The sequence below is a fragment of the Salmo salar genome, chromosome 09, assembly GCF_965601325.2.
Source record: "Salmo salar chromosome 09, fSalSal1, whole genome shotgun sequence".
Taxonomy (NCBI): domain Eukaryota; kingdom Metazoa; phylum Chordata; class Actinopteri; order Salmoniformes; family Salmonidae; genus Salmo; species Salmo salar.
In genome coordinates this window covers 22,780,454-22,839,405 of record NC_138299.1, presented here as the reverse complement: position 1 = coordinate 22,839,405, position 58,952 = coordinate 22,780,454, and the positions used below count along the sequence as shown (strand labels likewise).

The following is a 58,952-nucleotide window of genomic DNA, read 5'->3' as shown; positions in this document are numbered from 1 at the left end:
ATCCTCGTTGCCTCTGATTGGAGATCATATTTAAGTAGGGGTTTTTCTTCCTGGGTTTTTGTGGGTAGTTGTTTTCTGTTTTGTCAAGTGTACCTGACGGAACTGTTGGCTGTTGTTTTGTTTAAGTGTCTTCATTAAAGTTAAGAAATGAGCACTCTACCCGCTGCGCCTTGGTCCCCTTCATACGACCCTCATGACACAGCCATGACGTCTCTGACGAACCAGACTGGCGACAGCTCTTGCCCCATCTGGCTGCGCCAGTTTTGTACTCAAAACAACAAGCATAATAAAAGCCTGAACAGAGAGGGTTATGGCCACTGAATGTTGGTGTCCCTCCCTGTCCATCCTCCCTAACAGGAGCTACAGGATGCAGAGTTCATCCCAATGCCAGAGGATTCCAGAGGCTGCATACCTGGCCCACTGGCTCCTTTCTCAGAGAGCGTCACACTGCTCTATGATGAGCTGCAGGAGGTGAAGGCTGCAACCGCTGCTGCCGCCACTGAGAAAGGCCTCTCGGTTATGACAAACGCACCTGACTTCATCCCCATGCTAATGTCTCAACCTAACCAAGTGTTGTTTCTTTAGACCGCTCGGATGGGCTGTGATGGGGTCAACGGGTTGGAGGAGGCAGGAGCCTGTAAAAGGGGAGGCACCAACTTGCTACAGAGCAAGCAATGAGGTAGCAGAGGTATGTGCAAGATAACCCCTTACACACATTGTTACAGCACAAGGCTAGTTGAGACAGTATTCTGGTGCAGTTGCTTGTGTTTGCTCTGTGTTTCTCTGTAGTTGTTGCCATTTTATTTTACAGTTGCGAGAGACCAAGAGGCAGCGATCCAGTTGTTACAGAAGCAGGTAAGCATCACTCACTATAGACTAGTGGTACCCGGGTCAGCTGTTTGTTCACCTGCCCCTGCTCACAATTGCAAATAATTTTTTAGATATGATTAAGTGAAAATCTGAGGCCCCACACTTGACCCTAACCCACAAATATAGAAAATGCGCTGTAGGCTACAGTCAAAGGTAGGTTTTTTGACAGGGGGTGGAGGATTGTTTTTTGCATAATTTGTTTCTTATAATTTCCGACATCTTAGTAGGCTATTTGTTAGTGAACTTGTTTATAATTAGATGCATGCAGCTTCTCTTCTGTTATTATGTTGCCCTAGAAGACTAAATAAACACTTGCTCACTAGAATAATGTCATAAATGATAGAAGGAATGCTTCAATTTAGTTGACATCGGTAAAGTTTTCTGTCATCTCTGCTTCTTTTGCAGAGCAAACCAAACATGTTTCTGATAAGATTTCAGTTTGGCTTGGATGCGTATTTTTAATCAGGTATCTAACTGCACATTCACATTTCTTCAAGATGATGAAATAAATGAATCGTATTTCTTCACTCCTGTTGTCGAGTCAAAATGTACATTCGTGTCAATTTGCTGCAAGAAATTTAACCCATCTGAACAGTAGGCTACAGTTCCCTTGATGTGCCATAGGCCTATTTGAAGTCCCGTCTTGTGACTGTTAAAAATGTGTGTAGCGCCTCACAATCACATAACATAGGCACTGCTATCATTGTCTTTAAAAACAAAAAATGTATTTAACCAGGTAGGCTAGTTGACAACAAGTTCTAATTTCCAACTGCGGCATGGCCAAGATAAAGCAAAGCAGTGCGACACAAACAACACAGTTACACATGGAATAAACAAGCGTACAGTCAACAACACAATTGAAGAAAAAAAAGTATTTTACCACTTCACCAAATCTTTCTCAAACATAACTTTTCTGGCCCCTCCCTTCTATTTATTTTCAACACTCCATTTCACAGCTTATCTCTTATTGAATTCAACTCTGACATTGGCCTTTTTCTCTCAGTGGATAGACATTAACTTTTTCTGCCCATTCCCAAAAGCTTTTGGCGATCGGTGTGCAGGCTATTTGGCGCACGTCAAGTTCGACCCTAAAGTTTAGGTTTACGCACTAATGCCAGATAGAATGAAAGAACCTCCATGTAGCCAATAGGCCTAGGTCACAGGAGGTTGGTGGCACCTTAATTGGGGAGAACGGGCTCTTGGTAATGGCTGGAGCGGAATAGGGAGAACGGGCTCTTGGTAATGGCTGGAGCGGAATTGGGAGAACGGGCTCTTGGTAATGGCTGGAGCGGAATAGGTAGAACGGGCTCTTGGTAATGGCTGGAGCGGAATAGGTAGAACGGGCTCTTGGTAATGGCTGGAGCGGAATAGGGAGAACAGGCTCTTGGTAATGGCTGGAGCGGAATAGGTAGAACGGGCTCTTGGTAATGGCTGGAGCGGAACAGGGAGAACGGGCTCTTGGTAATGGCTGGAGCGGAATAGGGAGAACGGGCTCTTGGTAATGGCTGGAGCAGAATTGCTGGAATGGTATCAAACACGTGGTTTACATGTGTTTGATGCCAATGGTATTGTATGCCATTCCATTGACTCCATTCCAGCCATTATTATGAGCCGTCCTCCCCTCAGCAGCCTCCACTGGCTTAGATATAAATGTAACATTCATTGATTTTGTTTCTGTATTTTCTCTTTATTCAACCCAGCACCTGTAGTGATCCCTGTAGGCAAAGTTGTGTAGTAACACTGAGTTGAGACCCTATTCTAGACCGATCAACTCCATTGCTATGCAGACAAGTGTTATCAAGAGTTGTTCTCTTTCATAACAGTTCAGTGACCAGCTCAAAGAGAACGAGACTCTGGACAGCAATCGACCATCTGACCCTGCGTGAAGCAGGAACTGAAAAGAACAGCAACCACCAATCCGATCACAGGCCTGTGGAAAGACAGGGAGGAGCCTCCAACCATGATCGGGAGAGATCTGCTAGGACAAATCCGTGAGGAAAAACTGTCCTATCCTATATGCAATGAGTGGCGGTGACCCTGTGAAAAAATAGTATTATATTTGAGATTCTCCAAAGTAGCCACCCTTTGCCTTAATGACAGCTGTGCACACTTTATACACCTGTCAGCACTGGGTGTAGCTGAAATAGCCAAAGCCACTAATTTGAAGGGGTGTACACATACACTATATATACACAAAAGTATGTTCCAATGTGAATTTCAAGTACTTATTTTTTGCTAACTTCATTTCAAAAGCCCTGAGCCCTGTTCTTCATATGTGATGCTGTTAAAAAAAAGCCTAAATACTATTTCAAATAGCCAAAGGTATACCAAATATTGTCTCTCTTACATCTAATTTACCAAAGAAGTATTTAGTGTTAACATGTAAGTATTTACAATCTTGTGTATTTCATATGATGATCAGCTTGCTGTTCTGTATCTGAAAAAAATGGTGTATAAGGTTCACTTTTACAGAACTCAAACTACTGATTTCAATATAGACAATCACTTATTTTTATTGCCTTAAGATGATAACCTTGAATTTGTTTTAACTAGTATTTAAGTAGAGGAAATTGTCATTTTATGGTTAATCTTCCTTCTGTAAAATGTAATGTCATGAGTACAGTTCTCTTCCTAGAATATAGAGAAGTGTAATATTCACATTGTGTATTTGTTTACTCTGGGTGGTGTACAGTATGTGTTTTAAGTGTCCTTTACCAACGGCTTATAAGCTTGCAACTCTTGGTTGGTGTGCAGTTAATTGATACAGTACACAACACTGGAATTTCCTTTATCAGTGCAAGAGAAACGTCCTTAGTGCTTTTGCATACTCTTAAACCAAAAATTGTGTTGTGATGACTTGTGCACAAATAAAAAGAATAGGCTATGCTTTTTATACAGTTTGTTTAATGTTGAAATATTACACCTATACTGTTCATTTTTGCAATCAATTTTTTTTCCAGTGGCTTACCTTATGCAACATAACATGTAGTGGGTGTACTGTTAGTGGTCTTACGTTCCACTATTCATAGAGGCACCTTTGTTTTATGCTTAAGATGAATTCTGAAATGAACCGAACACTATAGACAAAGCAAAATATGTTTGTTTTTTTTGTGCTTCAAAATCCACCAATTGTTATCGTTGGTTTTCATTTTCTTTTAACACTTTTGCAGACTGTCAAATCTTGTTTGGCAGTATCTGATACTGTATTTCTACAGTATTTACAATTTAGGCATGACATCTAAATAGTTTAGTTCCCCCCCCCCACTTCAAAGGCAGTGTGAAAAATGTGTAAAAACTATACTCAAACATGTTATTTTATACTAAATACTCATATTAAACCACAACACCATACCTGTACATTTTGCTCTATAAAAATGTAAGTTAATGCAGAGGCTTTAAGGTAACAAATTCCATATAAATTGCATCAGGGCTTAAGTTTTAACATCTGAAACCCTACCTCTTCAAAAAAGTTTATTAAATAATCCCACAGCACCCCCCCCCCCCCCCACCCACACACACACACACACATATTTTATACAAAATAATTGCCTTTTGTGAATTAACATTTGCTCTTGACTTTTTCCCCCCTACTAGCACTGACTTTGCTGATAGCTACTTTATTGAGGAAAAATGTACTTATTATAACTGAGATATGTGGTTGTCTCACCTAGCTGATGAATGCACTAATTGTAGGTCGCTCTGGATAAGAGCTTCTGCTAAATGACTCAAATGTAAAATGTAGTTTTGAATGCTTTTTATAAACATCATTGCAAATTAGTTGGTTTTGTCAGTGGCGTTGGCGGGGAGGTGGAGGGCGACTCTTGATGTTCTGGCACTTGGGGATATGTCGCTCTGCTGGCCCAGGGGCAAATCGGCGGGCACAGTGAGGGCAGGTCACATAATCATCATTGTCTTGGATAGGTGGTTGGGGCTGCAAAGCACCTGTTGCTGGAACATGGGCTTGGCGCAGATTACGAATGAATGCCTCGTGTTTCTGCCTCCAGTTGCTCTTCTTTAGCTGTAAATCAACAAAATCATATTAACCAGGGTTGAGAAATGGCATGAGAAACGAGAAAAATACCATTATTTCCTCAAGTTAAAGAAATTGGGGAAAACTCTTACCTCAGGAGACTTGCTTCTTGAGTTGGTTTTCATGAACTCTTCCAGGTCAGTTCCCTTGGCCCTGTACTTGGAGGAGTCAAAGACTTTGCGGCTGGAGCGCTGCATCCTCTCACAGACCTGAAGGTGCTTCTCTAGTCTCTCTGCAGCAAATTTTCTGTGGCAAATCGTGCAAGGGATGAGCTGGAGGCTAGCATTGTCAGCACTCTCCGCTGGGCTGAGTTCCACTTGCAGTAGCCGACTTGACTGGCGGTGAACTGAGGGTGATGTGTGGGAAGCTTCTCGAGATATTTGTCTACAATTGATGCTACTGCGGCTCCCTGGCACTGATCTATGTGCAGTTTTAAGCTGTCCCTCCTGATCCAGCCCTCTACGAAATATGTCACGCTCCTTCCTCTTATCATCAGCTGAAACATACCTCTCTCTAGAAGACCTTTCCCACTTATACTCCCTCTCCCAGTCTCTCTTCTTCTCAACCTTCTCCCCATTTCGTTCTCTCTCTTTCACTTTCTCCCTCTCCCACCTATTCCTCTCAAATCTTTTCTCCCTCTCCCAATTTGTATCCTTTTCATTCTCCCTTTCTCTAGCCCTTCTGCTCCACTCTCCATTTTTCTCCCTCTGTTGCTCTAGGTCCTTCTCAGCCCTCCTGTCTCTACTCCACTCTGGCTTGATCACAATTTCCCTTTCCATTCTTTCCAACCTCTCCCACTCTTCTGCAAGTGCCCTCTTCTTCTCTCTTCTCTCCCTACTTAACTCTTCTTTTTTCTCTCTCTGCCACTCAATATCCTCCCGGCCTTTATCCCTCATCATCAACCTCTCCCTCCTTTCCATCTCGTGAACTCTCTCCTTTTCCCTTCTCTGCTCAGCTGAGGACACCTTGCTCTCGATCCACTCCTTTTCTCTTTCCACTGGTCTCCTAATATGCCTCTCTGCCCTCTTAGTGTTATCACCTGAGACAGTTCTCTCCCTCTTCTGCATTTCTCTCACTTTTTCCTGAGTTTTCAACAGCTTCTCCTGGAGTATTAGTTTATCCATTTCAATTTTCCTTGCCATCCTCCGCTCATAATCCAGCCTCTGCTGCTCTCCCTTTGATCGTTTGTACCCAGCAACCCTTCTGCAGTTTGTGTTCTCTTCCAATGATGGTGAAGGATCCTCAGCAGGTCTTCTGTGGCTTATTATGCCACTTCTTCTATCATACTCTGAATGATCATGTGGTGGTGAGGGAAAATACGGAGGGAGTCTTTGAAACTCATTAGGTTTACAAGCTACCTCGTCATTACTCAACCTATCTATGATTAAAGTTCTTTTATGGTAGACAGGCTTCAGTGAAAATGCCTTGTCCACTCCATCTGCTTTCCTCCCAGACACAATATCACCTGGTTCTTCAGGGTAAACATACTTTGTCCTTGCTGAGTTATGTGTTCTGCTTTGGGAGGAATATTTGGATTGATGAAATGTCTCTTGGGAATACTGTTGCTGCCATTCATTCATGACAGTCCTTTCCCTTGGTCTATGGTCCTCAAATGGTTGCTCTCGAAGGCTGGTCTGATGTTTCAAAGGGTGATGCAAAGCTCTTGAGCGGTCCTTCACAGGTGGGAGTTTTTCCAATATCACTTCTTTATCCAATAAAAGAAAAGGGTCAGGGTGAGGATGCGGAGCCATTTGCAACCTATGCATAATTATACCCCCAAAGAAATTGTTGATTAGGGGTTGATTTTACTTGTTGAGAAGATAAGGCCTAGCTAGCTAACTATATGACTTAGCTAGCTAAACGTTACAAGAATTGACTCACCAGCTGCTCTCCCTCTTGAATTGCCAGATTTCTCTTTGTGATTCTCTTTCAGCATTTCACTACTGCTTAGCAATGGCTAACGTTACTCCAAGACATGACTAATTATCTTCTTTAAAATTAGGTTGTGAATATCTCAAATGTTGACAGCAGTAGCAACATGCACACACTTAGCACCTGTTTTGTTGGTATCAGTTGCCTAGAAACAAGGTATTTTGTTAACGTTTTCTGATTGGTGCAGTACTGTCATCCGGAAGCAATGACCGGATGTTACGAAAAATAGCTGTCTGAATGAAAATCTCCAAACTGCCAAATCATTTTGGAGAAAGCTGAGCGAAGGTATGATTTAGTAAACTAGCTATATAAACAATGACAATATTATGCGCTTGTTCTAATTGCACCGATAAGGGGCAAATGAAGATCACAGGTTAGCAAGCTAGTTAGTTAGCTAGCTACAGTAATGAAAGTGGAGGCTAAACTAGCTTTGGGACACTACATACGGAGTCTGTACACAGACAGTGTGTCCCAAAGCTATGGCTAAGCATGCTGTTTGAGTCAGTCTCTTGTTTTGGTGAAGCTGTAAGTAACCTAGTTACATCTGCAACTAGCTAACTACAATAAATAGGTAGTCTCTAGGCAGACCGGCAATGTTCCCTAGGTCTGGGATGTCTGAGACTAATAAATAGGTATAACATCGTTTGGCCTATCTAGGTAGCTACTCGCAGTTGTGTTGAATTGAACCCTTCAGAAATATTGATATATTTTTTTCGCTTTTCATTAAGACAGCTGGGATGTCTACTGAAGAGATGATTTCAGTAGATTATGAAATATTTGGGAGAGTTCAAGGTGTATTTTTTCGAAAATACACTCAGGTAAGAATGCAATACAACAGTAGGACATAAACCATTAAGCCATTATGATGATTATTTGTCATTTGAAAGTCATGTTTCATACCTATGCTTAGTAACACATGGTTAATTAGCAGGCTGACTGTCCGTCAGTAGATTGGACATAAGCATACTTTCATACTACTCATTTATGTTTTCAGCTGTATGGTGTGATTCATTTAATTTCTTTGTCACTCAGTCATGCTAGCAGGAGTAAGCAGCCCTGGCCTGGAGGTCCTGGCTGAGACACATCAGGGGTTGTAGTGCTGAGCTGGAATAAAAATGTGTATACCTTGTGGCTATTCAAGGAAACACTCCTGAGTAATGATAACCTCTCCTTCTGCCATATTTGGTGTTTTTCAGGCAGAGGGGAAAAAGCTAGGTTTGGTCGGCTGGGTGCAGAACACAGAGGCAGGAACTGTGCAGGGGCAGTTTCAAGGTCCAAGCAACAAGGTGAGACAGATGCAGGATTGGCTGAAGTCCACTGGGAGCCCCAAGTCACAAATCATCAAAGCAGAGTTCAAGAATGAGAAGAACGTTAAGAGTTTGGATCACTCAACGTTCAAAATAGTTCGCCCTTGAATTTATTTTATAGAGTATTACATTCCAAACTAATGTGTGAGATATTCTTGTTATTAAAAATGAGGATTGTTTTGTTAGAGTTCCTGAAATGGAAAGCTTTAGAAATGTACTGTAAATCATTTAAACTTATTTCAATGTACGTTAGGCCTTTACTCTGAATTGTGTGTTAATGTGTAATATTTAAAATACAACTAAAATAAAATATTTAACACAATTTAATTGTATATTTCTTGCTTGATGATTTAAGGTGTTTGATCTTGCTTCACACACTAAAATATTCAGTCCTCTAGGAACATGGTCTTTCATGCCTTAAGGGGGCAGTGTTTTCTCCTTAAACAAGGTAAGAAACCGGTGTGGAGAAAGCTACCATAGACTTCACAATGTATAAACAGTCGCTGCTGGAATTAACGTGTTTAGTGAAAGTCGAGGACTTCGAGGCTTCCAAACTACTTAAAATCCAGACGGAGACTGCACACGTTGGTCGTATGTATCAATTTAAAACACCCGCACCGGTAACGTTAGCTAAATTGTCGGTTGGAAAGCACTGGTTTGAATCTTGGCTAGCTAACGTTAACAGGATAGCTAGCTAATGTTACACATCAGTGGCTCCTTGTTGCCCTTAGAAATTAACCACGGTCTAACGTTAGAAATATGATTAAGTGTTTGTCAAAAGAAGTTCAAGGTAAGCTTCGGTCTGGAATCGCAATATTTTCATTACAGCAGTGTCTTGAAGAAATGATTCTGAACAGTATTGATGCTAGTGCAACATGCGTGGGTGTGAGGGTGGACATCGAAGCCTTCAAAGTGCAGGTTATAGACAATGGCTCAGGGATGGACATAGAGGATATGAAGTCTGTAGGAAACAGATACTTCACAAGCAAATGCAGTTCTTTAGAGGACCTAGATCATCTCAAATACTATGGATTCAGAGGAGAAGCTATTGCCAGTATTGCTAATCTCGCTATGCTGGTGGAGATATCATCCAGGACCAAAATGTCTGTGAAGACTCATGTAAAAGTCTTCAAGGATGGTAAAGGCTTGGATGTGTTTGAGGCTGAGACTACCCGCCCATCTGCAGGGACGACTGTTGTTATTTGTAACTTCTTCCACAACATGCCAGTGAGGAGAAACAGGATGGATAGCGTGCTGGAGTTTGAACGGATCAGGCAAAGAGTGGAGGCCATTTCACTCATTCACCCCTCTGTCTCTTTCACGCTGAAGAATGACTGCACAGGGACCATGGTGGTACAGCTCTCCAAAGCCCGAAACACTTACTACAGGTTTGTTCAGATCCATGGTTTAGGTAGGGCCCAAAAGCTTGGGGAAATCAGCCACTCCCATGCACAGTTTGAAGTAAGTGGTTATGTAGGACGAGAAGGCCACTACAACAACACCTTACAGTTCCTCTATGTGAATGACAGGCTCCTTCTCAAAACCCGCATCCACAAGCTGCTGAACCTTCTCCTGCGCAAAGTAGGCAGTTCAAGTCGGCAGAATGACATCCCCGGTACACCTCCTGCCATTAGGAGCCCAAAGCAGAGAAGAGGAGCCGAGCTACATGCAATGTATGTCATCAATATCATGTGCCACTACTCTGAGTATGACATATGCCTTGAGCCTGCCAAGACACTGATTGAATTCAAAGACTGGGAAAGTATTCTGTTCTGCATAGAAGAGGCGGTGAAAGCATTCCTGACAAGAGAGAACTTGGTGAGTGAAATCTCCCCAGAGGATATCCAGGACTACATTTGTAAGAATGTGTTTAGTGGCCAAACAGCTAGCACAGACGGAGTTAAGGACTCCATTGGCAAAGGTGTCCAAACACACATGGAGGGTGTTACCCTGGAATGTAATGTTGGAAGGACCCTTGCATCAGAACCTGTTCATCGACGGCACACAGAAGACGCTGACAAGATGAAAAGTGTTTGTCAGACATGTGATGGAGTTGAATCAGAGCAGGGTGACAGAGTAGGAAAACTAAGGGACAAGGAGGTCCTTAAGGGTTTTGAACAAGAGCATAATACCACTAATCCACAATGTCGACCAAGCTCAGTAGATACAGACCAAGGTCTACAGTATGATTCAATTACAGATTCATCAGTTATGGATTCAGAGTCTTACAAGGAAGTTACGAAAGAGAATGAAAGCAATGCACATCTGAAATCTGCTCTTTCTTGTCCTGAGTCATCTCCGCAAAGTCTTATCTTTAAGACAAAGGGAGAAAATCTGAAAATGAGTATAGAAGAAGGAACAGAGATGAAGGATAATGCAAGAGAGCATGTATCCCTCTCAAGATGCACTGTGAGAGCACCATGTTCTCTCACTCAGGGAATCCAGTCAGAGATGGGCTCTATCAAACAGACACTACCTCAACCACAGGACACAGAACTGAATCCAGGTGGACACAGAAAGATCTTTCTATCACATCCATACATTCATAGCAGTTTACCCTCTCAGAAATGTCTCTCCCACCAGAGTAGACAAGAGCTAGCGTTAGAATCTAGAGAGAAACTTGCAACAAAACGAAAATGGTCTATGGCGGAGGGCCCAGGTCATCTTCACGTGTACCACAGAGAAAGTAAGGACCTTCCCACTGGCATCCCTTCAAAGATTTCTACGTTCATGTCATGTCAAAAGCTGGCTTTATATAAAGAGGCTGGATCTCTGGACAGGTTCAGAAGAATATACGGGAAGCTTACCGAATCCAATCCAGTTCCTGTCGACGTTAATAGCAATTATTTAGCAATTGATGCCACAGCTTCCCAGACCGAACACTTGGTTATGAATGCCAAGGCTGTTTTGCCCTATCTTGAAGCGGATCAAGAAAGGGATGTCACAGAGTCACGCCTGGATCTGATGAAAGACCACAAAAGCCCATTAACACTCTCCATGTTCACCAAACACAAATCTCTCTCCGCTCGGAGCAGTGGAATATCTTTGGCTGCCAAACTCTCTCATTTAAAACACCAAAGGACAGAGGTTGCAACCAGGGAATTTGTACATCCTCCAGAGACTACTTCAAATGCGGATATATGTCCCCAGGACACTGTAGAAAACAATGCTATTCTAGACATCAATAATGAAGAACACCACAATAACACTGGCCGGAATCGTGACTTCATCCCGGGCTGCAGTACAAATCCTCTGCCAGATGAAAAGGAAGCGAATAATGTCACAGCATCATGTGATTGGCTGCATCACTATGACGACGCTGTGGGGAAGCTGGTCTACATCAACAAAGTGACAGGACTCAGTAAATATGAAGCACCCTCTGCTGAAGAGACACAAGTGTCTTGCACGTCAGATGTCACCAACATGGCAATCAGTGTCATCTCCAAAAAAGGTAAGAACTTTTATCATGTATTCATCATATCTGTCTAACGCCTACTTTTAAAGTTTAGACCATTATATTGTTTGGATCAAGTTTGACAGTAGTAAGCGATGTATGAAAAGTATATTTAAGGATGTATGTTTGATTATGAGTGTTAGTGTTTACTACCTGGCTTTCCTTCCTTCCCCTGCAGGGATTGAGTACAGGTGTTACCCATTTCAAATGGATCTAGTCTTGCCCTTCCTTCCCAAATCCAAAGCAGGGAGAGTTCTTAGTTCAGGGCCTGACAATAGAGGTACAATGGAGGTTTCTGGCAAAAATGTAGATCAGAATGCTGCAGTAGACTAAGTGTGTGTATTATTAACCTATTTTTTTATATTCTTGTGTAATCTTATTTTTTTCTTTTTATAGGAGATGACATTCAGGACTCTAATTCACTGTCCTCCCTGTACTCTGAGTGGACTAACCCTGTGTTTGCACGACCTCCTATGGTAAGCCAAATTCTCTCGTTTCACTCCAGAATGTACAAATAGACTACCTGCCTCAGTCCAGAAATGAAATACAATTACTTTATTTTCACATGTAGAAATTGTGTGTTGTCTTGACTTCCCTTTAAAGCACATTATTGCTTATTTCAACAACCCATGACTTGCCAGGTTGGTGTGGACATATCAAGTGTGCAAGCTGAAGGACTGGCTGTGAAGATCCATAACATCCTTTTTCCATACCGCTTCTCCAAGGACATGATTCACTCAATGAAGGAAAATATCTCATTACCCTTTGATTCATATGATAGTGTGTTGATACAGTGGGTTTATATCCCACCATGAAGTGATTTCTAACACTAGCTAAATATTTCTCTTACCTTGTAGGTTATTCATCAAGTGGATAAGAAGTTTCTTGCATGTCTTATCAACACACAAGACCAAGATCCTGCGGCATGCAGTGAAACTGATGGTACAGAGAGAGATTTTAAGGTTAAACAGTTTTCCAGTTTTAAGTCATCCATTTTTCTTTCTAAGTGATCACACCTTTTGAATTTCAGGGAACCTTTTAGTGTTAGTGGATCAACACGCTGCGCATGAGAGAGTTCGTCTTGAGAATCTAGTTGCAGGTAAGACCACCCCACCCTGAAGTGGATGCTATGCAGTTACAAAGACAATGCTGAAATACTCTGTAACAACATGTTAATACAGTGTTGTTACTGTAGTAATTACAGCATTACCAAGTAGGAATACAAGCAATTGGTGTAAAGTGTAACCGCCCATTCTGCTATGTAATGATGCAGATTCGTACGAGGATGACCCAGGGGCACCGGGGGAGAGACGGCTATGCTCATCCACTGTAGCCCCACCACTGGAGGTCAGCGTGACAGAGGAGGAGCTGAGGCTGCTCAGGTCAGCGCTTAGCTGCCTCTAAGACAAGCGGTCAGAGGAACTCTGTTGACCATCCAAACGAGATGTAGTGAATGTGCGGTTGGTTTTCCCAGCTGTCTCAACCGCTTAATTAGCAGTAAGGGTCTATAGTGGTGGTGGCACAGCTTCTGCTCTGATGATATGGATTAGGGGGTGTTCCTTTTCACAGGTCCTGCCGGCCATCCTTGAGGGGCCTGGGTCTGGAGTTGCAGTTCTCGCAGATAGGAGATCCCCAGGTCCTGGTGGGGAAGGTGCCAATGTGTTTCACAGAGAAGGAGAGCAATGAACTCCGCCGGGGGAGGCGTTCTATCATCAAGCCCATAGTGGAGGTGAGAATTATACCACCTCTCTTCAGCAAAATGATTGTACCCTGTAATATTTCCTTATTGATTCAATTATCACCTCATTCCTATTCATTTCCACCTCATGCAACTGTCCTCCAGGAGTACCTGCAAGAGCAGATTGAGGTGAGCACTGTGTGTACTCTTCCAAAATCTTTAAAAGGAGAATAGTTTTCCATGCTGTCTTGTTTGAAAGATCAATCAATAGGATGAATATCGACAAATAATTTGTATGGATATGAGTTCATTCCTATTGGTCTGTGTTTTTCATCTCAGTTACTGCGTTCAACTGGCAGAGTGCGAGGGACATTGCCTCTTACGGTACTTAAAGTCCTCGCTTCCCTTGCATGTCATGGTGAGTGTTATTTTTAATTCAGTGGTCATACTGTACTTTGTATACGTTGCTCATTAGTGTCATGGTGAAGTATTATTGGTGTTATGGCCCAAACAGGTGCAATCAAATTCAATGACCCCCTCAGTAAGGAGGAGTGTTGCAGCCTGGTAGGCGCTCTATCTTCATGCCAGCTGCCCTTCCAGTGTGCCCATGGCCGCCCATCCATCGCCCCGCTGGTAGACGTCCTTCACTTGAATGACCAAGAGGTACCACTATAGACATGTACTGATTAAGGATCAGTTTAAAAGGAAAGCTCCACCCCCAAAAATGTGGGTATTTGTTATATTCCCAAAATGTTTTACATGTCAGCAATCAAGTTTAAGACACAACTTTTAAAATAGATGGTATGCCATATTTTGAAAGTTAATCTTCAACTTGGTTGCTAACATTTCAGGACTATAATCAAATGAAACATACCAAAATAGTTTAGGTGGAATTTTACTTTCACAAATTAAACAGTTATTGTAAGGCTAGCTAATCTTCCTGGGGTCCAACACATTACAAATCAAGACTTCAAACATGTGACTACAGATATTAACAAAATACAAATGAGTCTTGCTCCACAATCAGAATTTGCTCCATGCCTAGCTTAATTTTACTTGCTAAACAATATTTTCTTGTTTTTCACAGGAACCACCTAGACCAAACCTCAGAAAACTGAGAAGAATGTACAAAGCCTGGGAACTTTATGGAAATGATTAAGTGTGCCAACATTGTCAAATGATACAAGATTCATTTAAAAACAGGATTTCCCTCATTAAATGAGACAATTATTGTAATTGTTGGTCTTTCAATGCCGTATAGTCTTTATAGCTATATGAAAGACACCCAGAGTGAAAGCCTTCTTAATCAAAAACACAACCATGTACCTGACATACTGGGGACACTTTATTTTTGCATAACAATAGCTGAATGTGTGATGGGAGGCTTTGTGCACTCATTAAAAATTGTGTTTATTTTCATGCAATATTGCATGAGTAAATCTCAAACCAATGTATTTCTAATCAAAACATAGTGCCTGAGATGAGGCTAGTAAAAAACTGAAGTTGACTGAAATAAATTAAAATTGTATAGGGGGGCTACTACCCAACTTATTTTCTCTCACAAATTGCACACCATTTCACCAAACGTCCTCAACATGGTCCCCGCTTCGTAGATGGCTTTACTCAATCAGTTTCTTCGCCTTGAAGAAACGCCGTAGGTAGAAGACCTGCCACGTTGCCAGCCCAATTAGACAGCACATGGAGAAGATACTGAAGTACAAGACACGCATGTTGGTGGATTCTGCAAGGTGAGGGAAAATCTATTTAACCGAGTAACGTGTCAGATTAAATAAACTAAGGTTTTACTCTTTTCACAAGACCAGGCAAAAAAGATTGAAAAACATATAAAAGACAATGAACATTTTCTGGTTGAGTGAAAACATGGACCGCAAATATGTTGCTTTGCACCTTAGTTTTTTCCCCCATAGCACTTACCATTTGTGTCCCTCATTTCCTCTTCACGCTTCTTCATGTAGGCAAAGTCATTCACAATGGACTCCGACAAGTCTTCGAGACGTCTTAGTTCAACTTCTAGGGGCTTCAGCTTCTCAACTTTTGCAATCTGAAAAGATCATAAGAATTAAAGTTGAGCGTACTGTGTCACAAATGGACATGAGTATTCTCTCTTCCACCGAAACATTGCACCATACAGAATAAAGCCCCGATTGACCACTGGTTGTCCTTAGTCACATTTAATGGTGTGAAAATGTTAGTGTATGACACTTGTATTGTGGAGTGGATAAAGATCTGTGTGAGAATGCGTTGAGAGAAAGTTAGTCTTAAGGTGTCTTCACACTTGGTCCCCTTTTGTGCAGTGTGAACACTCCAAATGAACTCAGAACCCTTAAGAGCCCCCGAACTGAACTGAGACCATCTCAGAGGTGGTCTGGTTTGGTTCGCTTTAAGGCAATGTGAACAGGTTCGCTTGTCATTATTCCCGGACCTCACACTAGCCTACTGCCATAACCCCTCACACTAGCCTACTGCCATAACCCCTCACACTAGCCTACTGCCATAACCCCTCACACTAGACTACTGCCATAACCCCTCACACTAGACTACTGCCATAACCCCTCACACTAGACTACTGCCATAACCCCTCACACTAGACTACTGCCATAACCCCTCACACTAGACTACTGTCATAACCCCTCACACTAGACTACTGCCATAACCCCTCACACTAGACTACTGAAACACTGTTTCCCCTCACACTAGACTACTGTCATAACCCCTCACACTAGACTACTGAAACACTGTTTCCCCTCACACTAGACTGTCATAACCCCTCACACTAGCCTACTGTCATAACCCCTCACACTAGACTACTGAAACACTGTTTCCCCTCACACTAGACTACTGCCATAACCCCTCACACTAGACTACTGAAACACTGTTTCCCCTCACACTAGACTACTGTCATAACCCCTCACACTAGACTACTGAAACACTGTTTCCCCTCACACTAGACTACTGTCATAACCCCTCACACTAGACTACTGAAACACTGTTTCCCCTCACACTAGACTACTGAAACACTGTTTCCCCTCACACTAGACTACTGCCATAACCCCTCACACTAGCCTACTGCCATAACCCCTCACACTAGCCTACTGCCATAACCCCTCACACTAGACTACTGCCATAACCCCTCACACTAGACTACTGTCATAACCCCTCACACTAGACTACTGTCATAACCCCTCACACTAGACTACTGAAACACTGTTTCCCCTCACACTAGCCTACTGCCATAACCCCACACTAGCCTACTGCCATAACCCCTCACACTAGCCTACTGCCATAACCCCTCACACTAGACTACTGAAACACTGTTTCCCCTCACACTAGCCTACTGCCATAACCCCTCACACTAGCCTACTGCCATAACCCCTCACACTAGCCTACTGCCATAACCCCTCACACTAGACTACTGAAACACTGTTTCCCCTCACACTAGACTACTGAAACACTGTTTCCCCTCACACTAGACTACTGAAACACTGTTTCCCCTCACACTAGACTACTGAAACACTGTTTCCCCTCACATTGGTGCCACAAAAGAGATGTTCAGATTCGTGGAGGAAAAAACATGCTGTTTTTGATTAGCAATTGTCAAGGACGCACAGACATTACAAAACATGTGGAGTTTTGTACTGACACGATGTTCAGATTATTTGTTTGCAATACATGATCTATAGGCTAAGAGATTCATAAATTGTTTATTTGAAAGTGGGCCTTGAATAATGTAAGACAACATTCAGCGAATCAATGCTAGCTCTTAAGTGGCATTGATGTACAATTTGCAGTTCTATTTATTCTGTTACCAATAATACATGTTAATATTATCTTCCGATTTATAATTTAACTAAATACAATCTATTAGCGTCAAATGTGAGTAGGTACAGTACCAGTCAGTTTGGACACCTACTCATTCCAGGGTTATTTATTTATTTTTACTATTTTCTACATTCTAGAATAGTGAAACCATCAAATAACATATGGAATTGTGTAGTAATCAAAATATATACTGCTCAAAAAAATAAAGGGAACACTAAAATAACACATCCTAGATCTGAATGAATGAAATAATCTTATTAAATACTTTTTTCTTTACATAGTTGAATGTGCTGACAACAAAATCACACAAAAATAATCAATGGAAATCCAATTTATCAACCCATGGAGATCTGGATTTGGAGTCACACTCAAAATCAAAGTGGAAAACCACACTACAGGCTGATCCAACTTTGATGTAATGTCCTTAAAACAAGTCAAAATGAGGCTCAGTAGTGTGTGTGGCCTCCGCGTGCCTGTATGACCTCCCTACAACGCCTGGGCATGCTCCTGATGAGGTGGCGGATGGGCTCCTGAGGGATCTCCTCCCAGACCGGGACTAAAGCATCCGCCAACTCCTGGACAGTCTGTGGTGCAACGTGGCGTTGGTGGGTGGAGCGAGACATGATGTCCCAGATGTGCTCAATTGGATTCACAACCCCCACCTGTGGACGTCGGGCCCTCATACCACCCACATGGAGTCTGTTTCTGACCGTTTGAGCAGACACATTTGTGGCCTGCTGGAGGTCATTTTGCAGGGCTCTGGCAGTGCTCCTCCTTGCACAAAGGCGGAGGTAGCGGTCCTGCTGCTGGGTTGTTGCCCTCCTACGGCCTCCTCCACGTCTCCTGATGTACTGGCCTGTCTCCTGGTAGCGCCTCCATGCTCTGGACACTATGCTGACAGACACAGCAAACCTTCTTGCCACAGCTCACATTGATGTGCCATCCTGGATGAGCTGCACTACCTGAGCCACTTGTGTGGGTTGTAGACTCCGTCTCATGCTACCACTAGAGTGAAGGCACCGCCAGCATTCAAAAGTGATCAGCCAGGAAGCATAGGAACTGAGAAGTGGTCTGTGGTCCCCACCTGCAGAACCACTCCTTTATTGGGGGTGTCTTGCTAATTACCTATAATTTCCACCTGTTGTCTATTCCATTTGCACAACAGCATGTGAAATGTATTGTCAATCAGTGTTGCTTCCTAAGCTGACAGTTTGATTTCACAGAAGTGTGATTGACTTGGAGTTACATTGTGTTGTTTAAGTGTTACCTTAATTTTTTTGAGCAGTGTATTTTGAGATTCTTCAAAGTAGTCACCTTTTGCCTTGATAGCTTTGCACACTCTTGGCATTCTCAACCAGCTTCACCTGGAATGCTTTTCCAACAGTCTTGAAGGAGTTCCCATATATGCTGAGCACTTGTTGGCTGCTTTTTCTTCACTCTGTGGTCCAACTCATCCCAAACCATCTCAATTGGGTTGGCGTCAGGTGATCCAGCACTCTCCTTCTTGGTCAAATAGCCCTTACACAGCCTGGATGTGTGTTGGGTCATTGTCCTGTTGAAAAACAAATGATAGTCCCACAAAGCGCAAACCAGAGGAGATGGCGTATCGCTGCAGAATGCTGTGCTGTGGTAGCCATGCTGGTTAAGTGTGCCTTGAATTATAAATAAATCACTGACAGTGTCACCAGCAAAGCCCCATCACCGCTATGCTTTACGTTGGGAACCACACATGCGGAGATCATCTGTTCACTTACTCTGCGTCTCACAAAGACACATTAGACAGATTTCCACCGGTCTAATGTCCATTGCTCATGTTTCTTGGCCCAAGCAAATCTCTTCTTACTGGTGTCCTTTAGTAGGGATTTCTTTGCAGCAATTTGACCATGAAGGCCTAATTCACGCAGTCTCCTCTGAACAGTTGATGTTGTGTCTGTTACATGAACTCTGAAGTTTTTATTTGGGCTGCAATTTCTGAGGCTGGTAACTCTACTGAACTTATCCTCTGCAGCAGAGGTATCTCTGGGTCTTCCTTTCCTGTGGCGGTCCTCATGATACAGTTTCATCATAGCACTTGATGGTTTTGCAACTGCACTTTTTCAGAATTGACTGACCTTCATGTCTTAAAGTAATGGACTGTCGTTTCTCTTTGCTTGTTTGAGCTGCTCTTGCCATAATATGGACTTGGTATTTTACCAAATAGGGCCATCTTCTGTATAATACCCAACTCTTGTCACAACACAACTGATTGGCTCAAATGCATTAAGGTAAGAAATTCCACAATTCACTTATAAAAAAGCACAGCTGTTATTGCATTCCAGGTGACTACCTCATGAAGCTGGTTAAGAGTGTGCAAAGCTGTCAAGGCAAAGGGTAGCTACTTTGTAGACTCAATACATTTTGATTTGTTTAACACTTTTTTGGCTACTGTACGATTCCTTTTGTTATTTCATAGTTTTGATGGCTTCACTATTATTCTAGAATGTAGAAAATAGTAAAAATAAATAATCCTGGAATGAGTAGGTGTGTCCAAACTTGAGACTGGTACTGTATATCTAGCTGTCCAATAACACGTTCTGATGGAATGGCTTATACTGCAGTTTGGATTTTTACAAAGTGCATTTGAGTAAATGTTCAAAGGTCTTGGTTCCTTAACATAGCAATGTGAATGCAAAGAGAACTCGGACCACAAAATAGAATAGGTGAAGTAAACTGGCAAAAGAGTTGAGTCCTCATTCAAAGGCAAGGGCAGTGTGAATACAAAGAACAGTTCTTTGGCTTTTTTTTTACTGCAGTGTTCATTTTAGAGGACTGAGATTTTAAAGAGGACTGTGAAAGGAACCTTAACCATCATTGACATTATACATATTTTTTTCATGTTGACTCATGGCCACACCAAATCTGATCCAGATGCACTTGGAGAAAGGCTGATGGGCAGTTGGTACTTACCTCTTCGTAATTCTTTGCCTCCACACCATGCCTCATGTCTAAATTGACCAGCTGGTCTGTGACCCCCCCAGTACCTAGACCCCAGAATGAAAAGACTTATTGTACAGAGGCCAAACATTCCAGGAAATGACTATTCCCTGCTTCCAAATCCTGCCCAGTCTGCTTTGGCTTAATCATATATACTCTCAACCCTTGAAGCAAGACGTGACATTAAAATAAGACTACTACACATTTGGCTCGCATGCTACGGGATGGATGAGAGGAATCATGACATTTACAAAAGATTCTTAGAATATTCAAATATATTTGTCTCCACTATTTCGCGCTGTGGCACGAAAGATGTGTAGTGGCCTAGGCCTATCTGTGTGTGCAGATGGAGCGAGTGACAGTCAATGAGCCTAGCTGGCTGTGCGTCTTGTGACTGGTTGTAAATCATCATGAGCTGCAGAGCAACTCTGCTGTCCTCAGCAGGGGCGTAGGCCTGGGTGGGCGCAATCAGATTGAGCACTTGTTCCAAACTGGACATTGTCTTTTTACCTTAGCACAGTAGCCTACTTGCAAGAGCGCACTGGAATTGAGTACCATCATCACCTTAAATGGTCTACTGCTGGAGTTGCTGCACCTCCTATACAATATTAGCGACAAAAGAAATATAGGAGTTCTTGCAGCCAAATATAAAATGATACCGGGACCCAAAATGAGTACCAGCACCCATTTCAGTCAAGCACTGGCCTGAACACGCATACACAATCAGATGGAATTCATAGCAAGCAGTAGGGAGGGGTTGGGAAAACTAAAGGGATATATTGATATAATACATTATTTGGCAGATGCCTTTCAGGACACTCAAGGACGTTATACATAAAATCGAGTGCTGTACATAAAATCAATTGTATTTAGGCCTATGTAATGAATTATGCTTGATTATTTACTGGGGGAAGAAAAAAAAAATGAATTGTTAATTATATTCAATTCAGTTCATCAATTTCTAAACAATGGGCAGGTTCTGGCACATCACTTAGCACTGATACCGTGTGTAGGCTACCCACGGTTAGCTAGCTTAGACAAGTAAAATGGCCAAATTAAGCTCACAGTAAAAAAATGATTGAAGAGACCATGTATAGAAGGGGATATTGGAGCATTTGCCAAGTTATTTGATATCAGTGATTTCCCCATGAAGGGCCTCCAGTCCCCCTACTGATTGCATTGATCTAAATCGAGGGACTTACTTTCAGTAGTCGGAGACAATGATCAGCACTACAAAGCTGTTATTCAACACTCCGACTCGCACTCTACCTCCCTCCGCTGACACATCACCATCAGTCCAGTGAAATAAACGTGTTATTTAAATTTCTGCTCTGATGTGCCTCGCAAGTAATAGGCTACAACAACTGACCTCTGACCAGACTCGCTTGAGACTGTAGTTTTTAAATATAAGGGACCCCCGCAGTTTGGGAACCTAGACTATTGATAATTTAATTGATCACACAATACATTGTATGTGCACTTGATCTCCCGCGCCCAGCAGATAATTGCATTTCGACTCAAGCGATCGACAAAGAAAAGATTGGTGACCACTATTCTAGGCCATCGATGCCTATTGTGATTATTACTGTTATAACATGGCATTTTGTTCTAGTCTCTTAATTATAAGCCTACAGTTTGTAGGTCTGTGAGTCACATGTTAATTGAATTTACATAGGCCTACAAGATTAGTGCAGTCATGTTAATAAGGTATCTTATATTCAATAAATTTGTAAAAAATGTCAACCTGTTTTCACGTTGTCATTATGGTGTATTGTGTGTAGATTGAGGGAAAAATAAATGTAATCCATTTTAAAATAAGGCTAACATGAGATGGTTTGTTGTGTGCGATCAATTACAGAAAGGTATTAAGATAAGCTTTTATGATGAGTGCCCAAATTGTGTACCAGAATTTTTTGGGCAGGCCCTGCCATCAACAGATTTCTGCCTACGCCACTGGTCCTCAGAACTGGATAATTATAAACTGATTAAAATGTTTTGCCTCATCCTTCTCTCTCAGGCTACTACAGCTGAAGTCGGAAGTTTACATAAACCAGTTCATGACTCCAACCTAAGTGTTTCAACCACTCCACAAATTTCTTGTTAACAAACTATAGTTTTGGCAAGTCAGTTGACATCTACTTTGTGCATGACAAGTAATTTTTCCAACAATTGTTTACAGACAGATTATTTCACTTATAATTCACTGTATCACAATTCCAGTGGATCAGAAGTTTACATACACTAAGTTGACTGTGCCTTTAAACAGCTAGGAAAATTCCAGAAAATTATGTAATAGCTTTAGAAGCTTCTGATAAGCTAATTGACATCATTTGAGTCAATTGGAGGTGTACCTGTGGATGTATTTCAAGGCCTACCTTCAAACTCAGTGCCTCTTTGCTTGACATTATGGGAAAATCAAAAGAAATCAGCCAAGAACCCCAAAAACAATTGTAGACCTCCACAAGTCTGGTTCATGGGAGCAATTTCCAAATGCCTTTAGGTACCACGTTCATCTGTACAAACAATAGTACGCAAGTATAAACACCATGGGACCACGCAGCCGTCATACCGCTCAGGAAGGAGATGCGTTCTGTCTCCTAGAGATGAACGTACTTGGTGCGAAAAGTGCAAATCAATCCCAGAACAGCAAAGGACCTTGTGAAGTTGCTGGAGAAAACAGGTACAAAAGTATCTATATCCACAGTAAAACGAGTCCTATATCGACATAACCAGAAAGGCCGCTCAGCAAGGAAGAAGCCACTGCTCCAAAACCACCATGAAAAAGCCAGATTACGGTTTGCAACTGCACATGGGGACAAAGATCGTACTTTTTGGAGAAATGTCCTCTGGTCTGATGAAACAAAAATATAACTGTTTGTCCATAATGACCATCGTTATGTTGAGGAAAAAGGGGGACGCTTGCAAGCCGAAGAACACCATCCCAACCGTGAAGCATGGCGGTGGCAACATCATGTGTGGGGGTGCTTTGCTGCAGGAGGGACTTGTGTACTTCACAAAATAGATGGCATCATGAGGCAGGAATATTATGTGGATATATTGAAGCAACATCTCAAGACATCAGTCAGGAAGTTAAAGCTTGGTCGCAAATAGGTCTTCCAAATGGACAATGACCCCAAGTATACTTCCAAAGTTGTGGCAAAATGGCTTAAGGACAACAAAGTCAGGGTATTGGAGTGGCCATCACAAAGCCCTGACCTCAAACCTATAGACAATTTGTGGGCAGAACTGAAAAAACGTGTGCGAGCAAGGAGGCCTACAAACCCGACTCAGTTACACCTGCTCTGTCAGGAGGAATGGGACAAAATTCACCCAACTTATTGTGGGAAGCTTGTGGAAGGCTACCTGAAACGTTTGACCCAAGTTACAGTTTAAAGGCAATGCTACCAAATACTAATTGAGTGTATGTAAACTTCTGACCCACTAGGAATGTGATGAAAGAAATAAAAGCTGAAATAAATTACTGATATTATTCTGACATTTCACATTAAAATAAAGTGGTGATCCTAACTGACCTAAGACAGGGAATTTTTACTTGGATTAAATGTCAGGAATTGTGAAAAACTGAGTTTAAATGTATTTGGCTAAGGTGTATGTATACTTCCGACTTCAACTGTATATGCATTGTAGGTAGGTTGCACAATGCTAGAATAATATGGAAATAGGTCAAGGCCAACTACACAATTTCTTTCATAAGCTTTCCTCAGCTCAATCTATTTTTCCATCTTTGTATTGATTGCTCAATTTCACTTCTTGTGGCCTAAAATATTTCTCATTAACAATACATCTGAATGAGAATAGCATAGATTCCGACTTTCATAATTATTCCAATTTAAAAAACAATTTATTGGAGTAGTTTGAAAAATACACTTCATAACTTTAATTTGTCTTAATACTTATGATATTTCAGTTAGTAGGATTAATGTTTGGTTCGCAACGTCAAGAAGGGATTTTTTTCCCCCCGGTCTCGCATGCATCATTCCTGTCTTGCAATGCTTTGCTCAACTAAGGTTTGTTGAAATTTCTCATTAGATCTTGCTATTGTTTTGCAAAGAAAAAGCCATATTTCAGACTCTTTTTTGGCCAGTCTGAGATATTTGGCCAGCATCCCGGAGTAGCCTCTTCACTGTTGACGTTGAGACTGGTGTTTGCGGGTATTATTTAATGAAGTTGCCAGTTGAGGACTTGTGATGAATCAGTTTCTCAAACTACACACTAATGAACTTGTCCTCTTGCTCAGTTGTGCACCGGGGCCTCCCACTCTTTCTATTCTGGTTAGAGCCAGTTTGTGCTGTTCTGTGAAGGGAGTAGGTCACTGCATTGTACGAGATCTTAAGTTTCTTGGCAATTTCTCACATGGAATAGCCTTAATTTCTCATAACAGGAATAGACTGACGAGTTTCCATTTTGAGCCTGTAATCGAACCCACAAATGCTGACGCTCCAGATACTCAACTCGTCTAAAGAAAGCCAGTTTTATTGCTTCTTTAAAATCAGAACAACAGTTTTCAGCTGTGCTAACAATTGCAAAAGGGTTTTATAATGATCAATTACCCTTTGAAATTATAAACTTGGATTAGCTAACACAATGTGCCATTGGAATACAGGAGTGATGGTTGCTGATAATGGGCCTCTGTACGCCCATGTAGATATTCCATTCAAAATCAGCCGTTTACAGCTACAATAGTCATGAACAACAACGTCTAGGCTGTATTTCTGATCAATTTGATATTTTAAATGGACAGAAAATTAGCTTTTCTTTCAAAAACAAGGACATTTCTAAGTGACCCCAAACTTTTGAACAGTAGTGTGTGTGTGTGTGTATATATATATATATATATATATATATATATATATATATATATATATATATATATATATATATATATATATATATATATATATATATATATATATATATATATATATATACACATACGTACATATGTATGTATGTATATATATATATACATACATACATACAGTGGGGCAAAAAAGTATTTAGTCAGCCACCAATTGTGCAAGTTCTCCCACTTAAAAAGATGAGAGAGGCCTGTAATTTTCATCATAGGTACACGTCAACTATGACAGACAAAATGAGAAAAGAAAATCCAGAAAATCACATTGTAGGATTTTTAATGAATTTATTTTCAAATTATGGTGGAAAATAAGTATTTGGTCAATAACAAAAGTTTCTCAATACTTTGTTATATACCCTTTGTTGGCAATGACACAGGTCAAACGTTTTCTGTAAGTCTTCACAAGGTTTTCACACACTGTTGCTGGTATTTTGGCCCATTCCTCCATGCAGATCTCCTCTAGAGCAGTGATGTTTTGGGGCTGTCGCTGGGCAACACGGACATTCAACTCCCTGCAAAGATTTTCTATGCGGTTGAGATCTGGAGACTGGCTAGGCCACTCCAGGACCTTGAAATGCTTCTTACGAAGCCACTCCTTCGTTGCCCGGGCCGTGTGTTTGGGATCATTGTCATGCTGAAAGACCCAGCCACGTTTCATCTTCAATGCCCTTGTTGATGGAAGGAGGTTTTCACTCAAAATCTCACGATACATGGCCCCATTCATTCTTTCCTTTACACGGATCAGTCGTCCTGGTCCCTTTGCAGAAAAACAGCCCCAAAGCATGATGTTTCCACCCCCATTCTTCACAGTAGGTATGGTGTTCTTTGGATGCAACTCAGCATTCTTTGTCCTCCAAACACGACGAGTTGAGTTTTTACCAAAAAGTTATATTTTTGTTTAATCTGACCATATGACATTCTCCCAATCCTCTTCTGGATCATCCAAATGCTCTCTAGCAAACTTCAGACGGACCTAGACATGTACTGGCTTAAGCAGGGGGACACGTCTGGCACTGCAGGATTTGAGTCCCTGGCGGCGTAGTGTGTTACTGATGGTAGGCTTTGTTACTTTGGTCCCAGCTCTCTGCAGGTCATTCACTAGGTCCCCCCGTGTGGTTCTGGGATTTTTGCTCACCGTTCTTGTGATCATTTTGACCCCACGGGGTGAGATCTTACGTGGAGCCTCAGATCGAGGGAGATTATCAGTGGTCTTGTATGTCTTCCATTTCCTAATAATTGCTCCCACAGTTGATTTCTTCAAACCAAGCTGCTTACCTATTGCAGATTCAGTCTTCCCAGCCCGGTGCAGGTCTACAATTTTGTTTCTGGTGTCCTTTGACAGCTCTTTGGTCTTGGCCATAGTGGAGTTTGGAGGGTGGCTGTTTGAGGTTGTGGACAGGTGTCTTTTATACTGATAACAAGTTCAAACAGGTGCCATTAATACAGGTAACGAGTGGAGGACAGAGGAGCCTCTTAAAAAATAAGTTACAGGTCTGTGAGAGCCAGAAATCTTGCTTGTTTGTAGGTGACTAAATACTTATTTTCCACCATAATTTGCAAATAAATTAATTAAAAATCCTACAATGTGATTTTCTGGATTTTCTTTTCTCATTTTGTCTGTCATAGTTGACGTGTACCTATGATGAAAATTACAGGCCTCTCTCATATTTTTAAGTGGGAGAACTTGCACAATTGGTGGCTGACTAAATACTTTTTTGCCCCACTGTACATATACACACACACACACACACACACACACACACACACACACACACACACACACACACATACATATATATATAAAAATGACTGGATATTTTGCGCTGCTTTGGTCAGACTCTTAGCTCTGTTCTCTTTGTGTAAATAACATTTATTGAAATAGGCAATTTACTCAATGTCAACAACGTACTGCTGTGCGCTGCCTGATCCAATTCTGATCTGAGTAATTGTTTGATAGTGATTTTTTTACTTGTCAAGTCAGACAACTGAAATCTACAATGAAAAAAATATATAAAACAACATGTAAAGTGAAAGTCCCATGTTTCATGACCTGAAATAAAAGATTGCAGAAATGTTCCATACGCAAAACGCTTTTCTCTCAAATTACGCACACATTTGTTTACATCCCTGTTAGTGAGCACTTCTCATTTGCCAACTTAATCCATCCACCTGACAGGTGTGGCATATCAAGAATCTGATTAAACAGCACAACCATTACACAGGGGCACCTTGTGCTAGTGACAATAAAAGGCCACTCTAAAATGTGCAGTTTCGTCACACAACGCCACAGATGTCTCAAGTTTAGGGAGTATGCAATTGGCATGCTGACTGCAGGAATGACCACAAGAGCTGTTGCCAGAGAATTTCATGTTAATTTCTCTGCCATAAACTGCCTCCAACGTCGTTTTAGAGAATTTGGAAGTAAGTTGAACTGGCCTCACAAACGCAGACCATGTGTATAGCGTTGTGTGGGCGAGCAGTTCACTGATGTCAATGTTGTGAACAGAGTTCCCCATGGTGGGGTTATTGTATAGGCAGGCATAAGCTATGGATAACGAACACACTTGCATTTTATAAATGGCAATTTGAATGCACAGAGATACCGTGACAAAATCCTGAGGCCGATTGTCATGCCATTCATCCGCCGCCATCACCTCATGTTTCAGCATGATAATGCACAGCCCCATGTCACAAGGATCTGTACACAATTCATGGAAGCTGAATGTCCCAGTTCTTCCATGGCCTGCATACTCAGACATATGTCACCCATTGACCATGTTTGGGATGCCCTGGATCGGCAGCGTGTTCCAGTTCCCACTAATATCCAGCAACTTCGCACAGCCATTGAAGACGGGTAGGACAACATGCCACAGGCCACAATCAACAGCCTGATCAACGCTATGCGAAGGAAATGTGTTGCGCTGCAGGAGGCAAATGGTGGTAACACCAGATACTGACTGGTTTTCTGATCCACGCCCCTACTTTAAAAAAAAAAGTTATCTGTATTCCCAGTCGTGAAATCCATAGATTAGGGCCTAATGAATTTATTTCAATTGACTGACTTCCTTATGAACTGTAACTCAGTAAAATCTTTGAAATTGTTGCATGTTGCGCTCATGTTTTTATTCAGTATATATTCTGGGTTGTCTGCCTTTTTTATTTTTTTTTACTTGCCCCGTACAAAGCGGAAAAGCCTTAAGGTCGAACCCTGCTGGCTTTACACTTAAACGATCCACGCCCATTGCTATGTTAGAATATATCTGTGACATGGTTAAACACTCACCTAGGGGGGATTTGCTTTCGAAGCAAACCTCAAACATATCATAATCCTCTGTTGTAAAGGCAAACTTCCCCTTTGAAGCATCCTCCTTGGAGTACAAGATGTGACCTGATGAATCTGTAATCTGAAATGGAAAATAATTAAAACACACTGTTGGTACTTTTTTGACCCAGATACACTAGACATGCATGAATCAAAATAAACTAGCTAGCTACTTGTTAATTTTTATACCATACACTACATGACCAAAAGTATGTGGACACCTGCTCGTCGAACATCTCATTCCAAAATCACGGGCATTAATGCTGCTATAATAGCCTCCCCTCTTCTGGGAAGGCTTTCCACTTGATGTTGGAACATTTCTGCGGGGACTTGCGTCCATTCAGCCACAAGAGCATTACTGAGGTCGGGCACAGATGTTGGACGATTAGGCCTGGCTCGCAGTCGGCGTTCCAATTCATCCCAAAAGTGTTTGATGGGGTTGAGGTCAGGACTCTGTGCAGGCCTGTCAGTTCTTCCACACTGATCTCGAACCAAACCATTTCTGTATGGACCTTGCTTTGTACACGGGGGCATTGTCATGCCGCAACAGGAAAGGGGCATTCCCCAAACTGTTGCCACAAAGTTGGAAGCACAGAATCATCTAGAATGTCATTGTATGCTGTAGCGTTAATAATTTCCCTTCACTGGAACTAAGGGGCCTAGCACGAACCATGAAAAACAGCCCCAGACCATTATTCCTCCTCCTCCACTAAACTTTACAGTTGGCACGATGCAGTCGTTCTCCTGGCATCCGCCGAACCCAGATTTGTCCGTCGGACTGCCAGATGGTGAAGTGTGATTCATCACTCCAGAGAACACGTTTCCACTGCTCCAGAGTCCAATGGTGGCGAGCTTTACACCACTCCAGGTAGCCTAGTGGTTAGAGCGTAGGGCTAGTAACCGAAAGGTTGCTGGATCGAATCCCCGAGCTGACAAGGTCAAATCTGCCATTCTGCCCCTGAACAAGGCAGTTGGCCTACTGGGGAACAGTGGGTTGTCATTGTAATTAAGAATTTGTTCTTAACTGACTTGCCTAGTTAAATAAAGATTAAATAAAAACTAGGCAAGTCAGTTAAGAACAAATTCTTATTTTTACCTTGTCAGCTCTGGGATTCGATCTTGCAACCTTTCGGGATAATAGTCCAACGCTCTAACCACTAGGTTACCTGCCGTTAAATAAAGAGTAACAACAAGTCTTGTGTGCAGCTGCTCAACCGACAGCTCTTGTTCTGTTTGAGAGTTTGGAACTCAGTAGTGAGTGTTGCAACCGAGGACAGATTTTTACACACTTCAGCACTTGGTGGTCCTGTGAGCCCTACCACTTCGTGGCTGAGCCATTGTTGCTTCTAGGCATTTCCACTTCACAATAACAGCACTTAGTTGATCGGGGCAGCTCTACTGACTTGTTGGAACGGCGACATCCTATGATGGTGCCACGTTGAAAGTCACTGAGCTCTTCAGTAAGGCCATTATACTGCCAATGTTTGTCTATGGAGATTGCATGGCTATGTGCTCGATGTTATACACCTGTCCGCTCGTAGCTACATGATTATTACTATACTTTCATTGATATTGATGGCTATTCAAATCTTTTGCCGTACTCTGTTTTACCAAAATGACCGCATTTTATTTAGCTAGCTACATTAGCCAGCTGTACTGTACATGTTCGATAGTCCATACATCTTATAGGTTAGCTAGATGACTTTAGCTATCGGTCAGGTGGCCAGCTAATGCAAACAAACCTGCAGAGACCATTTTTTATATTGGCATTGATTGTATTGATAGTAACTAAGTGATGCACATATTCGAGGCTTCCATGTCAAATAGTAACGCTAACACCAACTTGATTCCAAGGATTTGATACAGTCTAGCTCACTAGTTCAGACCTAGCTAGCTATGTTACCTTGAGATTGGTTTTCGCATTTGGTTGTTCGCTAACTTCGTATTCGCCTGTGACCAGCACGTCTTTGTGGATCTCTTCCCGCAAACATTTTCTAAGATTTACCGGTAGATAGAACGTAATAGAAAAGGTAAAATCAAAAAGAACAGGAAAAGTAAGTAATAGAAAAAATCTAGACATACTGTTGCTGGCTGTGCGCTACAGTCAGTCGCCACCAAGCTATCTCGATGATAAAAATATAGACGCTGCTCAGTTCCGGGTTAAGTCACGTGATCGCTTCGCTTCGCTTCGCTTCGCTTCGCAGTACTTTTTTGCAAGTGCAACGCGCGCGGGGTCTTAATGATAAAAAAAAAAGATCACCATACAGTTTGTACTTTGTATCCGTTTTATTTTCAGCGACATGTATTGCATCGTTTTCTTTTCGTAATAATAAATACTAAATACGTAAATGCAAATACAAATAATGTTCGTCAATGGTTACTGGTAGATCGAGCCGTAGGGTTTTTGTTTAAAAAAATAATTTGAAGAAAAAATGTGATTTCCTGGACATCAGTGTCCTTATATAGAATGCATCCTTTGCGAGATTGGCGTATAATAACTGTCGTTATATTAATGGCGTAGGCTAATATTATACTGTCATTCTATTATGTAATTAAAATAATTTAAAAAATGCTTTATAACTAACACAACCAGATGTATCAGTTCTGGTGTGTAGATAACTTAAGTTGTAGTGGCCTATAATTATCCTACTGCCTGATAAAACGTATATAACATTTACAATAATTCTAAGCAGTAAGCATTGTGTATATTTCCAATGTCATATAGTGCGCTGTAAACCAATTCATTCAGATAGAGACAACTGCATTATATGGCCATTAAAATGTGCTGTTATTTTCACAAAAATCAATAGAGTCCGTGTGCCTGAATTTATGAATGGGCATGCTACACGCTGCACACTTCTCTCTGGTATTTGTTGTATAAATGCATTTGGAAAAATTACATTATATTTAACTGGGGGGAAATTACAAATTTTAGCAACTCAGTCATATGACATTGAGCATTTGGCAGATGTTAAAAAATATGCTAAATGTGTGTTTCTTTGTCCTGTGGCTCCCCTCCATAGAGATGGTATAGCCTCCGTTCATTCATAAAAGTCTGGCAGACTATAAAAGGAGGGGCTTGCACACGAGTCTATCAGTTACCAGGTATAAACCTGGAATAGAAGCAACTGAAGAAAAACAAAACAATATTTGACGAGCAGGCTAATGATTCTATTCGCTGATGATATTTTAAGACATGTTTCTTAACTCTGACTTCGATTCAATGTCTCGCTGCAGCACAGAATCTCCTGTCGGGGACACCCTGACGTACTATCAGAAGACGCAAGATGACTCTTTCTCCAGATCCTCAGCTTCGCCGTCAGAGAGCAGTGCACAGGTATGAAGGAATCAAGTGGTGATGTCTGTGATGCAATGATAATAATATTCACACGCAACGATGTCAACGACTATTAATTAAAATGTGGTTGACTTTCATCATTTATCATCGTTAATCAATACTCTATTAACATAAATGGGTGTGAAATCAATAATCGGAAATCATTGATTTATTTATCGAGATTGTCAGCATATGGGTGGGTAAGTGGGGTACATGATTTTACCATATTATTCATATTTATGTTATGAATACCTATTTCCTATTCCAAAATCCAAGACTGAAATATTGAAAATGCAATAACACGCCTGTGGATGAAAATTGTGTGTATTATCATTGTCAAGTCCTCAGACCAAATATGTAGCGTGTCCATGCAGCGGTTCATTGAGAAAATAAATCCATTCCGGAGACTTCACAGCATCTCTGCGTCAGTGTTGACGTCAGTAGCAATGATAAAGTCAAATATTGGTTCGGGGAGACTATTTTTAGATGGCTAGAAATATTTTAAGGAAACCCATACATAGTTCATACATGCCATGACAATACAGCATAAAGTCACAGACATCCCCAATACAAATGGGGTAATTTCCTTATGTCTCTGTCATTAGAATAACATGTGTTTAGAATGACTGACTTGTTGTGCAGTAAAATAATTAAGTAAATTGTGATAAAAATCATTAGTGGTAAATTATTAATAACTGTGATAATTATTATTATTAATAACTGTGATAATATATAACTTTGCAGGAGCTCTGCCCAGACATGGATATACCAGCCACTTCATTTGTTCCAACAGTGACTGCAATTTCCACTACCCCAGATTTGCAGTGGATGGTCCAGCCGACTATTATAACATCTGTCTCCCCATCTCTGGGTAGCAAGCAAGCCAATGAAGTGCAGAGCTCTCACCAGGCAACACCCAAAGTGGGCGGGAGCAGGGGAAAAAACACTGGCAGAAAGGGAAAAATCGAACAGGTTGGTTAGCGCTTTTCAGATTGCAAATTAAATGAAACACATTCACTTGTGTGAACATCTAAATCAATCTTAATATCCAACAGTGCAGCAGCATTGCATGCTCCCCACAAGCAGTGTATTTGGCTGTGTGCCGAGCTCAGGCAGTCCATTTATATTCAGGTCACAGTGAGTCTGCAACAACGGTCTATTTTTAGACGCATTGCAGAGAAAGATGCTTTTGCTACTCTAGAAAGGAGGAACTGGCAATGGAAGGCTGAGATTAGGAGATTAAATGGACAGATTATTCAAGGTGCAAGTGTTTTTCTCTGAATCTCACAGCTCTCTCCAGAGGAAGAAGAGAAGAAGAGGGTGAGGAGAGAGAAGAATAAAATGGCTGCAGCCAAGTGTCGCAACAGACGGAGGGAACTCACTGATACACTGCAAGCTGTAAGTTAACCCTTGGACATCATGCTAATCACAGTACCATAATTTGAAACAGTAATCTGTGTTATGATTGTTTACATTTCCTGTGTTCCTCATTTTTGTTTTTTTCAAAGGAGACTGATCAGCTGGAGGAAGACAAAGCAGCTCTGCAGATTGAGATAGCCAATCTCCTCAAAGAGAAAGAGAGGCTAGAAATTGTCCTCGCTACTCATAACCCTGTGTGCCAAATTGCAGAAGACCTGGACTCCATCTTCTTGGAGCCCAGTGGGTCTCCCGAGCTGCCCCCCAGCCCAGAGGGGAGTAAGCTCCATGATGACAGTGCCCAGGAAGCCCCCTCGCTCCAGGACATGGACATTCCCAGTGACCCGTCCACAGCCATCTCTGGGAACTCCAACATCCTACTCTGTGCCAGTGCTGAAGTAAACATCTGCGACCTTGAGCCCTCTTTGGATATGAAGGAGGGGCTCCTGGACAACCTGCTGCCCAGCATGGAGGAGAAAGTCCCTACAGAGACTGCCCGCTCTGTACCAGACATTGACCTGAGCGGTTCCCTTGGGGTTACGGACTGGGAAACCCTGTACAAATCTGTATCTAACGACCTAGAGCCTCTGAGCACTCCTGTTGTGACCTCGACCCCCACCTGTAGCAGCTACCTGACCATTTTCACATTCTCCTGTCCTGAGCTCGACTCCCTTGGAGAGGGGTTTGATGGTCGCAAAAGTGGAGTGGGCAAGGCTGAATCTGTTGATATCCTCAAGTCTCCAACCTTGTTGGCCTTATAATGTAAGCAGAGGGAGTTGATTGGTGGATCACTGCAGTTGGTATCCCCAATTGTAATAAGATATCAGAGACTTGCTGTGGTGTCAGCACTTCAGTTTGAGGATTACATCAATGAAATGTGTTACTTGACTAAGCAAGTATAAACTTCTTCCAGATACAATTGATGTAGCTAAAAGCATGGCTATACATTTTGCAGATGGGGATGAAGTATGTTCTGGTTTTAACGCATGCCGAGGAATTCCAAATAATGTTCATATATGTTTGATCTGGTAAACTGTATTGTGGAATTGACTGTATGGTTTTGTGCTTCAACGGGAATAGTATATCAATAGCAATGAATGTTGTGTTAAAGTAAACATCCATGTTCAGTACTTACATAGATACCTCAATGTCACCCACTGTGATTTGACCTCATTGTTACAATGTTTAGAGTTTTCCATGAAAACATCCAGTGCTATATCTATCAAGATGTAATTTATGATGATTTATTTTTTTACCTCAGATTTGGACTTGTTTGTCAAATAAAAAAAGTTAATGAGCATTGATTGCTTATTGATAAATATTCACATTAAATATTCATTAAAAGTGATGTTGGGTGCTTTTTTGATTGTTAAACATCACACATACCAGCTAGTGTTGCTCCATCAAGTTTCACAATTAATGCATTACATAATTATAGAAAACAATACATTCTATGATCACCTGAATATCTAGAAACAACCCGCAATGAATTTGATCTGGATGCTCCCCTTGTTTGTAGTTTCTCTTAATTATTGTAGAAAAGATCTCTCTCTCTCTCTCTCTCTCTCTCTCTCTCTCTCTGTGTTTCTGTCTCTGGAAAAGAAGGTGAGAGTATTGATATTGTGAATTATTCAAACAAAAATGGCGTTTATAGGCATTAATGGCAGGTGTAAATTACACACGAAATCCCAATTGAGGTGCGTGGGCAGAGGACAGGATCTGTCCTGCTCTGCACTGGGTCAGTGGAGGGGTTTGTTTTCTACTTTCTAGGGGAGGGGCGGATAGGACTTCCCCACTTCTTGCTCCCACTTTGAGCTGTGCTTTTTACATCCCAGTTTACGTCTAGTTGGCATAACTCATTTCCGCATTCCCAAATCCTCCCAGATAGGGATCACTATTTAAACGGGCTGATGCAACGGTTTCCACTTTTTAAAATATACTCTCGACCTTCAGCTGACAAGAAGAAAGGACAACTGTTGCACTCGGGATCAAAGTCAGGTAATACATTTTCGTAGTCGAGAAACATTTATTATACTGGGGCGCCACACTTGAGTTGCGAATGTGTGCAATTCATGAGTTTTTCAGTGGACAATTGTGCACAGTCGTGCAATTGTGTAATCAATCCCGTTCTTTCGTTCACTTTGGATTGGGCAGCAATAGCCTAATTTAAGCATTTATGGAGATTATAAAACGTTCTTCATGAGACATAACTTTACACTCAATGGTGTTCTTCTGTTTAGTATGCACGCTTGCAGACCTACACGTTTATTCATCCCAATAAAGTGGTTCTCTGCAACTTAATTTTTCCTGAACGAACATTTATAATTGATTTAACGTTTCATCACTGCAAAAGTGCAAAAGGCCGTTACATAACATGCATGCCGTACTGAATAATAACTTCTGCTTTGAAATGAGTCATGACTCAAGTGTATCATTATTAACCGATGTTTACTTTTCTTGTTGCTGTGTAAACACGGGCTTTCAGGAGTTTTACAAAAACGTGATGGAATTCTGACAATGTATCAATTTAGTAGGTAGCCTACTACTTACAGTGGACGCTGGATCTATTTTTCTGTCAAATAAAATAGGCTTCTGGTAATAATGTTCATTTCGCAACTAATTCAGCGCTCTGCTAAAGGTTTCTTTATTTTTACACTTCCTGTTTTAGTTTTGAAACTTTCACTGTTGCATATCCAAATCATTGAGTAATGAACACATTTGTATCGTTCTTATTCATATAATACATATTTGTATTTCATTACATTTTCCAATCTGCCTTTATTGGGACAGATTGTTGGCATGAATGGTGAGGTTGCAGGTACACAGTCCTCAATTGAAAACCTCCAAAGGCGTCTATCAAAGCTAGACGTGAGGAACCACTTTGGACCAGATTGACATGAGACATTTAGATTGCGCATAAACCCTGCCTTATTGTTCACCATTCATTCCTTACTTTCACCGGGAGGGAGAAAACATGTTTCTTTGTGAATGCAATGTAACTGCGCTTTACAGGACCACACGGCATTACATTAAGATATACATTTTGTTCATTTGGCAGATGCACTTATCCAGAGCAACTTAGTCAGGGCATTAAAATAAATGACCAAAATGTATTTGTCTCTAATACAAGGGCAACAATAAATCTATTAGATCATTTTCTTAGATATCTGCAATAACTGTGTAACTGCAGTTAGCCGGCACATAAACTGTGCTATGGAGATATTTGTATGATTGTTAATTAAAATTGTCTGCACATTCTTATGGCTTTGTTTATAGACACACATTACAGTTGCATAAAAAAAACATTACGGAGACCTGGTTGTTGAAGTATGTGACTACTGCATAGGCTACTAAAGCTGCCACAAAGGTCATTGTCATCATGTAGCATTGCAACTAACATCATAACAGTACTAGTTTTAACAATACCAGAGGAGTTCCACATATTACTTCCAGGTTTTTGGGCTTGATACTTTTCTTTTGAGGAACTTTAGAACTGAAACAAATTATATGCTGAGACAAAATGATGGACATTTGCTTGTATTTTCTTGATTTAAAAATTGGTTTCAGTCCGGTACAATCAAAATGTGCACCACACAACAAAAATTGAATCACGTTCTGCACATAAGGTGACGCAGGCTAAGACAGGTTTTGCTAAGACATACCAATATCTATTCTGTTAGCTCTCTCTCTCTCCATCTATCCAGGCAAAAGTTTGGACACACTTACTCATTCCAGGGTTTTTCTTTATTTGTACTATTTTCACCGTTGTAGAATAATAGTGAAGGCATAACTATGAAATAACACATGGAATCATGTAGTAACCAAAAAAGTTTTAAACAAATCAAAATATATTTTAGATTCTTCAAAGTAGCCACCCTTTGCCTTAATGATAGCTTTGCACACTCTGAGCATTCTCTCAACCAGCTTCATGAGGAATGCTTTTCCAACGGACTGGAAGGAGTTCCCACATATGCTGAGCACTTGTTGGCTGCTTTACCTTCACTCTGCGGTCCAACTCATCCCAAACCATCTCAATTGGGTTGAGGTTGGGTGATTGTGGAGGCCAGGTCATCTGATGCAGAACTCCATCACTCTCCTTCTTGGTCAAATAGTCCTTACACAGCCTGGAGGTGTGATGGGTCATTGTCCTGTTGAAAAACAAATGATAGTCCTACTAAGCGCTAACCAGATGGGATGGCGTATTGCTGCTGAATGCTGTGGTAGTTATGCTGGTTAAGTTTGCCTTGAATTCAAAATAAATCACAGACAGTGTCACCAGCAAAGCACCCGCACACCATCACTCCACCTCCTCCATGCTTCACGGTGGGAACCACACATGTGGAGATCATCCGTTCACCTACTCTAACAAAGACACGATGGTTGGAACCAAAAATCAGACCAAAGGACAGATTTCTACCGGTCTAATGTCCATTGCTCGTTTTTCTTGGCCCAAGCAAGTCTCTTCTTCTTATTGGTGTCATTTAGTAGTGGTTTCTTGCAGCAATTCGACCATAAAGGCCTGATTCACACAGTCTCCTCTGAACAGTTGATGTTGAGATGTGTCTGTTACTTGAACTTTATTTGGGCTGCAATCTAAGGCTGGTAACTCTAATGAACTTATCCTCTGCAGCAGAGGTAACGCTGAGCCGTTCTTTTCCTGTGGTGGTCCTCATGAGAGCCAGTTTCATCATAGCACTTGATGTTTTTTGCGACTGCACTTGACATTTTCCAAATTGACTGACCATGTCTTGAAGTAATGATGGACTATCATTTCTCCTTGCTTATTTGAGCTGTTCTTGCCGTAATATGGACTTTTTTACCAAATAGGGTTATCTTCTGTATACCACCCCTACCTTGTCACAACACAACTGATTGTCTCAAACGCATTAAGGAAAGAAATTCCACAAATTAACTTTTAAAGGCACAGTTGTTATTTGAAATGCATTCCAGGTGAAGCTGGTTGAGAGAATGCCAAGAGTGTGCAAAGCTATCAAGGCAAAGGGTGGGTACTTTGAAGAATCTAAAATATAACATGTATTTTGATTTAACACTTTTGGTTACTACATGATTCCATATGTGTTATTTAATAGTGTTGATGTCTTCACTATTATTCTACAATGTAGAAAATAGTAAAAATAAAGAAAAACCCTGGAATGAGTAGGTGTGTCCAAACATTTGACTGGTACTGTGTGTGATATATATATATATAGGAGGTGTTGCCAATCCAGTATGGGTTTGAGTTGGTGGATTACTGGATTACAGTAATCCACCAACTCAAACCCAGGATACATTGATACAGGATGTCCTACACTGACCTCTGATCCTACCCAAATAATAGAAAGTACTGAAGGTTTCCTTCAATGTCTATACAGCCTGGGCCTATGCCGTTTAGTCGTACAATGTTGGGTTGCAATTAATGGGAGCCAAGCAAAGTAAGCCAATAACCTCATAACACTCTTTTACTAATTAGAAGTTTTATTAGCCGTATGTACGGGATACACATGGTATTCACCATCCAACAAAATGCTTACTTGCAGGTTCCTTCACAACAAGAATAATCAATAATAAAATATAAAAATACAAACATAAAGTAAACGGCTCAGTACAACAGAATAAACATTTTAGCATAAGTATAATACAGGAAGGCACAATGTTTAGTTCAATATTTACACGTTTTGGGGAAGGGGGGGTTGGGAGGCAAGTGTTTAAGTTGTGCAGCATTTAGCTGTGTGTGTGTGTGTGTGTGTGTGTGTGTGTGTGTGTTAAATTGGTAGAGAGTCAGGTGGTTAGTGTTCAGCAGTCTGATGGCTTGTAGATACCAACAGGCTCAGAGACAGTTTCTATCAGACCTCAAGCTCTGATACCGACTGCCTGATGGTAAGGGAGTGAACAGCTCTTGGCTGGGGTGTGTGGGTTCGTTAATGATGCTGCGGGCCTTCCTCAGGCACCGTTCTGAGTAGATTTCCTTTGATGGGTGGGAACACGGTCCCAGTGATGTACTGGGCCATCTTCATCACAAGCTGGAGGGCCTTGCGGTCGTGGATGGAGCCATTTTCGTACCAGGACGCGTTGCAACCGGTCAGGGCGCTCTCGATGGTGCAGCAGAAGTATATGGTGAGGACCAGGGTGGCATGCGAATTTCTTCAGCTGCCTTAGGAAGTCGAGCCGCTGTTGCACCCTCTTGACAAGAGTGGTGGTGGTGTTGGTCAATGTCATGTCCTCTGATGTGGACGCGGAGGAAATTAAAACTGCTGACTCTCTACTGCAGTCCCGTTGATTTGAGTCAGGTCATGTTCCCTCCTCTGCTTCCTGAAGTCAACAATCAACTCCTTTGTTTTGCTGATGTTGAGGGAGAGGTTGCAAGTTCACTTACCTCCTCCCTATAGGCTGACTTGTTGTTAGTTATCAGGCCTATAATTGTGGTGTCATCAGCAAACTTGATGGAGTTGGTGTCATGCAAAGCCATGCAGTCGTGGGTGAACAGGAAGTACAGCAGAGGACTGAGGAAACATCCCAAGGGGGCCCTTTAAGAGTCAGTGTGGAGGAGGTGTTGCCAATCCTCACAGCCTGTGCTCTGTTCAGGAAGTCCAGCGTCCAGTTGCAGAGGGTGGTGTCCAGACCCAGAGTTTGGTGTTGAGCTTGGAGGGAACAATAGTGTTGAATGCTGTACTGTAGTCAATGAACAGTATTCTCACATAGGTGTTCCTGTTGTCCAGATGTGTTACGGCTGTGTAAATAGCGATGGAAATGGCATCTTATGGCATGCTAACTTCCCAAACAAAGAAAACACTGTTTCTGTTTGTTTTTCCTCATCATTCACTCAGCCATTACTTGAATCGTTGCATATCCTGCTGAGCTCAAGCGATTTATATTTTTAGATATTTTGGAAGGATACTGTACATTCAGAACAAAGGTAAACGCTAATATGATTCTTTACCCAGGTTGTACCCCAGGGGTGTTATTTAGTTGGTGTTGTGAGTATTTGCTCCTGTGCCTGTAAGTCCATTTCAGTCCATAATGTGGTGGGAAATGTGAAATCAGACAGTGGTCTTGTCTGCAGCATGCAACAGGCTCTGATATCCTTGGGAGAGTTGTGGTATCTAGCTGTTGTTCTTGGCTACCTCTCTCTACGCACATTCTCTTTGATTTTAGAGCAGGTTGATTTTCATGGCAACCTTGGCATTGAATAGTAGCAAAATAATGAATGGCTGATGCAAGCTTACAAATGAGTGAGGCAAAATTTTGTAGAGTCAAGCAGTTAATTTAAAATGCTTTTTCTGAAACAAACTATATTGAGACACTGTTAAGTGAGCTACAGTGTAACCTAAACTCAGCAAAAAAAGAAACGGCCCTTTTTCAGGACCCTGTCTTTCAAAGATAATTCGTAAAAATCCAAATAACTTCACAGATCTTCATTGTAAAGGGTTTAAACACTGTTTCCCATGCTTGTTCAATGAACCATAAACAATTAATGAACATGCACCTGTGGAACGGTCGTTAAATCAAATCAAATTTATATAGCCCTTCTTACATCAGCTGATATATCAAAGTGCTTTACAGAAACCCAGCCTAAAACCCCAAACAGCAAGCAGATCAGGTGTAGAAGCACGGTGGCTAGGAAAAACTCCCTAGAAAGGCCTAGAAAAACCTAGGAAGAAACCTAGAGAGGAACCAGGCTATGAGGGGTGGCCAGTCCTCTTCTGGCTGTGCCGGGTGGAGATTATAATAGAACATGGCCAAGATGTTCAAATGTTCATAAATGACCAGCATGGTCAAATAATAGTAATCACAGTGAACAGGTCAGGGTTCCATAGCCGCAGGCAGAACAGTTGAAACTGAAGCAGCAGCACGGCCAGGTGGACTGGGGACTACAAGGAGTCATCATGCCAGGTAGTCCTGAGGCATGGTCCTAGGGCTCAGGTCCTCCGAGAGAAAGAAAGAGAATTAAAGAGAGCATACTTAAATTCACACAGGACACCGGAAAAGACAGGAGAAATACTCCAGATATAAGACTTACCCTAGCCCCCCGACACATAAACGACTGCATCATAAATACTGGAGGCTGAGACAGGAGGGGTCAGGAGACACTGTGGCCCCATCCGATGATACCCCCGGACAGGGCCAAACAGGCAGGATATAACCCCACCCACTTTGCCAAAGCACAGTCCCCACACCACCACATCATTAAGACACTAACAGCGTACAGACAGTAGGCAATTAAGGTCACAGTTATGAAAACTTAGGACACTAAAGAGGCCTTTCTACTGACTCTGAAAAACACCAAAAGAAAGATGCCTAGGGTCCCTGCTCATCTGCATGAACGTGCCTTAGGCATGCTGCAAGGAGGCATGAGGACTGCAGATGTGGCCAGGGCAAAAAATTGCAATGTCCGTACTGTGAGACGCCAAAGACAGCGCTATATGGAGACAGGACGGACAGCTGATCGTCCTCGCAGTGGTAGACCACGTGTAACAGCACCTTCACAGGATCGGTACATCCGAACATCACACCTGTGGGACAGGTACAGGATGGCAGCAACAACTGCCCGAGTTACACCAGGAATGCACAATCCCTCCATCAGTGCTCAGACTGTCCACAATAGGCTGAGAGAGGCTGGACTGAGGGCTTGTAGGCCTGTTGTAAGGCAGGTCCTCAGCAGACATCACCGGCAACAACGTCGCCAATGGGCACAAACCCACCGTTGCTGGACCAGACAGGACTGGCAAAAAGTGCTCTTCACTGACTAGTTGCGGTTTTGTCTCACCAGGGGTGATGGTAGGATTCGCATTTATCGTCGAAGGAATGAGCGTTACACCGAGACCTGTAATTTGGAGCGGGATCGATTTGGAGGTGGAGGGTCCGTCATGGTCTGGGGTGGTGTGTCACAGCATCATTGGACTGAGCTTGTTGTCATTGCAGGCAATCTCAACGCTGTGTGTTACAGGGAAGACATCCTCCTCCCTCATGTGGGACCCTTCCTGCAGGCTCATCCTGACATGACCCTCCAGCATGACAATACCACCAGCTATACTGCTCGATCTGTGCGTGATTTCCTGCAAGACAGGAATGTCAGTGTTCTGCCATGGCCAGCGACGAGCCCGGATCTCAATCCCATTGAGCACGTCTGGGACCTGTTGGATCGGAGGGTGAGGGCTAGGACCATTCCCCCCAAAAATGTCTGGGAACTTGCAGGTGCCTTGTTGGAAGAGTGGGGTAGCATCTCACAACAAGAACTGGCAAATCTGGTGCAGTCCCTGAGGAGGAGATGCATTGCAGTACTTAATGCAGCTGGTGGCCACACCATATATTGACTTACTTTTGATTTTGACCCTCCCCTTTGTTCAGGGACACATTATTCCATTTCTGTTAGTCACATGTCTGTGGAACTTGTTCAGTTTGTCTCAGTTGTTGAATCTTGTTATGTTCATACAAATATTTACAGATGTTAAGTTTGCTGAAAATAAACGCAGTTGACAGTGAGAGGATGTTTCTTCTTTTGCTGAGTTTATATACTATACCCTATCTGTCATCCTACCAAATTAATTACTTGCTACTTAAGGCAGATGTCCTTGCAAAACTTAGTGCATTCGGAAAGTATTCAGACTCCTAGACTCTTTCCAAATTTTGTTACGTTTCAGCCTTATTCTAAAACTGATTAAGTCGTTTTTTCCCCTTTTCCCCCTACACACAATTACCCCATAATATCAAATCAAAAACAGGTTTTTAGACATTTGCAAATGTATTGAAAAAAAAGAGATATGTGATATAAGTATTCAGACCCTTTACTCAGTACTTTGTTGAAGCACCTTTGGCAGCGATTACAGCCTCAAGTCTTCTTTGGTATGACGCTACAAGCTTGGCACAGCTGTATTTGGGGAGTTTCTCCCATTCTTCGCTGCAGATCCTCAAGCTATGTCATATTGGATGGGGAGATTCAGGTCTCCAGTCCTGGCTCTGTCTGGGTCACTCAAGGACATTCAGAGACTTGTCCCGAAGCCACTCCTGCGTTGTCTTGGCTGTGTGCTTAGGGTCATTGTCCTGTTGGAAGGTGAACCTTTGCCCCAGTTTGAGGTCCTGAGCACTCTGGAGTAGGTTTTCATCAAGGATCTCTCTGTACTTTGCTCCGTTCATCTTTCCCTTGATCCTGACTAGTCTCCCAGTCCATGCTGCTGAAAACATCCCCACAGCAGGATGCTGCCACCACCATGCTTCACCTTAGGGATGTTGCCAGGTTTCCTCCAGATGTGACACTTGGCATTCAGGCCAAATAGTTCAATCATGGTTTCATCAGACCAGAGAATCTTGTTTCGAATGGTCTGAGAGTCTCTGTTAGGTGCCTTTTGGCAAACTCCAAGCAGACTGTCATGTGCCCTTTACTGAGGAGTGGCTTCCGTCTGGCCACTCTACCATAAAGACCTGATTGGTGAAGTGCTGCAGAGATGGTTGTCCTTCTGGAAGGTTCTCCCATCTCCACAGAGGAACTCTGGAGCTCTGTCAGAGTGATCATTGGGTTCTTGGTCACCTCCCTGACCAAGGCCTTTCTCCCCTGATTGCTCAGTTTGGCCGGGCAGCCAGTTCTAGGAAGAGTCTTGGGAGTTCCAAACTTCTTCCATTTAAGAATGATGGAGGCCACTGTGTTCTTGGTCCTTCAATGCTGCTGAAATTTGTTGGAACCCTTCTCCAGATCTGTGCCTCGACACAATCATGTCTTGGAGCTCTACGGACAATTCCTTTGACCTCATGGCTTGGTTTTTGCTCTGTCAACTCTGGGACCTTATCTAGACAGGCGTGTGCCTTTCCAAATCATGTCCAGTCAATTGAATTTACCACAGGTGGACTCCAATCAAGTTGTAAACATCTCAAGGACGATCAATGGAAACAGGATGCACCTGAGCTCAATTTCAAGTCTCATAGCAAAGGGTCTCAATACTTATGTAAATAAGGTATTTCTGTTTTTTTGTTATACATTTGCAGAAATTTCAAAAAATCTGTTTTCGCTTTGGTATTATAGGGTATTGTGTGTTGATTACTGATTTTTTAAAATGTATTTAATCCATTTTAGATTAAGGCTGTAATGTAACAAAATGTGGAAAAAGTGAAGAGGTCTGAATACTTTCCGAATGCACTGTATATCACTACAGTTATAAACAAAACAGATTTACAAGCAAGACGCTGATGAACAAGTATGACACCATAGCTCTTGGATAGTGTCAGTTTAGTCAGACAAAATAGGAGGAGAAGGGATAGAGGAAGGGCCTTTATCAGAGGACCAGGGTTGGCCACATTGTCCTGAGATCCTCCAGCCACATTCCACTTCCCTGACATGGAGAAAAGGCTCATATGGAGGAAAACATGGGAAATGGGTGTTTGTTGGCAATGGCAGTCTGTAGCTCTCCTTGGGATAAAGTGGAACGTGTCTGAGTCTACTTTTGTGCAGGGTTGTGTGCCTCTCTTGGCCTCCTTGGGAATAAAAAAACAAAAAACCCACATAGATCCTTGCCAAGACCTCTGTAAATGGGAGTATACATACATTCCAGAAAAAAGAGATGAAATAATAAAATGGCCTAATGGGAGACAGCCTCGGCCTCCTGCTCTGCAACAGGCCAACATTTCATTAGAGAAGGCTGCCAGGGAGACCAGGTGCACCCGTGGAAATGACTCCTTTAAGCCCTTTAGCAGACTGAAATGAAAGTAAACCAATTATCTGTCTACTATACCAAAACTAGAAGCAGGTTTGAAATGTGAATATTTTGGGTAAAATGTATTCAGATCTTTTACTCTGGTACAGCTGCAAAATGTTGCGAAATATTCAGAACATGGGGACAAGGTGGTGAATTGTACATCTCAATCCATGTCTTTTGATTTTCTTAATTTATTTTCCTGCCTTTTTGTCCCTGTTCCTATCAGCTGTGGTCACGGCTGGGTCTTATATGATGCCGGGACCAATCCCAGATCCTCGGATGACAGCCGGCTCATTGCCCAGCCTGGGTCCCCTGGCAGGGATCCCCTACACTACACTGACTGACCAGCTCAAATACGCCAACCTCCGGGAACTGGGGGCCATGCTCTCTCCACTGCACTTCCTGGGCAAGCTAGGGAAGAGGCCCCTAACCATCAAAACAGAGGTGAGAATGAAAGTTTTGCTTTGGTTCTTGAAGATGTTGTGAGAATTTGAAATTCAGATATCTTTCAGGTAATTTTACTGTTTAAGACTGTCAGTTTTTTTCCCCCCTAACTTTTCTAACCATCACAGAAGTTTGAGTTTGAAATAAAATCTAAAGGTCCAATGCAGCCTTTTATCACAATATCAAATCATTTCTACATAACAATTATGTACCATACTGTGATTGTTTTCAATTAAAATGGTCAAAAAGAAACAAATAGCCTCTTTTAGCAAAGAGCAACTTATCAAGCAAGAATTTTGCAAGGACTGTCTGTGAGTGGTCTGATTGGGGCGGGGAAAACGGAAAACTATCTGATATTTGCGTAGAGGTTTGGAACTATTTTTCTTATTGGTCTATTAACTAATTTACTGCCTGGTGAATACACCAAGCAGTAGTGATGGGTAACCAATGCCATTGGGGCTTTCACTAAATTGTGCCGAAAAACAGTTAATTACTCTGAACTTTTAACACAGTGCACATTAGAGACATCTACTGGTCAGGAATACATATCAGCATGGGTGTTGTTTATATAAAACTGTTTTCCCATTGCCTCTATAAAATGTCTTGGGGCAATGGCTAGGCGTGAGCGTTGGTAAACAACATTTAGTTAGAATGTTGGGTTCACATCCTACTTACAGTACCCTTTTTGCCCTGTTTATTTATTTATTTAATTTTTTACTGTGCATCCATGGTTAGTGCTTTAACCAAAATGTCGGTTATTTTTCGGGTTTTAAACAACTTATTGACTGACTTCGGTTCAATTATTTGAATTCCATTTAGTTCTTTTTTTTCTTCTTCTTTGAACTCAATGTGCACATTGCTCTAGAAATAAATCCAATCCAGTTTGAACTGTACGATGTAGTAAGGAGTTGTAGTTTCCAACAGGCCAATATTCTACATAGTTTAGTGCATTAAACTGTGGTAATTAACTACAATGACCATAATCCATAACGCATCTACTTGGTCTGTGTATCATTTATGACTGCTATGGAAGAGACAAGAATTTGCAATCGTGAGGAGATATAGAGAGCAGCTGATGCTTCTCGAGGTATCTTTACCTGAAAATGCATGATCAAAGTGATTGATAGTTGGTATTCAGCAGTCATAAAAGTATGCATTATTTACTTTGAAGAACTACAAAATAGTGATTTTTGTCAGACAGCACAGGCAGCAGCTCTACAGAGATGAGATGATGACTTGCTTAAAATGAAATAATAGTAATCAAATAAAATACACAACTGAAATATTTGATTAAAGTCAATAAATTATAGTTAGTATGTGATAAACAGTAATGGGCAATCATGGAACTTTTATTAATTGTTTTATTCTGTGTTACAGCATTCAACCCAAATAATTGAAACCGAAAACAGTAATTATTTTTAAAATAATTTTATCGAAACACCAGCATCCCGGAGTCGCCTCTTCACTGTTGACGTTGAGACTGGTGTTTTGCAGGTACTATTTAATGAAGCTGCCAGTTGAGGACTTGTGAGGCGTCTGTTTCTCAAACTAGACACTAATGTACTTGTCCTCTTTCTCAGTTGTGCACCGGGGCCTCCCACTCTTCTTTCTATTCTGGTTAGAGACAGTTTGTGCTGTGCTGTGAAGGGGTAGGCCATTTTGAGCCTGTAATCGACACTGTAATCAACACTGTCTAAACTGTATTTCTGATCAATTTGATGTTATTTTAATGGATGAAAAATTTGCTTTTCTTTCAAAAACAAGGACATTTCTAAGTATCCCCAAACTATTGAACGGGTATGTAATATATATATATTTTTTTTTTACAATGGAGCCACAGTCTTTTGTATGATTTAGGATGTTAAATAAAAATCGGAACAGCCTATGCTTATCAAAACTCATGATTTAAAAGTTAGAAATACAATGTAACCAGTGTTTCAAAGAAAATAGAAGAAAAAAAAGAACATCCAAACAGGGATTCGTTCCTGTGCCTCAAGACCATAGACTCAGTTGCTGCTGCTGTACAGGCAGAACCACCTGTCATGGGAGAACTGGAGAAGAATGTTTATATTAACCCTGTAAATGGTGCCCAGCAGAGCTCAATGTTTTGGAAGCCACAGCGGGATCCACTGAGGGAGGGATCAAACTAAGCTTTGTACATAATTTATTACGTGGTAACTGCTTGTCAACATTGCTTTGGGTTTGAATTAAACTTTTTCAACTAACTTTTTCCAAATAAAAAAAAACTTTGGATACATAATTTGATAATAACACCAATAACAACTACAAGAGCTGTTTAATTTACAATCACTGAGAAAGACAATTCTAAATTGGCACTCAAGATTCAATGGTGTGCTACAATTTCAGAATAGATTATTCTACCTTATGGTGCTACGCCCTGAGCTACAGTAGCTTTCCACCTGCTAAGAAGGTGAAATGTCTAGATAAAAACAAAAAGCTGCCAGCAGTGATGGGCTCTCTGTTACGACACCTGTCAGATGCTAGTGTGACCACCAACGCTTCCAATGTCATCATCACGTGGTATTGTTACTTTGATACAAGCATCGATATGTTGTGTCGAATCAGTAGTGCTATCAACCGTCCCATCACTACCAAGCAGGTAAAAACTCCAACCCACCAAAGCAGGCTGAAATGTATTTTCGAACAGCTCTTATGCTTAAATTGCATTTTCAGAATTTCACAATATTATTCCAACATCGTAGTGTGGAAATACATACCAGTGGTGGTTAGTGCTGTTTATGATGGAGGACAAAATAAATGTTTCATGAGCATGGTCTTATTTCTGTTACAGAATATTGGATGACTGTCATTCATATTCCGTTCACCCAGTTCAGGCTACTACATGATAGTCAAATGTTCCCTATAGCCATCATGAGTTTGCTAAAACTTAGCATATGAATGAAAGTTTACAATGTAGGTGCATACAGGTTGAGAGAAATTTGAGGTGACAGTGACACATGGATAGTGACATTCAATACCGCCTTGCACACTCTTGCCTACATCTAGCTTATCTAGGGTGTAATCATTAGTCCAACAGTTCCAAACAAGAGGACAAATTCTATTGGACAAATTCAGGTATTTTTATCTCCGTTTCGTTTGCTTCCGTTTTAAGAAACGTTTTTCAACAGAATTGGCAGAGTGAATACACCCCTGATCATGGGTAAACACCATGTTGTATTCCTTCTCGCCTCTATGCACGCTTCTCCTCTCACCTTTTTCCCTTCCTTTGTGGACTTCAATGCACAACACATCAGCTGTATGTGACCAGGCTAAAAAAAACTCCTACAATCATGCAGTAACATTAATGTTTAGTCAGTAGGCAGTTACACCGACGGGCTCTGGTGCCAATAAATTAATAAAACCAAAAGCTTACCTTGACATGGACGAGTTCCAATGTTGTTGGATAGTCATAGCCAGCTAACGTTAGCTAACATAGTATCCCTCTGTTTGAGCCTGGTGATTGAGTAGGCTAAACTAGCCAGCTGCATTTGCTAGCTAAGTGAACCTGAAAGTGAAAAATGACACTCTCCTCTTTCTTCTCTTTCATTTTTGAAAATATTCATTTGTTAACCTGTTAAACTATTGTCTTTCTCTCTCTGAGTCAATTACTCACCCCATTTTATGCACTGCAGTGCTAGCTAGCTGTAGCTTATGCTTTCAGTACTAGATTAATTATCTGATCCTTTGATTGGGTGGACAACATGAGTTCATGCTGCAAGAGCTCTGATAGGTTGGAGGACGTCCTCCGGAAGCTGTCATAATTACGGTTTAAATCTATGGAAGGGGGTGAGAACCAAGAGCCTCCCAGGTTTTGTATTGAAGTCAATATACCAAGAGAAGGAGGGAAGCTAGCTGTCCTCCGGCTACACCACGGTGCTACCCTACAGAATGCTGCTGAGGCTACTGTAGACCTTCATCGCAAAACAGTGTGTTTTAATCAATTATTTGGTGAAATGTGAATCTATTAACTATAGTTTTGTCTAAATCTTTTAAATTTATTTTTATGAAGTTCACTGAGGAGGATGGTCCTCCCCTTCCTCCTCTGAGGAGCCTCCGCTGACATGCATGCATGCATACAGTACCAGTCAAATGTTTGGACACACCTACTCATTCCAGGGTTTTTCTTTATTATTATTATTTTCTACATTGTAGAATAATAGTGAAGACATCAAAACTATGAAATGACACATATGGAATCATGTACTAACCAAACAAGTTTTCAACATATCAAAATATATTTGAGATTCTTCAAAGTAGCCACCCTTTGCCTTGATGACAGCTTTGCACACTCTTGACCTTCTCTCAACCAGCTTCACAAGGTAGTCACTTGGAATGCATTTCAAATTCAAGTGAATTTGTGGAATATCTTACCTTAATGCGTTTGAGCCAATCAGTTGTGTTGTGTCAAGGTAGGGGTGTTAGCCCTATTTGGTAAAATACCAAGTCCATATTATGGCAAGAACAGCTCAAATAAGCAAAGAAAAAACGACAGTCCATCATTACTTTAAGACATGAAGGTCAGTCAATCCGGAAAATTTCAAGAACTTTCAAAATTTCGTCTAGTTCAGTCGCAAAAACCATCAAGCGCTATGATGAAACTGGCTCTCATGAGGACCACCACATGAAAGGAAGATCCAGAGTTACTTCTGCTGCAGAGGATAAGTTCATTGGTTACCAGACTCAGAATTCGGCAGTTAACTGCACCTCAGATTGCAGCCCAAATAAATGCTTCACAGAGTTCAAGTAACAGAAACATCTCAACATGAACTGTTCAGAGGAGACTGCATGAATCAGACCTTCATGGTTGAATTGCTACAAAGAAACCCCTACTAAAGGACATCAATAATAAGAGGCTTGCTTGCGCCAAGAAACAGGAGCAATGCACATTAGACCATGGAAATCTGTCCTTTGGTCTGATCAGTCCAAATTTGAGATTTTTGGTTACAACTGCCGTGTCTTTGTGAGACGCAGAGTATGTGTGGTTCCCACCGTGAAGCGTGGAGGAGGAGGTGTGGGGGTGTTTTGCTGGTGACGCTGTCAGTGATTTATTTAGAATTCAAGGCACACTTAACCAGCATGGCTACCACAGCATTCTGCAGCGATACGCCAGCCCATCTGGTTTGCACTTAGTCCCACTATCATTTGTTTTTCAACAGGACAATGACCCGACACATCTCCAGGCTGTGTAAGGGCTATTTGACCAAGAAGGAGAGTGATGGAGTGCTGCATCAGATGACCTGGCCTCCACAATCACCCGACCTCAACCAAATTGAGATGGTTTGGGATGAGTTGGACCGCAAAGTGAAGGAAAAGCAGCCAACAAGTGCTCCGCATATGTGGGAACTCCTTCAAGACTGTTGGAAAAGCATTCCTCAGGAAGCTGGTTGAGAGAATTTTTATTTAAAAAAAAAATATATATCTATCTATATCTATCTATATATCTATATCACCTTTATTTAACCAGGTAGGCTAGTTGAGAAGAAGTTCTCATTTACAACTGCGGCCTGGCCAAGATAAAGCAAAGCAGTGTGACACAGACAACACAGAGTTACACATGGAATAAACAAGTCAATGACACAGTAGAAAAAAAAGAAAGTCTATATACAGTGTGTGCAAAAGGCATGAGGAGGTAGGCAATAAATAGGCCAAAGTAGCGAAGAATTACAATTTCGCAGATTAACACTGGAGTGATAAATGAGCAGATGATGATGTGCAAGTAGAGATACTGGTGTGCAAAAGAGCAGAAAAGTAAATTAAAACAGTATGGGGATGAGGTAGGTAGATTGGGTGGGCTATTTACAGATGGACTATGTACAGCTGCAGCGACCGGTTAGCTGCTCAGATAGCTGATGTTTAAAGTTGGTGAGGGAAATAAAAGTCTCCAGCTTCAGCGATTTTTGCAATTCGTTCCAGTCACTGGCAGCAGAGAACTGGAAGGAAAGGCGGCCAAATGAGGTGTTGGCTTTGGGATTGACCAGTGTGATATACCTGCTGGAGTGCGTGCTACGGGTGGGTGTTATCGTGACCAGTGAGCTGAGATAAGGCGGAGCTTTACCTAGCATAGACTTATAGATGACCTGGAGCCAGTGGGTCTGGCCACGAATATGTAGTGAGGGCCAGCCGACTAGAACATACAGGTCGCAGTGGTGGGTGGTATAAGGCGCTTTGGTAACAAAACGGATGGCACTGTGATAGACTGCATCCAATTTGCTCAGTAGATTATTGGAAGCTATTTTGTAGATGACATCGCCGAAGTCGAAGATCGGCAGGATAGTCAGTTTTACTAGGGTAAGTTTGGCAGCGTGAGTGAAGGAGGCTTTGTTGCCAAGGGTGTCCAAAGCTGTCGTCAAGGCAAAGGGTGGATACTTTGAAGAATCTCAAATCTATTTTGATTTGTTTAAAACTTGTTTGGTTACTACATGATTCCATATGTGTTATTTCATAGTTTTGATGTCTTTACTATTTTTCTACAATGTTTGGGTGTGTGTCACAGAATATCATGTTTTTGATTGCACTGGGCCTTTAATGTTGACCAATAGCATCACCTGTTGGACAGAATTATCATTAAAACAAGTAACCCGCTTTTAGATTGTTTCCTGCAGTTGAACCATAATTGCGGGGTCCATTTTCCACCCTGTTCGGTTTTAAAATATGTTTGCATTTCCCTTTAATGTAGAGAGATGAGGAAGAAGACAGGAGGAAACGAAGGAGAGAGAAAAACAAAGTAGCAGCAGCACGCTGTAGAAACAAAAAAAAGGAGAGGACAGACTATCTACAAAGGGTGATTTTTTTTTTTTTAATGAAATGTGAAATAATTCTCCAGTTTTCTAGGAATAAGTAATGATCTTCCTGCCCCCTCTGTCTCAGGAATCGGAGAGACTAGAGGTGATGAACTCTGAACTCAAAGCTCAGATTGAGGAGCTGAAGCATGAGCGGCAGCAGCTGATCATCATGTTGAATCGCCACCGCCCAACGTGCATAGTCAGGACGGACAGCGTCAAGACCCCTGAGAGTGAAGCCAACCCCCTGCTGGAGCAACTGGAGGGCAAGTGATGTCTCAGGACTCAGAGCTGAAGAGCAGGGTGTTGTTACAGTTTACAGTGAAGCCCCACTCCGGCCAACTAGCAGCACTTCGGTATCTCTGGGTTCTTGGCTTAGAGGCAAACCAGCTAAGCACACCTGCCTGGAGCCAGAGAGCCTTTAAACACAAACATGACCCAATGTGACTGGACTTTGTGCTGGCAGTTAAACACATTTATTTTGATGTTTTGTTATTGTTTCCATTCAGGTCCCCATAGCCTCAGCCACTATCACTGTAAATAAATAAATACATGGCTAAATGCAGCTTGGTGAGAAATACTACCACTCCTGGGCAAGGTGACAGATCTCTCAGGCCCCTAGGCACAGTCAGAACTTGTCCTATGTTTGTTTTTAATTATGTGTACTGGTTATGAACTAGTAGGGTTTTTGAATATATTTTTTTCTCTGTATTACAGTATGTCCTGATGGCAGACCGGTTGAAACGTTTTATTTTTGTTGGCGCAGGCGTCATATATGCACATAGCCTATGTATGGACTGTTTACATTGTAGTTGGTCTGCTATTACTTCCAAATATGGTTCTTATTTTTAAACTTACTGTATATTATATCATATAGACACCTATAAGCTATCACAAAAGGTGATACATTTTGTATTTCTGTTAAATAAATACATAGGTTCTTTTCTCCTTGGCTTTTGTTATGGTTTAGAACAGTGAACGTCTTTTCAAGTGGTCATTTAATCCGTGAGATGAATAATGCCATTACACAAATCCTAATTGTAAACGATATCATACCCTGGCACCACTACAAAATTACTATAAGTCCATGTAAATACAGCTGATGATTTGTCTATAAGGTTATTTAAATCAGCTGCTTGATTTGATCACTCTTCTCATTCATTTGTTTACAGGGTCAATTTTGTGCAACACTGCCATCTGATGGCAGATATTCATATAGGTGCACAGATTTTGACATGGGAGGCTATATGGACCATAGAGTAGACGTTAAAACCAGATATGGACACGCCTGGTTCCCAAATTGATTACCTATTATTAAAAAAAAAAAAAAAAATGTAACCTTTATTTAACCAGGTAGGCTAGTTGAGAACAAGTTCTCATTTACAACTGCGACCTGGCCAAGATAAAGCAAAGCAGTGCGACACAAACAACAACACAGAGTTACACATGGAATAAACAAAACATACAGTCAATAACACAACAGAAAAAAAGTATATATACAGTGTGTGCAAATTAGGTAAGATAAGGGAGGTAAGGCAATAAATAGGCCATAGTGGCGAAATAATTACAATTTAGCAATTAAACACTGGAGTGATAGAGACTGGAGTGACAGATGTGCAGAAGATGAATGTGCAAGTAGAGATACTGGGGTGCAAAGGAGCAAAAATAAATAACAGTATGGGGATGAGGTAGTTGGATGGGCTATTTACAGAGGGGCTATGTACAGGTGCAGTGATCTGTGAGCTGCTCTGACAGCTGGTGCTTACAGTTAGTGAGGGAGATATGAGTCTCCAGCTTAAGTGGTTTTTGCAATTCATTCCAGTCATTGGCAGCAGAGAACTGGAAGGAAAGGCGGCCAAAGGAGGAATAGGCTTTGGCGACGAATATGAAGCGAGGGCCAGCCAACGAGCGCATACAGGTCGCAGTGGTGGGTAGTATATGGGGCTTTGTTGACAAAACGGATGGCACTGTGATAGACTGCATCCAAATGGCTGAGTAGAGTGTTGGAGGCTATTTTGTAAATGACATCGCCGAAGTCAAGGATCGGTAGGATAGTCAGTTTTACGAGGGTATGTTTGGCAGCGTGAGTGAAGGATGCTTTGTTGCAAAATAAGAAGCCGATTCTCGATTTAAATTTGGATTGGAGATGCTTAATGTGAGTCTGGAAGGAGAGCTTACAGTCTAACCAGACACCTAGGTATTTGTAGATGTCCACATATTCTAAGTCAGAACAGTCCAGAGTAGTGATGCTGGACGGGCGGGCAGGTGCTGGTAGCGATCGGTTGAAGGGAATGCATTTAGTTTTACTTGCATTTAAGACCAGTTGGAGGCCACAGAAGGAGAGTTGTATGGCATTGACGCTCGTCTGGAGGTTAGTTAACACAGTGTCCAAAGAAGGGCCAGAAGTATACAGAATGGTATCATCTGCGTAGAGGTGGATCAGAGACTCACCAGCAGCAAGAGCGACATCATTGATGTATACAGAGAAAAGAGTCGGCTTGAGAATTGAACCCTGTGGCACCGCCATAGAGACTGCCAGAGGTCCGGACAACAGGCCCTCCGATTTGACGCATTGAACTCTATCAGAGAAGTAGTTGGTGAACCAGGCCAGGCAATCATTTGAGAAACCAAGGCTATTGAGTCTGCCGATGAGGTTGTGGTGATTGACAGAGTCGAAAGCCTTGTCCAGGTTGATGAATACGGCTGCACAGTATTGTTTCTTATCGATGGCGGTTACGATATCGTTTAGGACCTTGAGCGTGGCTGAGGTGCACCCATGACCAGCTCTGAAACCAGATTGCATAGCGGAGAAGGTGCGGTGGGATTCGAAATGGTCGGTAATCTGTTTGTTGACTTGGCTTTCGAAGACCTTAGAAAGGCAGGGTAGGATAGATATAGGTCTGTAGCAGTTTGGATCAAGAGTATCCCCTCCTTTGAAGAGGGGGATGACAGCAGCTGCTTTCCAATCTTTGGGAATCTCAGACGACACGAAAGAGAGGTTGAACAGGCTAGTAATAGGGATAACAACAATTTCGGCAGATAATTTTAGAAAGAAAGGGTCCAGATTGTCTAGCCCGGTTGATTTGTAGGGGTCCAGATTTTGCAGCTCTTTCAGAACATCAGCTGACTGGATTTGGGAGAAGGAGAAATGGGGAAGGCTTGGGCGAGTAGCTGTAGGGGGTGCAGTGCTGTTGATCAGTGTAGGGGTAGCCAGTTGGAAAGCATGGCCAGCCATAGAAAAATGCTTATTGAAATTCTCAATTATAGTGGATTTATCGGAGGTGACAGAGTTTCCTATCCTCAGTGCAGTGGGCAGCTTGGAGGAGGCGTTCTTATTCTCCATGGACTTTACAGTGTACCAGAACTTTTTTGAGTTTGTGTTGCAGGAAGCAAATTTCTGCTTGAAAAAGCTAGCCTTGGTTTTTCTAACTGCCTGTTGGTTTCTACCTTCCCTGAAAAGTTGCATATCACGGGGCCTGTTCGATGCTAATGCAGAACGCCACAGGATGTTTTTGTGTTGGTTAAGGGCAGTCAGGTCTGGAGAGAACCAAGGGCTATATCTGTTCCTGGTTCTAAATTTCTTGAATGGGGCATGCTTATTTAAGATGGTGAGGAAGTCATTTAAAAAAAATAACCAGGCATCCTCTACTGACGGGATGAGGTCACTATCCTTCCAGGATACCCGGGCCAGGCTAACTCACTGAAATGTTTCAGGGAGCGTTTGACAGTGATATAGATTAATATATAGATTTGACGTTTAGATTTGACGTTTGACAGTGATATATATTCAATATAGATGAAGTCTCTTGGTAGATAGTGTGGTCTACAGCTTATCATAAGGTACTCTACCTCAGGCGAGCAACATCTCAAGATTTCTTTAATATTAGACATCGAGCACCAGTGATTATTGACAAATAGACACACACTCCCGCCCCTCATCTTACCAGACATAGCTGCTCTGTCCTGCCGATGCATGGAAAACCCAGCCAGCTCTATATTATCCGTGTCGTTGTTCAGCCACGACTTGGTGAAACATAAGATATTACAGTTTTTAATGTCCCGATGATAGGATTAATCGAAGATCGTCCAGTGTATTTTCCAATGATTGCACGTTGGCCAATAGTACGGATGGTAGTGGAGATTTACTCACTCTTCTCTGAATTCTCACAACGCAACACAACCCGATCTCCGTCCCCTTTTTCTCCATCTTTTCTTCACATGAATGACAGGGATTTGGGCCTGGTCTCGAGAAAGCTGTATATTCTTTGCATCGGACTCATTAAATAAAAAATCTTTGTCTAGTTCGAGGTGAGTAATTGCTGATCTGATGTCCAGAAGCTCTTTTCGGTCATGCGAGATGGTAGCAGCAACATTATGTACAAAATAAGTCACAAACGATGCAAAAAAAACCTAACAAAATAGCACAGTTGGTTAGGAGCCCATAAAACGGCAGCCATCCCCTCTGACACCATTACTACTAATCCTTGCCTTTTGGCAATCCTGACTAGTCTCCCAGTCCCTGCCGCTGAAAAACATCCCCAGAGCATGGTGCTGCCACCACCATGCTTCACCATAGGGATGGTGTCAGTTTTCCTCCAGACTTGATGCTGGCATTCAGGCCAAAGAGTTCAATCTTGGTTTCATCAGACCAGAGAATGTTGTTTCTCATGGTCTGAGAGTCTTTAGGTGCCTTTTGGCAAACTGCTAGCGGGCTGTCATGTGCTTTTTCCTAAAGAGTGGCTTCCGTCTGGCCACTCTGCCATAAAGGCCTCGTTGGTGGAGTGCTGTAGAGATGGTTGTCCTTCTGGAAGTTTCTCCCATCTCCACAGAGGAACTCTGGAGCTCTGTCAGAGTGACCATCGCATTCTTGGTCACCTCCCTGACCAAGTCCCTTCTCCCCCGATTGTTCAGTTTGGCCGGGTGGCCAGTTATAGGAAGAGTCTTGGTGGTTCTAAACTTCTTCCATTTAAGAATGATGGAAGCCACTATGTTCTTGGGGACCTTCAATGCTGCAGACATTTTTTGGTACCCTTCCCCAGATCTGTTCCTCGACACAATCCTGTCTGGGAGCTCTACGGACAATTCCTTTGACCACATGGCTTGGTTTTTGCTCTGACATGCATTGTGAAATGTGAAACCTTATATAGACAGGTGTGTGCCTTTCCAAATCATGTCCAATCAATTGAACTTACCACAGGTGGACTCCAATCAAGTTGTAGATACATCTCAAGGATGATCAATGGAAACAGGAGTAGAAAGTGTCTGAATACTTATTACATTTGCAAACATTGCTGAAAAACTGTTTTCGCTTTGTCATTATGGGGCATTGTGTGATTGATGAGGAAAACATTTATTTAATCAATTTTAGAATAAGACTGTAAGGTAACAAAATGTGGAAAAAGGGAAGGGGTCTGAATGCTTTCCGAATGCACTGTATATGGAGTACACAGTGCAATTAAATGCTTACTGGCATGTACCTATTGACAATGCAACAACAATAGAAAAAGTAAGTAGCTAAGTGAATAAAAAGAGTAATAAAAATAAAAGCTCAATGAATTAATTTCACCAATTGGTTAATGGGCATTTTTTTTTAAACAAATTTGTTGTGAGATAGCTATAAATCAGTCGTTCTGCCCCTGAACAAGGCAGTTAACCCACTGTTCCTAGGCCATCATTGTAAATAAGAATTTGTTCTTAACTGACTTGCCTAGTTAAATAAAGGTTAAATAAAATAAAATAAAAAAGATAGCCTGTATAGAAATAACAGACATGAGCTAAGCATGTTTACCTGTAGAATGGAATAGGTTATAAGACCTCTATGATTCATTTCATTTTGTCAGTTCTACCTCAACATTACTAATTTTAAACATGGTTAAATATGTTGTAGTAAAGTTCAGGTTCAGTCCACAGGTCGGCACTGTGTCACTGTCAGAAGATATGTGCTTCAGTCAGAAAAACATTCTCTCATCTCTTCTGTCTTAACTAGCTAGCCAGCCAGTAGCTACCAATGTGGATAGCCAGCCACACTAGCTACAGAAACTAAACCCATCAAATACACTTGCTGGAAATAAACCCTGTTCCTAATATCATGATTTATATCCAGTGGTGATTTCAGCATATAAATCTGGTGGGGCAAAAAATAATAATAAATGGAATGCATGCCAGCACAGCCACTACACAACACAACACTCAACAATACATGAATTGCACTACAACGGTGACAAATGGTGCCCACAAACTGTTAGGGCCGACATAAAGCTGTCCCAACATCTTACCACTGCTACACCTGGCTATCAGCGGAGCCTTGTCTGGCAGCAAAACAATTCCTTCAGCCTCATTAAAAAATATAGCTGATATAGCTGACTTGCTTAAACAAATGTGGTTCTACTGACAATTGAGATGTACAAACTATGGCATAAGGGGACGACAAGCAGATAAGAGGCAATCCGTAATTTCGATTAAGACAATGAGCGCGCTAGGACGGACGTAATGTTCGTCAATATAACTATTTGTTTAGCACTTTGGAAATGTACAGCAACATAATTCAAAACATGGGCCGTTGTTACAGTGCTCTCCCTGTACACCAAGTTAGAACTGTAGGCTAAACAAAGTGGGCATATAAGCAGACAATGAAAGCTCTTACAATATTTGATGATTACATTTATCTAAAATAGGTTATTGAGTGACAGAACACTGAGCCAATCACGACGCAACGCTCCATATTTTCTTCTGGCTTGCCCCACCACAACAGAAAGCACTGAGCTTGGCTGAAACACATGCATTACTCAAGAAAAAAAAGAGACCATGTTTGTATGCGACTTTATTAACTCAATGATATATATTATTTTGACATTGTTTGCAAACTGGTATGTGACACGTATTAATGCCAAAATAACATGCAAAACAGGCAAGCCTGTTTTTGCCAAAAAATTGGGGCTCTGCCCCACTTGCCCTGAATGACAAGTCACCACTGCTTATATCAACATCCTTAG

At 41.7% G+C, this 58,952-nt stretch overlaps 6 protein-coding genes across 8 annotated transcripts; 4 read left to right on the top strand and 2 right to left on the bottom strand.

Annotated features, from left to right (window-relative positions):
- Positions 1-4,398: 4,398 nt before the first annotated feature.
- On the bottom strand, positions 4,399-6,971 carry zc2hc1c (zinc finger, C2HC-type containing 1C). Its single transcript, XM_014210865.3, has 3 exons — positions 6,782-6,971; positions 4,993-6,605; positions 4,399-4,888 (listed from the first exon to the last, which is right to left on the bottom strand). Exons 1-3 carry the CDS (start codon positions 6,834-6,836, stop codon positions 4,658-4,660), a joined length of 1,899 nt encoding a protein of 632 aa, XP_014066340.3. The 5' UTR covers positions 6,837-6,971; the 3' UTR covers positions 4,399-4,657.
- Positions 6,972-7,020: 49 nt separating this feature from the next.
- On the top strand, positions 7,021-8,461 carry acyp1 (acylphosphatase 1, erythrocyte (common) type). Of its 2 annotated transcripts, none has more exons than XM_014210867.3 (3): positions 7,021-7,117; positions 7,565-7,650; positions 8,029-8,461. In XM_014210867.3, exons 2-3 carry the CDS (start codon positions 7,570-7,572, stop codon positions 8,245-8,247), a joined length of 300 nt encoding a protein of 99 aa, XP_014066342.1. In that variant the 5' UTR covers positions 7,021-7,117; positions 7,565-7,569; the 3' UTR covers positions 8,248-8,461. The 2 variants fall into 2 exon arrangements, with proteins under 2 accessions (XP_014066342.1, XP_014066341.1); XM_014210866.1 differs by having other exon boundaries at positions 7,561-7,650.
- Positions 8,462-8,534: 73 nt separating this feature from the next.
- mlh3 (mutL homolog 3 (E. coli)) lies at positions 8,535-14,507 on the top strand. 2 transcript variants are annotated; one of them, XM_082955665.1, is made up of 11 exons: positions 8,535-8,730; positions 11,990-12,069; positions 12,235-12,340; positions 12,452-12,535; positions 12,624-12,692; positions 12,867-12,975; positions 13,163-13,322; positions 13,437-13,460; positions 13,611-13,689; positions 13,786-13,934; positions 14,359-14,507. In XM_082955665.1, the coding sequence occupies exons 1-11, from the start codon at positions 8,628-8,630 to the stop codon at positions 14,428-14,430; spliced, it is 1,035 nt and encodes a 344-aa protein (XP_082811791.1). In that variant the 5' UTR covers positions 8,535-8,627; the 3' UTR covers positions 14,431-14,507. The 2 variants fall into 2 exon arrangements, 1 of the variants encoding a protein (XP_082811791.1); XR_014378720.1 differs by lacking the exons at positions 12,867-12,975; positions 13,163-13,322; positions 13,437-13,460; ... (1 more) ...; positions 13,786-13,934; positions 14,359-14,507 and having other exon boundaries at positions 8,554-11,590; positions 12,235-12,535.
- An 87-nt stretch (positions 14,508-14,594) lies between these two features.
- LOC106611044 (transmembrane emp24 domain-containing protein 10) lies at positions 14,595-30,441 on the bottom strand. Its single transcript, XM_014210873.3, has 5 exons — positions 30,186-30,441; positions 28,244-28,364; positions 20,058-20,131; positions 15,207-15,333; positions 14,595-15,012 (listed from the first exon to the last, which is right to left on the bottom strand). The coding sequence occupies exons 1-5, from the start codon at positions 30,360-30,362 to the stop codon at positions 14,891-14,893; spliced, it is 621 nt and encodes a 206-aa protein (XP_014066348.1). The 5' UTR covers positions 30,363-30,441; the 3' UTR covers positions 14,595-14,890.
- A 952-nt stretch (positions 30,442-31,393) lies between these two features.
- fosaa (Fos proto-oncogene, AP-1 transcription factor subunit a) lies at positions 31,394-34,383 on the top strand. Its single transcript, XM_014210963.1, has 4 exons — positions 31,394-31,619; positions 32,364-32,591; positions 32,910-33,017; positions 33,128-34,383. The coding sequence occupies exons 1-4, from the start codon at positions 31,479-31,481 to the stop codon at positions 33,794-33,796; spliced, it is 1,146 nt and encodes a 381-aa protein (XP_014066438.1). The 5' UTR covers positions 31,394-31,478; the 3' UTR covers positions 33,797-34,383.
- Positions 34,384-34,866: 483 nt separating this feature from the next.
- jdp2a (Jun dimerization protein 2a) lies at positions 34,867-52,906 on the top strand. The gene is made up of 4 exons (XM_014210874.3): positions 34,867-35,033; positions 44,943-45,160; positions 51,858-51,962; positions 52,049-52,906. Exons 1-4 carry the CDS (start codon positions 34,946-34,948, stop codon positions 52,232-52,234), a joined length of 597 nt encoding a protein of 198 aa, XP_014066349.1. The 5' UTR covers positions 34,867-34,945; the 3' UTR covers positions 52,235-52,906.
- The last annotated feature ends 6,046 nt before the right edge of the window (positions 52,907-58,952 follow it).

What these genes read in the sequence shown, in the direction of transcription:
- acyp1 (XM_014210867.3), top strand. Translation starts at nt 7,570, where the DNA reads ATGTCTACTGAAGAGATGATTTCAGTAGATTATGAAATATTTGGGAGA. An exon ending in TTTTTCGAAAATACACTCAG is followed by an intron (nt 7,651 to 8,028) that starts GTAAGAATGCAA and finishes GGTGTTTTTCAG; the next exon opens with GCAGAGGGGAAAAAGCTAGG.
- LOC106611044 (XM_014210873.3), bottom strand. Translation starts at nt 30,362, where the DNA reads ATGTCTAGATTTTTTCTATTACTTACTTTTCCTGTTCTTTTTGATTTT. An exon ending in ATGCGAAAACCAATCTCAAG is followed by an intron (nt 28,365 to 30,185) that starts GTAACATAGCTA and finishes TTTCCATTTCAG; the next exon opens with ATTACAGATTCATCAGGTCA. An exon ending in GGAAATGAGGGACACAAATG is followed by an intron (nt 15,013 to 15,206) that starts GTAAGTGCTATG and finishes CTCACCTTGCAG; the next exon opens with AATCCACCAACATGCGTGTC.
- zc2hc1c (XM_014210865.3), bottom strand. Translation starts at nt 6,836, where the DNA reads ATGCTGAAAGAGAATCACAAAGAGAAATCTGGCAATTCAAGAGGGAGA. An exon ending in TTCAAGAGGGAGAGCAGCTG is followed by an intron (nt 6,606 to 6,781) that starts GTGAGTCAATTC and finishes TATTGGATAAAG; the next exon opens with AAGTGATATTGGAAAAACTC. An exon ending in CAAGAAGCAAGTCTCCTGAG is followed by an intron (nt 4,889 to 4,992) that starts GTAAGAGTTTTC and finishes GTTGATTTACAG; the next exon opens with CTAAAGAAGAGCAACTGGAG.
- fosaa (XM_014210963.1), top strand. Translation starts at nt 31,479, where the DNA reads ATGTTTCTTAACTCTGACTTCGATTCAATGTCTCGCTGCAGCACAGAA. An exon ending in GAAAGGGAAAAATCGAACAG is followed by an intron (nt 32,592 to 32,909) that starts GTTGGTTAGCGC and finishes TGAATCTCACAG; the next exon opens with CTCTCTCCAGAGGAAGAAGA. An exon ending in TCACTGATACACTGCAAGCT is followed by an intron (nt 33,018 to 33,127) that starts GTAAGTTAACCC and finishes TTTTTTTCAAAG; the next exon opens with GAGACTGATCAGCTGGAGGA.
- jdp2a (XM_014210874.3), top strand. Translation starts at nt 34,946, where the DNA reads ATGCAACGGTTTCCACTTTTTAAAATATACTCTCGACCTTCAGCTGAC. An exon ending in GCACTCGGGATCAAAGTCAG is followed by an intron (nt 35,034 to 44,942) that starts GTAATACATTTT and finishes TGTTCCTATCAG; the next exon opens with CTGTGGTCACGGCTGGGTCT. An exon ending in CCCTAACCATCAAAACAGAG is followed by an intron (nt 45,161 to 51,857) that starts GTGAGAATGAAA and finishes CCTTTAATGTAG; the next exon opens with AGAGATGAGGAAGAAGACAG.
- mlh3 (XM_082955665.1), top strand. Translation starts at nt 8,628, where the DNA reads ATGTATAAACAGTCGCTGCTGGAATTAACGTGTTTAGTGAAAGTCGAG. An exon ending in CATGATTCACTCAATGAAGG is followed by an intron (nt 12,341 to 12,451) that starts AAAATATCTCAT and finishes TTACCTTGTAGG; the next exon opens with TTATTCATCAAGTGGATAAG. An exon ending in ACCTGCAAGAGCAGATTGAG is followed by an intron (nt 13,461 to 13,610) that starts GTGAGCACTGTG and finishes TTTTCATCTCAG; the next exon opens with TTACTGCGTTCAACTGGCAG.